We start from the raw sequence: 72,089 nt of genomic DNA on the forward strand, positions 1-72,089 counted from the left end.
TGGGGCATTCACAACTTTTGCAGGCAAGTTGTTTCACTGGTTAATTGTTCTAACTGTCAGGAAATTTCTTATTTATTTATTTATTTATTTATTTATTTATTTATTTATTTATTTATTTATTTATTTATTTTATATGCCGCCCCTCTCCGAAGACCCAGGGGGGCTCACAATACACTCAAAAAAATCACTATAAAAATACTTAAAAATTAAAAACATTAAAGACATTAAAACCCATTCACACTATTCATGGCCGGATCTCGTCAGATCGCAAAGTGAGATCAACGGCCCCAGGCCTGCCGGAAAGTTCCAAGTTAGTTCCCTCCTTAGTTTCAAGTTGCTTCTTTCTTACTTATTTCAGATAAGTGGCTATCTAGCTTCTTCTTAAAAACCTCCAGTGATGGAGCACCCATGACTTCTGAAGGCAAGCTATTCCAATGGTTAATTGTCCTCACTGTTAGGAAGTTTCTCCTCAGTTCCAGGTTGCTTCTCTCATTGGTTAGTTTCCAACCATTGTTTCTTGTCCTGCCCTCTAGGTGTTTTGTAGAATAATTTGACCCCTTCTTCTTTGTGACAGCCCCTCAAATACTGGAATAATGCTATCACGTCACCCCTAATTCTTCTTTTCTTTAGACTAGCCAAACCCAATTTGCTCAGAATGAAGAATCTACTCGGATAAGCATTGAACCAAAAAGGGAAGAAGTCCAGTCATCATGACTCATCTTCCAGACAACTACAAATATATTTGTTCAAACCCATTGCTGGGCTTGATTTACCACTTTTAAGTTATTCATTTGTCAAATTTAGATACCATTCATCTTATTCTCAGATCTGGGCATCTGGATTACCTTGAGTCAGACTGCTACATGGCCATACATTCATATTAGTGGAAAGCTATGCTTTGTTGGCACAGGAAATGCCAGGATGTGGCTGATTTGGGCAGTGTGGAAACTTGGTTCAATTTGCTCCATGTCTTCTCATTAAGATGCTTCATTTGGCCCAGCTGAAGGAGTGGTTCTGATCTCTTGTTTTCAGATTTGTGGTGTAACTTAAAAAGTTGAAAAGTTGCTGTATGATGAGAATGATAGTCATATCCTGTTTTCCCCAAAATAAGACATCCCCTGATAATAAACCCAATCGGGCTTTTGAGCGCATGGCAATAAGGCCAAGGTTCAAAAAAATATAAAACAGGGTCTTATTTAGTTCTGGTAACTGCTGGAACAGCATTATAGATGGTCCTCAACTTATGACTGGTCATATAGCAACCATTCAAAGTTATGACAGACCTTCCCAGGGATATTTATGACCTGTTTCTAAAATTCTGATTGCTCCCCTCCACGGTCACCTAACTGCATTTCAAGCACTTGCTGCATTTACAGATGTTTGCCGCATCACGTGTCATGTAAATATGTTTTATGATGGTTTTTGGAGAAAACCATCATTTATTTCCAGTTTTTGGCAAAATCAGCCCTTAGCAAACAATAGGTTCGCTTATTGGCCATGGCATTCACTTCACGATCCCTTTGAGAAAGGTTGCAAACTTAGGTTGGTCATGGGGCTAACCCACTGAAAGACTATCATATCTTAACAACCATAATGGGCAGGCTCTCTTAGGGTCATAAGTTGAGGACTACCTATAGTTTTCCTGAACTGATGTTTCTGCATTTCATAAGACTCAATTTCTAATCCCCATTTCATAAGACTCAATGCTACTCCTGAAGCTTTGTAATGCTTTGGTGTAATACCGTATGTGGGTTCTGTCAGACCAAGTAAGCAAATAGATTGCAGCTCACTTAGGCAGACAATTCCATCAATTACAGGCATCTCATCTGCCTGAGCTCTTATATAAATTATCTTGTTTTCCTTTATTAATCCTAGGCAAATATGAAATCACAGACTGCTGATCCAGCACTACCAGAGCCCATCAGTTTCCCAAATGTGCATTAAGACCTACTTTAATTAATTTTATTATCTGTCTCTTACAAACAGGAAGGGGGGGGGGGAAATCATATCTGGCAGAATAACAATAAAAGTTTGCATGTGGTTATTCCCTTACATTCTCAACGTGGCTCCTTTTGCAGGCAGAAGACAATGTGAAATGTCAATGAAAACATTGCAGGAAAGGATAAGAGAGAAGGTAAGTTTCATGGTCTATTAACTTCCAAAATGAGATGGAAAGAACGTGTGGGATTAGAGCTGGATGTAAGAAAGACACAAGTTTTTTTAAAAAAAACATTCTCATGAATAAAAGCTAATATATGTGTCCCAGGATAAGCTCGCAGGATCCAGTCTGGGTTGGTCACCAGGACTGGTCACTCGGTTTTGCTTCCGAGTTTTTGGGCTTGTGCTGGAGCCCAACTTAGAATAGAGTTGGAAGGGACCTTGGAGGTCTTCTAGTCCACCCCCCTGCTTAGGCAGGAAACCCTACACCACTTCAGACAAATGGTTATCCAACCTCTTCTTAAAAACTTCCAATGTTGAAGCATTCACAACTTCTGGAGGTAAGTTGTTCCACTGATTAATTGTTCTAACTGTCAGGAAATTTCTCCTTAGTTCTAAGTTGCTTCTCTCCTTGATTAGTTTCCATCCATTGCTTCTTGTCCTGCCTTCAGATGCTTTGGAGAATAGCTTGACTCCCTCTTCTTTGTGGCAACCCCTGAGATATTGGAACATTGCTATCATGTCACTCCTAGTCCCTCTTTTCATCACGCTAGACATACCCAGTTCCAGCAACTCTTCTTTATATGTTTTAGCCTCCAGTCCCTTAATCATCTTTGTTGTTCTTCTCTGCACTTTTTCTAGAGTCTAAACATCTTTTTTACATTGTGGCAACCAAAACTAAATGCAGTATTCCAAGTGTGGCCAGAGGTGGGTTTCAGCAGGTTCTGACCAGTTCTGGAGAACTGGTAGCGGACATTTTGAGTAGTTTGGAGAACCGGTAGTAAAAATTCTGACTGGCCCCGCCTCCATCTATTCTCTGCCTCCCAAGTCCCAGCTGAATGGGAGGAAATGGGGATTTTGCAGTAACCTTCCCCTGGAGTGGGGTGGGAATGGAGATTTTACAGTATCCTTCCCCTGCCGTGCCCACCAAGCCATGCCCACCAAGCCATGCCACGCCCACCAAGCCACACCGACAGAACCAGTAATAAAAATTTTTGAAACCCACTACTGAGTGTGGCCTTACCAAGGCATTATAAAGTGATCTTGATTCTTTCCCTCTGTTTATGCAGCCTAGAAGTGTGTTGGCTTCTTTTGGTAGCTGCAGCACACTGCTGGCTCATATTTAAATCATTGTCCACTAGGACTCCAAGATCCGTCTCACAGTTACTACTATTGAGCAAGGTACCACATATACTGTACCTGTGCATTTTGTCTTCAGGGAACTTCTCTCCAGCAGAGTGTGTGCTAGAGAGAAGTTCCCTGAAGATGGGTTCCAGCATGAGTCTGAAAGCTCAGAAGACAAAATCTGGTGATTGACGCAGATTGGATCTTACAAAAACATTCTGCATGAAGACAATGTTTCTCAATAAAGTTAGTGATGTGTTTCTGGGGATGGTTCAAATCAATTCGTAATCATCTCTCCTTGCTACATTCCTGTACATACTTTCCTTCTCTCTCTCTATATGGAGTGTTGTAGGTAGCCCTCGGCTTATGACCACAATTGGGATCAGAATTTCTGTTGTTATTGTTAACAGGTAGTTGTTAAGCAAATCATGCCCAATTTTATGACCCTTTTGCCCTGTTGTTAAGTGAATAACTGCAGTTATTAAGTGAATCATACAGTCATTATGCAAATCCAGCTTCTCCCATTGACGTTACTCATTATAAGTCAGTTGGGAAGATTGTTAAGTGGTGATCACATGACCTAGGGTACTGCAATCATTATAAATACATGCTGGTTGCCGGCACCTGAATTTTGATCCCATCTCTGGGGATGCTGCAATGGTCATAAGACCGAGGACCAATTTTTAGTTTTTCAGTACCGTTGTAAATTCAAATGGTCGCTCAACGAACGGTTACAGGTAGCCCTTTACTGTTCATTTAACAATGGTTCAAAGTTATGATGGACTCATAAAATATGATTTATGATCTGTCCTCAATATTGCAATTATCGCACCAACCCCTTAAGTCATGTGATCGGAATTCTGGTCACATGATTGCAATTTGCAACTTTGCCAGCTGGTTTCCAGCAAGCAAGGTCAATTAGGGAAGGTGGATTCACTTAGCAACTGCAGTAAAAACAGTCATAAAATCAGGTCTGATCGTGTGATAACAACTTCATGCATTAAGAGCTACCTGTATTGTCACCAATTCTTAAATATCTCTACTTCTCAGGACCAAAAGGTGCTAGGAATTTACTCTTTGTCATCCCATCTTTCACCCTGCTAAAGGTGTGGTGGTTTAGTTCTGATTCAGCTCCCCAAACACGACAAACCCTCTGTAGTTGAAGCAATGATTCCTTTATTAGGAGCGCCAGCAGCCCCGGCAAAAAGTTTCTCTTTCACCTCAGGCTAACAAGTCTGTCTGGCTGGCAGATGAATAGTTAATAATAATAATAATAATAATAATAATAATAATAATAATAATAATAACAACAACAACAACAACAACAACAACAACAACAACAACAACAATAATAATAATAATAATAATAATAATAATAATAATAATAATAATAATAATAATAATAATAATAATAATAATAATTTTATTTCTATACCGCCCTTCTCCCGAAGGACTCAGGGCGGTGTACAGCCTATTTAAAAACACAGACAAAACAATGATATAAAATTTAAAATAATTAAATAAGTGGCTCAAATTTAAAACCCCAATAAATTTAAATACCCCAATTTAAAACTATTGTGTTGATAGTCCGGCCTGGCGGAACAACAGGGTCTTCAATGCGCAGCGAAACACCCGGAGGTCGGAGATCTTACGAATTTCCAGGGGCAGTTCATTCCACAGGGCTGGGGCTCCCACAGAGAAGGCCCTCCCCCTGGGTGTCGCCAGCCGACATGACTTGGCCGATGGCACCCTGAGGAGACCCTCTCTGTGGGAGCGGACTGGCCTGTGGGAGGCTATTGGTGGCAGAAGACGGTCTCGGAGGTACCCGGGTCCTATGCCATGGAGCGCTTTAAAGGTGGTAACCAACACCTTGAATCGCACCCAGAAGACCACCGGAAGCCAGTGCAGCTCGCGCAGGAGGGGTGTCACATGGGCATAACGGGTTGCGCCCATAACCACCCGCGCGGCCGCATTCTGGACCAGTTGGAGCCTCCGAGTGCTCTTCAAGGGGAGCCCCATGTAGTTGTCTGCCACATCTATTCATCTCCGCCCCCTGCCTTTTATCCCCAGAGCTAGTGTGGGGCTTTGATAGCAGCAATGGTTCTTCCTTCCCAAGGATCAGCCCATGGATTTCCACTGCTCTCTTCTTTGCCTTCTGCGCATCCGTGCGTCAGGCACTGGACCCAACTATTCCTCCTCTTCCTCATCAGATTCGGCTGCTGGAGGGGCCGGCGGCCAACAGGCCACAACACAGTGCCTTAATGATGCCAGAGATGTTTTCTGCTCCAGAGGTTTGAGTCCTAGCACTGCATGTTGGGGTGAGTTCCCATCACTCACCTCAGCTTCTGTCTACCTAAACAAAAACATGTTCTATGCAAGTAGATAAAGTAGGTATCATTTTTTTGGGGGGGGGAGAGATTGCGCCATTCAGGCAGCCAGATTTCTACCTTCTGAACCTTCCTGGTTGCGGCACCCGTTTGTGACATGCCTCCATGAGGGGAGCTTTGTGTGACACTGCAGGAATTGCCATTTATCTCTCTTTCTGGTCTGAAGCCAGCTCACCAACTTGTTGCACACCATGGGAAGCGCGCAGGTGTTTCCTCCAACAGAGCTGGTACCTTGGCAGCCAAACTACTCCTCTGCAATTGTGTTATAGTTTTCTGGCTAATGTAACAATGACTAATATGTTAATAATAATTATAATAACTTCCCTCTACTTCCTCTTTGTCTATGAGACAGTATATCTCAGCCAATTTTTGGGGGGCTTTGTTCTCAAGGTAGAGAGTTTTTGTTTCCTGATTCTTCTCCTGTTAAGATGGGATAGGTGGGTGGTAGCTTTGTCAATCCCCAATCCATGCATTATTTAAATAAACCACTACAAAACAATGTGCCAATGATTTCTCAGTCTACATTCTTACTTCAAGGAAAATTCATAGGCAAATTTGCTTTTCCGACCAGAAACACATAATTGTGGAATCATTATCAAAATGGCCAATATTACAAAAAAATAATCATATTCCTGTCTCACTGGCTATTGAATTCACCACATTCCCTAATCTTTTAATGGGAAATTTATTTACATGGTCTGTTAAACACATCTACATGATGTCTGTTTCAATTTTTCTTCCTTTTAAGGAAAATTACTGAAACAATGGGGTAATACAGTATATTCTTTTTTAAAATGCTTGTGAACAAAATAGGACAAAAGTTTAATTTAAAAAAAATGATTAAGCATTTATTTCTTTTCTTTATTTGAATGCTATAATTTCATTTAATTTTGGAAATTGTTTAATTGTTCCAACCAATTTTTCTGAGACCTAGCCTAATTTCTGTTGGTCTTTTTTGTTTTGTTTCAGAAGAATGACATTTGAAAGAATTCTTCTATTCTTCAGTGCAGGTATTAAATTTTAGATATATAGGAGAAATAGTCTCTTATTATGAACATACACACACATACACACAAAGAGCTTCTTTTTGTGGTGTGTGTGGTTTTCTTTTTAGAAATTGTATGGCAGATTTCAATTCAGCATTAGTCAAAGGGTCTTGTTTACATAATGAAGTTCAAGAAAGACAGTTGAGTTTTAAGAATTAAGAATTGATTGAGAATAAAGGTTAGAACAGCTGAATTTCTACTTGGCATGCTAGTTATAAGATACCTACCTAATCCTAGCCCTTGTTTAAAATCTTGTTCACTTAAGTCACTGCCAAACATTTCCAGCACAGCCTGCACTAAATAAATACGAATATGGTCACCTAAAGTAGTTCTATTGGGGATGTGGTGGCTCAGTGGCTAGGACACTGACCTTGTCGATCGAAAAGTGGGCAGTTCAGTGGTTCGAATCCCTAGTGCCGTGTAATGGGGTGAGCTCCCGTTACTTGTCCCAGCTTCTGCCAACCTAGCAGTTTGAAAGCACATAAAAAATGCAAGTAGAAAAATAGGGACCACCTTTGGTGGGAAGGTAACAGCATTCTGTGTGCCTTTGGCATTTAGTCATGCCGGCCACATGCCATGGAGACATCTTCAGACAGCGCTGGCTCTTCAGCTTTGAAACAGAGATGAGCACCACCCCCTAGAGTCAGGAACAACTAGCATATATGTATGAGGGGGACCTTTACCTTTAACTTTTAAAGTAGTTCTGGAAACATGCCTCATTTATTAAACTTGTTTAAGAGGTGGTCTATAGTTTAGAATAGCCCTAATAATTCATGTGTAAGAACAATAATGTTTAGAATATCCGTTACACACAGAATAACAGATACTTCTCAACTTATGACCACAATGCTACAGTTATTAAGCAAATCACTGCAGTTGTTAAATGAATCATATGGTCATTGAGTGAATCTCCCATTGACTTTGCTTGTTGAAAGCTGGCTGGGAAGGTTGCAAATGGTGATCATAGGACTCTGGGACAGTGCAATTGTCATACATACATGCCAGCTACCAAATGCCCAGATTTTGATCACACAATCAATGGTTGTAAGTATGAAAACCAGTCATAAGTCACTTTTTCAGTGCTCTTGTAATTTTGAACAATCATTGAACAAATGGTTGTAATCTGAGGGCTCAATGTACTTTCAGAAATTATGCATAAATTGTGAAAAAGTAAGCAGTCATAATTTGTACATGAAATCTGCTGAAATCTTTATATGCTGCAGAGAAGGTGTCTGCTCTGACTAGCATGATACTAAAAACTCACATTTTAGAGTGATAATCAAGCCAAGAAGTGCAATCAGTTACAGATAGCCTTAGGCCTACAACAGTTCAGTTAGTGACCATTTGAAGTTAACAACACTACTCAAATAGTGACTTACAATTTGGTCCTAGCACTTACAACAAATTTCATCGCATCTACAGTCATCTCTACCTCTCCGGCTATTCAGAGTCATAATGTCCTTTTCGTTCATGTCAGGTGTGCCACATTCTTCAACCTTTTGCCCTCAAGTGGCAGATGTTCTCAGTGTCAGCACTTCAAACTACATTCGTTCCAGTGCTGACATAAAGAGGAGAAGAGGGGGCAGCTGGCAAGAGGACACTTGACTTTTCACCTACTTATTTTCCCTGAAGATAATATCCCCTAGGAGATGGGTTGGGAGGGGGGGACATTCCTGGGAGCTGAAGTAATAGATATGGGGAGAATGATTTGGAAGATGGCCAATGAGACGCAGAGAATTGGGGAACGGAAAGGGAAGGTTTGGGGTCAGGAAGTCAGTGTTGGCTACGACTTAATTGGGGACAGATTGTCGTGCTTAATAAATGAAAGATTTCATCAAAGACTATTTGTTTGGAAATGCAATTTATTTGAGACGACATCGAAACCTGACACTCAGTGCATCTGAGAAATTTCAATCAATGTCAATAGCTTATGAATCATTACCGGTAGGTCTTCCACTTATAATCACAACTTCTGTTGCTCAGTGAGGCAGCGGTTAAGTGAATTTTGCTCATTTTATGACCTTTCTTGCCACAGTTGCTAAGTGAATCACTACAGTTGTTAAATTAGTAACACAGTTAAGTGAATCTGGCTTCCCTATTGACTTTAATAGAGTGGGAAGGGACCTTGGAAGTCCTCCAATCTAACCCCTTGCTCAAGCAAGAGAGCCTATGACATCCCAGACCAATGGAATGTCCAGTTTCCCCTTAAAAGCCTTCAGTGATGTAGCACTCACAACTTCTGAAGGCAATCCATCCCACTTATTAATTATTCTCACTGTTAGGAAATTTCTCCTTAGTTCTAGGTTGCTTCTCTCCTTGTTGAGTTTCCATCCATTGTTAGTCAGAAGGTTGCAAAAGCTGATCATATGACCCTGGGATATGGCAACGGTCATAAATATTTCTCCATTGTGAAGCATCCAAATTTTGATCACATGACCTTGGGGATGCTGCAATGGTCATAAGTGTGAAAAACGGTCAAATAAGTCACTTTTTTGTTGTAACTTTGAACAGTCACTAAATGAATGGTTATAAATCAAAGACTATCTGTACTAGCAATAGGATTGAATTAGAGTACAGACATGCCAGGAAGTGCAAAAGCAATGCATTAAAATAATATTTAGAACAATAAATACAAAAAAATTGACAAAATCTGCTGGTACATTTCAACACTCTCAAAAATGGTAACAGAATAAAGAAAGTTGATTTCAGTCGTTATCAACATTTGCCCTTTTTTAAAAAGTAAAAGCTCATAAGGGGTAGGATTCAACATAGAGAAATTCTAATCCAGAGGTCTTCAAACTTGGCAGCTTTAAGACTTGGTGGTGCAGCAGACTAAAGTGCTATTAAGTAGCACCAGCTGCCTGCAATTACTGCAAGTTCAAATCTCACCAGGCTCAAGGTTGACTCAGCCTTCCATCCTTTCGAGGTAGGTAAAATGAGGACCCAGATTGTGGGGGCAATAAGCTGATTTTGTAAAAATAAAATCTTTTTCTTATAAAAAAGAACACCGCTTGGGGGGGGGCGAAATATGAAGGCTATTGCTTAACGCATTGTAAGCCGTCCTGAGTCTCCAGAGAAGGGCAGCATATAAATTGAACCAATACATAAATAAATAAATAAACTCCCAGCTATGCTGGCTGGAGAATTCTGGGAGTTGAAGTCCACAAGTTTCAAAGCTGCCACGTTTGAAAGACCTCTGTTCTAGTCCAATAACATCAGTCAGATTCTATACATCACTAGGCACTGATTTTGGCAGTAGAAATCTAGGGCTTCCTTCATTAAACGACTAAGAAGTCTCCAAATATATTAATATTTTAAAATAAGGGTAGCCATCCAAATAGTTATTAAAAAAAGGAGATTCATCATGCAGATCAAATGCCCACACATGGGCCTATTAAAAGCACAGAACAAATTTCCTATAATTCTGATTTTGGATCATAACATCCTTTCAATAAACTTTTCTTTAGCAATATAGTTATCTCAGCCCAGCCATATTAGCAAAGAGTTCTTAGCACAGAGGATAAGATGATAACCATCTTCCCAGGGGAAAAAAAATATTTATCTGTACTACACAGACTGAAGAAAGCTTTGTTTCTGCTCTCTCTCTCTTTTTTTTATTATTAAAAGGACAGCTTAATCAGATGTAATTGAATATGCCAGCTAGAATAAAACTAAGCTTCATAAACATTCATTGGCTGCAGATGTCTTTATAATCTCTTCAGATTTGTTTCCTATCCTTTTTAAAAGCCTTTGGGGGGAAAAAAATTGAAACAGCAGGACCTTTCCCGCATTGAAATACATACGTAGACTGTGGGGGAATGCAAAGACCCTATAGGGAGAGAGAATAAAGCTGGCAATTATAATTGGACTTTTCTTCTGAAGTTGAGAGATAAGCTTTCATTGAGTTCCATCACATGGTTACAGAGTTTAATAGTAATGTCACCTTTTTTTGGAAGAACTTGATAGTCCATTTGGACATGGTCTCATTCCCCCTCCCTAAAATCTGACAGCTGGTTTTCTGAGGCATTTTGTTTCATGTCAGTGTGAATATGGTAAGAGATTTCTTTCAAAACTGAGAAGGCAGGAAGAAAGGTGAAAACAATACGGTTCTTCCATTAGGGTTCTCCAGCAAGTAGTGCTGAGAGACCAACTGCCTCTATTATTGGAAATTATATATGGCCCCCAAGACTACTAATCTAAAATGAAATCTGCTGTTAATACATGTAGTCCCATTTTGAAGGTGTCTAGTTTTGTGGACATCTGTATCAGGGGTGGGTTTCATTTACCTTTACTATTGGTTCACAATGGAAGCTTCTGTGCATGCGCAGATCACCCATGATGACATCATGGTGGGTGGGCGGAGCCTCCGGCCAGTTTTACTATTGGTTCTATAGAACCGGACCGAACCAGGAGCAACCACCACTGATCTGTATCTTGTAGAAGTGAGTGTCCAAATGCGTACTTTGTAGTGTGAAAAAGGCCTGGGGTTTTTTTTGTCCATTTTGAATCTTCCACCAGCATCTGTTGCTCCAATTTTCCAGTGGTTGAGCTCAGAAATATAAAGCCATAGAATAATGAGCAACCTCAGAGGTGTCTGAGTTATATTTCCCAGGATCTTTTTCTTTTTTTTTCTGGGAGTTGTAACCTTAACATAACTATCAGTTTAGATTGGATGAAATTCTTGGACTCAATCAGCAAAGAAAATCCCCACCCCCACCCCCAATCTTGACTACTTATCAAAATTACCAGGGAGGTCCATTGCAGATGTTACTGTTCGAATTGGTGATGGCTTGGTAAGGTCTTCTCTGTAGTTGTCCCTTAAATTGTCTCCTCCTAGATGAGAAGGATAAAATTTTTGGTGCTTGTTCAGAATCACACAGTGCATTTCTGTTCTACTTGTTTCAAGGTCCTTTTATGTATGGCCATTAATGCTAACCATTTGATTGGTTAAACGCAGTGGTGAAATCTAAATTTTTTTACTACCGGTTCAGTAGGTGTGGCTTGTGGGCGTGGTATGGTGTGGCTTGGTGGGCGTGGCAGGAGAATACTGCAAACTCTCCATTCCCACCCCACTCCATGGGAAGGATACTGCAAAATCTCCATTCCCACCCCACTCTGGGACCAGCCAGAGGTGGTATTTGCCGGTTCTTCGAATTGCTCAAAATTTCCACTACCGGTTCTCCAGAACCTGTCAGAGCCTGCTGGATTTCACCCCTGGTTAAACTGCTTTTGCTTATTTATCTGTTTTAAATTCCATTTCAGATTCTTATTTCTATATGAGAAGGAAAACTGATATGGGAGGAAGGCTTATATACCTGACTTTTTAAAAGACCCAATGAGCATCACGCAACATGAGTGACCTCACTTGAAGTAAAGATATCCAGTAAGGCTCCAATAGACTGTATAGCTAAGTTTTGAATCGGTTAAAAGAGCAGCTGACCTTCTGCATTCCTCTTTCTAATTCTTCTTTTTCTCTGTCCGGAAAATGCTTCATCCAAGCCTTAATCACAACTGTATTATCTGTCTCCTATTGTAGTAGCTTCTTATGTACAATGCAGAAAAGATCACCCTTTACATTAGACAAAAAGAAAAAAAGGAAAAAAAGAAGAAGAAGAAAGCCAAAGAAACCAAGTTTCCTCCCACCTTGGAAATTTCCTTTGTTGCTTTTGCCAATCCTTCTTTTTCTTTCTTTCTTTTTTTAATACTGAATTTTAAAAATAGCCTTCACTTTAGCCTTTTTTGTGAACCACAGAAGAACAAATGACAATAGCGCAGTAATTTAGGAGCCAATTTCCCTTAAATACATGTTCAGTTAGATATTGAGCCCTTTTGATATTTGGAAGCTTTGGGACTTGGTTCTTTGAAAGAAGCTGCATCAGCGCTGAGTTTCTGACAATACCGCTTGGTCTAATCGCCGTTTAATCGGAGTCCTGGATGATTTGTACTGTGCTGGCTGATTGGGCTGCACAGTTAGAGACGCCAGTACAGATCAAGACCATTCAAAGGAACACAGTGAAGGCTGTATGACTATTTCCATTATTATGCCTATTGTCATGACCTCCCTAATTTGCTTTTTAAAATGCCTCTGAATCAAAGGCAGGTATATAAACCGTATACAGGTCATCGCACGGGGGCACTAGAAGGCTGGCAAAGGTGAACAAACTGCATGGAGCCCTCTTTCTTTGATAAACGCTACCTGGTCCCTCAATTTAGTTCTATCCAAACTCTGTGAGGCAGACTGAGTGGATAGAAAATGGGCTGGGTTCACAAATGCTAAGATGTCAGGTGGTTTAATTCTGGCATAGTGTCACGTTTGAACTTAGCCACACCATGTGTTCAGTTTAGTTTACTCTAACCATAATGTTTAGCTGTTAAAACAGGTGGTATCAAAAGTGGATTTGCCACTAATAGGTCAAAAAAAAATAATTTAGAAAAGGAGGTTTCACTGGATCTGCAAAGGAAATGGGCTGAGGTTTAAAAATTTAAAAGAGAAATATAAATGACAAACCAAGAGGGTGACCTGAATGATTCCCCCTCCCAATAGGATTGTTCTGCTTTTGGTTTTAAATACACCAACACAGTTGCTATCATAATTCACAGTTTGCTGAAGTTCAAGTTGATAATAGTAGATTATAATGCAAATCAAAACAGAGTTTCTGATATGGAATAGTCCAAATCCAGCCCAAGGTCCTGAGAATCAGGTCAGGGTTAGCAGCCAGTCCAGAGATCAGACTTCCATGAATCCACACAAATGTCACACAACAGCTGGATAACAAACAGCTACTTCCAACAAGGGATCACGAGTCAGGACTGTCTCCTAAATCAGGCTGCAGTCACCAGGCTCTTAAATCAGGCAGCAACCAACTCATTAATCAAGAAATTGGTTTGATAAGAAGCCTAATAAAGGAGATCCTCTGTTCTCCTCTCCACTCTACTCACTGGGTGCAGTGGTGGAAGGTGTAATGCCATCCTTATCTGTCTTCTCCAGCTAATCAGACTCATGTGATTCTTGATTTTTTATTTCCTGAGGCCGACACTCAACAGAATATTTCTTCAAATTCAGAGTCATTATCTAATTTCTGCTTGTGACATGGATTTAAAAAAGAAGCTTGTTAAACCCTCGAAGAACTCCATGTAATGGTACAAAAAAAAAATGAAATGAAACCCTGTAACAGTATTTGAATGAACTAAAAGTTAAGACTGTTAGAAGTAAAATGAAATAATACAAAGTTGGTTTATTTGTTCGAGCTTGAAACAAGATACAGTATGTTGTTGTTATGTTTTCCTGATTCCAGGACTGAAATGATGCTGTTTTATGGATTTGTTTACAGATAAGAGATGGGATATGAAATGGGAGATAGAAGTTTGTAACTTTAGAGAGGGTAAAGAATTACTGATTTATTTCATACTTGTGATAAAGATTGGAAGAAACTTCTTATTTCAAGATCCAATCTGGGTCGGTCACCAGGACCAGAGGTTTACTCTTCTGAGTTTTTGGACTCATGGTGGAGCCCCTCCTCAGGGAACTTCTCTCTATTGGAATATGGGCTTTGGGCTATTCTATGCGTCATATTTATATAGTGTCCTCCTATTGGTTGATTGGTGTGTTGATGGCTTATTTCTTTTAATATCTTCTCTTTTTTAATGCCATTTTTACTTTTTTCTTCTTCTTTTTTTCTTGAGCTTTGTATATGCCTTCTTTCCATTCTCCTTTCTTTAAGTTTGGATTGATTTAGAATTTACTATTATAATTAAAAAGGAGGCGTGGTGGCCCAGAAGTTAAGATGCTGGGCTTTTCGATCGTAAGGTTGGCAGTTCGAGACCCAAGCACTGTGTGACGGGGTGAACTCCGGTTACTTGCCCCAGCTCCTGCCAATCTAGCAGTTTGAAAGTGTGCAAAGCAAATAAATGGTTACCACTTTGGTGGAAATGTAATAGTGTTTCATGGGTCTTGGTGTATAGTCATGACAGCCACATGACTAGAAAATGTATCCAGACAATAATGGCCCAGTCAGCTAGGAAACAGAGATAAGCACCATTCCCTAGAATTGAACATGACTGGACAGGGAAAACATTTACCTTTTTATTATAATTAAAATTAATAATAAAATTATATATATATATATAATTCAAGTTCAAATCCAAGTAAGGGTATGGCTAGCTGATGAGAGCTAAATAGCTTGAAATAGATCTATACTAGTCTCCTTTTATTTCTTTATCAGCAAATATAAATTTGGTATAAAATGGTTTGTCATGAATGCGACTGCTTATATATATATTCTATTTTCTTACTTCTTCGTAGGGTTTATGTGTCTTTTTCCTCTAGCCAGATTTTCCCTACATAACCAAGGTTTTTCTGCAGCCCCAGCTCAGTAGAATCACACTGGAATCTGTATCCAGTGTAGAATCTACGAAGAAGTAAGAAAATAGAAACTATACCTTTACAGGGAGGATACATAAGATGTGGGTGTGGCCTACTGATGAAAGCAAATGAGCTGGAAATAGATCTATATAGGTCTCCCACCTAGCAGGAAGAGCTTGCTGGCTGCTAGAAAAGAAAAAAGCCCAGAATCGAGTGGATGTGATTCTACTGAGCTGGGGCTGCAGAAAAACCTTGGTTACATAGGGAAAACCTGGCTAGAGGAAAAACATACATACATACATATATATCTATGTAAGTTTTCACGAGTATATATGTGTGTACAATTAATATTTCGGGTTTCTTCCTGTGTAATTGTGAACATATCCCTAAAAGGGTAGAAACGACGTTTCAACAGAATCTCATCTGCCATCATCAGGCTTATGTGAAGGGTCTTTTGCTAGTAACGGCAGTTACAGCAAAAGACCCTTCACATAAGCCTGATGATGGCAGATGAGATTCTGTTGAAATGTCGCTTCTACCCTTTTAGGGATATGTTCACAATTACACGGGAAGAAACCCGAAATATTAACTGTATACACACACACGCACACACACATATATGTATGTATGTATGTATGTATATATATATATATATATATATATATATATATATATATATATATATATATATATATATATATATATATATATATATAAACATTGTGTGTGTGTGCGCACATACACATATGTGTATATATATATTTAGATATATTTTCATCTATCTCCATTTTCATTTCAATGGGTTCACATCTAACTATTCATTAACCCACAGCTAGAAAAAGGTACCCGTATTTTCCGGCGTATAAGACGACCCCCGAATTTTCCTGTTAAAATATAGGGTTTGGGCTATACTCGCCTTATAAGACTACTTTTCTTCCAACGCACACCAAATAAAAATTAAAAAACATCAACTGGCTCACCCACAATGTAAAAGCAGCTGTGCTAGACCCAAAATGGCCCCTGAAACAAGCAGGAACCTCACACAGCCACAAAAAGCCCCCCCCCAAAAAACCAACTTTCACACTTTACACACACACAACACAACACAACACAACACAACTGGTTCACCCACAATGTAAAAGCAGCTGTGCTAGACCCAAAATGGCCCCTGCAACAAGCAGGAACCTCATACAGCCACAAAAAGCCCAAAAACCCAACTTTCACACTTTACACACACAAAATTCCACATACAGCTTTGTGAGATTTTGTGTGTTTGTGTAGTTAGAGTGAAACACTATCAAAACACACTAAATCTCAGAAAGCTGCACAAATATTATTTTATTTTATTTTTATTTTTATATGAAAGCTAAATTTAAAACTTCCTAAACTTTAAATGGCTAGGTCTAAAAAAGAACAACTAAAAAAACCCCCAATTAACTATTTTTTTTAAAGATCCCAAAGGGGAAAAAACTTACCCATTAGAACAGGGGTCTCCAACCTTGGCAACTTTAAGACTTGTAGACTTCAACTCCCAGAATTCCTCAGCCAGCTTTGTTTTGCTGGCTGAGGAATTCTGGGAGTTGAAGTCCACAACTCCTTGCCTGCTTGATTGCAGGCAGGGAGTTGCTTGCTGATGGAATGGATTCAGGCAAGCGAAGCAAGGCAAAGTGAAGCAAGGCAAGCAGCTAAGGTAAGCAAGCTGGAGGGGGAAAACTTTTTTCCTTCTCCATGGCTCTGGTGATCCCAGCGGAGTTGCCTGATTAGCAGATCGTCAGAGCTTGGATCGCCAGAGCCATTTAAGGTTCGTCAGAGCCTTTTGGGCTGGTCTGCCTGGTTACAGGAGAACGACACCCAGCGTATAAGACGACCCCCGACTTTTGAGAAGATTTTCATGTGTTAAAAAGTCGTCTTATACGCCGGAAAATACGGTACAAACTTCCATATATACTAGACTACAATCCTAAGACCTCTGTTAGTATCACTAATGGAAAATGGTGTCAGAGGGCCACAATTATATCACCCTATCTGATTCCCATTAGTCACTTATATCAGCTTAAATGGTTCTTTGTTCTCTGCTTTCATTGGCTTCCAGTAATCTAAGGATGTTTAGTTTTAATAATGGAAGGTTGATGGTCTTAAAAGTTTGTCATGCGCTCTTACAAAAGAATTTGTTCTGGTTATAGCCTCTACGTCATAACTTCCCCTCCTGAGCAGGCATATCAGGACATATGTGCATCAGTGGTGAAATCCAAATTTTTTACTACTGGTTCTGTGGACGTGGCTTGGTAGGCATGGTGTGGCTTGGTGGGTGTGGCTTGTGGGCATGGCAGGAGAAGGATACTGCAAAATCCCCATTCCTTCCCCACTCCTGGGGGAAGGATATTGCAAAATCTCCATTCCCACCCTACTCTGGGGCCAGCCAGAGGTGGTATTTGCTGGTTCTCTGAACTGCTCAAAATTTCCGCTACCAGTTTTCTGAATTGCTCAAAATTTCTGCTACCGGTTCTCCGAACTGCTCAAAATTTCCACTACCGGTTCTCCAGAACCTGTCAAAACCTGCAGGATTTCACCCCTGATGTGCATGCCTAAATATGTTTTCGTATCTCTGGAGTGCGTATTAACTCTCAAGGTGGTGATTGCCTTTCCAGCCTATTAAGTTGCTTTTTTTAAAGATATGCTTTCACTCCAAGGCAGTTGACAAAAGGAATTCAGAGATGCCTCTGATATCCAAAGAGACTTTTAAAATGGCATTTGCTGAAGTGTCCCTGGGAAAAAAAAAGCTTAGCAGAAAAAAAGGATTTATGATTTGCAGGAGAAATGAACAGCTTAAAAAGTGAGGTGAGGAAAGCTTGGATGGGATTCAATTTTTCATGGTGACTGACAGTCAGAATAGGACTCTGATTCTGCAGAAACTGCAGTGAGGCTTTTTGGTGGTCATAGTTGAAAATTATTTTTAAATGATCAGCAATGCTCATTACAAACAGAATCTAGATGAAGAATCACTGTGGGATTTCAGTTGCACTCAGTGAAGTCATAGGGAACAACCTAGGATCAGGCTGTGCAATGGTATGCATAAGGTCTTACTAAATCAAAACTATTTTTCAAGCGAGGAATTGAGACAAACTTCAGCATGTTACCCTATTAAATGTCCATGTGGATCCAAACCAAAGATAAACCTAAACTCTCTCTCTCTCTATGTGAGTGTGTGTATACACAAGTGTGCGCGCACTCATATGCATGTTCCTTTCTTCAAATCAATGTTGACTCCTGGCAACTCTATCAACAAATCCCTACAGTTTTATTGGCAACGTTTTTGGAACTGGTTATTGTCTGCTTTTTAAGGCTGAGATAGAATGACTGGCCCAATGTTACCCAGTTGGCTTTATGCACCTAAGGCAAGAATCAAGTTTCAGTCTCTTGATTTCTAGTCTGGTGCCTTTAACTTTTACATTACTGGTTTCCAATTTTTTTGCCCATGGTAATAATGTTGTTGTTATTATTGTTGTTGTTGATTAATCTTCAATCCGATTCACTGTCTGGGACTGGTAAAAATTTAACAGTTCAACTCCTAACCAAAACCATAAGAGCTGTTAAGGTAACATCTGAGTATAGGCAGTTCTGAATAGGATTATTTTTTGCAAAGTGAAAATATTCAGGTCTGTCAATAAGTTCAACATCTCCATTTAACCTTTTGGGTATTGCTCCAAGGATTCCTATTATTATTGTTATTATTATTATCTCTTTTATTCATTAAACATGAAACTCAGTCAACTGAACATTTAAAAATGGGTCACAAATACAATTGACTGGTGCTAATGGCTGCCAGCGTCCTAGGTATCAACCAAGCGTCTTCTTAAAATATATGATGTTCTGCAGTTTTTTGCAGTTCCGCTGGTGTTAATGCAGGAGGCTACAATTTCTTGATGTGTTTTGTAAAATTCTTGGACATGGTACCAACTGCCTCGATGACAATGGGTATCACTGTTACATGTTTTATCCATAGCTGTGTAGTTTTGATGGCCAGGTTGCGATATTTCATGATTTTTTTCCAGTTCTTTTTCATTGACTCTGGCGTCTCCTGGTACAGCGATATCAATAAACTGTATGCTTTGGCCCTCGACAATTGTGATATCTGGCATGTTGTGTTCCAAATGATGATCCGTCTGTATTTGAAACAGGGGTGGGTTATACTTACCTTTACTACCGGTTCGCATCGCGCCCCATCCTAGATTGCAAATGAAAGCTAGTTCTCTATGCCCTACTGGAGGGCTAAAAACAAATCAGATATGATTCCTGCAATTCACAACTGTGAAGATTTTATAAAACAAATCAGTAACCAATATTGGGACCTTACTTTCTAATCACTTTTAGAAATTGCCTATTTAACTAGCTTAAGGCTATTAAAGATCTTCAGAATGATAAATTTGAAAAACCTGATGAGTTTATCATGATTCTTGAACAAAAAGAAATGATAACCATAAATTTAAGAATTGGAAACAAATGGCAAAAGGCTAAATAAGACTTTATCCAAAATAGTTATAAATGAATTAAGAGTTTGGGCCAATTTTGGAATATTGAGACTTACTGTAGAATTCTGGAAATTATACAAAGAACTTTTGTGGGAACCAAATTGTTTTGCCTGTCTTGAATCATAACAGAGATTTAAAATGTTATGATTTCAGAAATATGACTCTAGAGGGGACTAAAGATTCTAGGCAGAAAAAGAAAAGGAACAAAAGTGAAAATGACTTAGATCACGACTTTAATTTATCAAAAGAGGTTTGAAGTAAGAAAAAATAAATAAAGATAAGCCAAATTCGATGGCATGATCTGAATGAATTAAAGATCAAAACTGTTAAAAATAAAAGGAAGGAATATAAAGCTGCTTTGTTTGATCAAGGTTAAAATAAGACATGTTTTTATAAAGCTTTTGTAAACATATGTTGACTTTTTGCTGATATCAGGACTGAGGAATTGATGATTTATGGATTTGCATATAGGTAAGGGATGGGTTCTGACAAGAATAGCTATTTGCAATCTTACAGGATGTGAAGAACTATTAAGTTTAGTTATTTTTATGATGAAGGTTGAACTCATTTCTTCATATATTTTTTTTCATTTTAAAATCTTATTTTCTCTTTTTCTTTCTTTTCACTTTTTATTCTCTCTCCCTTTCTCTTTGAGTTTACTTTGTTCTTGCTTTTACAATTGTTTTTAATCAAAACCTCCAATAAAAACAATAAAATATATTTATTCAAGATTCTCCTTTTCTTCTCACTATATCTTATTGAAAACATAATTCCTATCTTCACAATTTTATCCATTGAATGAAATAGTACAGGAAGCTTCTAAATACATAATCCTCTTTGTTATGTATTAGAAAATAGACCTCCTTTGAATGGATAGTATTGATTAACTGATAATTTCAAACAATTCAAGAGAAGTACATCCTCCACAAGGACATTCTAGGGTATCTGTATCCATGCTTCCTGTACTTGTTATTTGTATATGAATTTATCTGTAATTTGTATATTAATGCATTATACATGCATATGAATGAATGAAGCTTTTATTGCTGTGAATAGAAGTTCTGCTCAGTGGTGGAATTCAAATTTTTTTACTACTGGTTCTGTGGGCATGGCTTTTGGGCATGGTGTGGCTTGGTGGGCGTGGCTTGGTGGGTGTGGTAGTGGGAGGATACCGCAAAATCTCCATTCCCACTCCACTCTGGGGCCAGCCAGAGGTGGTATTTGCCGGTTCTCCAAACCACTCAAAATTTCTGCTACCGGTTTTCCAGAACCTGTCAGAACCTGCTGGATTTCAGCCCTGGGTCTAGGACAGTGATTCCCAATGTGGGGCCCATGCCCCACAGAGGGGCAATTTGATTTTTAATGGGGGCAATTTGAACCTTGTTTAAACCAAATTAATGGCCTTTTAGGCTTCCTCTGCATGAGTAGAGTTCACTTTTTGAGTAAAGTAAGAATTATATGTCCCAGGAGGAGCATCAGGATTTTAGAGATGCTTAGGTAGGGCATGGCCAAAAAAAGGTTGGGAACCATTGGTCTAGGGCATGGTCTCTCCCATAAAAGAAGAATGCTGCTGATCAGTATGGAGTGGGAAAATCCAGCAGGATTCACTATTGTACATACCAATAATTGTCTATGAACTCCTGCAATGGGTTCTACATTTCTTCAGTTATTTTATGCAATTGTCCCATTGTTTTCAACTGACCATAGTGGACCCTTTTGAGAAATTGAAGATATATCCAATGGTAGATAATTGTAGATATTGGTAGATCAGTCTGCTGAACCTCTAATTCCCACAGTACTATTTTAGGTCTAAGTATATTTACCCATGTAGTATATCTGTAGTATTATTTTTATCCTTCTCATCTTCTCTACTACCTTCAGTTATTGGTATCATCTTTAGGATTATTATTATTCTGTTGTTTGCATGTGCACCAGAGACAAGTTCCTTGGGTGTGTAATCACATTCGGCCAAATAAAATACAGGTAGTTCTCGACTTACAACCACAATTGAGCCCCAATTTTTTTGTTGCCAAGTGAAACATTTCTTAAGTAAATTTGCCCCAGTTCATAAATAAATCACTGCAGTTGTTAATTTAGTAGCACAGTTGTTAAGTGAATGTGGCTTCCCCATTAACTTTGCTTGTAAGAAGGTCACAAAATGCGATCACCCCATGAGACTGCAATTATCATAAATATGAGTCAGTGGCCAAGCATCCAAATTTTGATCACATGACTATGGGGATACTGCAATGGTCATAAGTGTTAAAAACGGTCAAAAGTCACTTCTTTCAGTGCTGTTGGATATTCTTTACATGAATTTTGTAAGTTGAGAACTAGTTCTATAAAGTATAGGATCAGAGGTGAAATCTAGCAGGTTCTAACAGGTTCTGGAGAACTGGTAGCGGAAATTTTGAGTAGTTCGGAGAACCAGCAAATACCACCTTTGGCTGGCCCAAGAGTGGGGAGGGAATGGAGATTTTGCAGTATCCTTCCCCTGCCACAGGTAGGGAAAAAATTAGGATTTCACCCCTGTATAGGATATATCTCATGTTAAATAAAACTCTTGGGATTTTTTTAAAAAATAAAAATCCTACTCTATTCTCTCTCTGTGTGTGCGTGTACGCATATGCATGTGAATGATTGTGTGTGTGTGAAACTTGGAGGTAAATGTGGGTCATAGAGAATGTTGAAGAATAACGGCGGATATGTCTCTGAAGGCTAATCTAAATGAGAAAGACAAAAATAGACTTAATATTCCTTTTGTGCATTATTATCCTCTAAAGAGTTTAAATAATTTGTCAAAATGTTGATTCTTTAATAGTGGAGATATTAAAAAAAATACATCTTTAGTCTTAGGACCCATGATGGAATAATTGCATTTTTTCTTAATTTAGATAACTCTGCACCAACTGAGCCTAAGGCTACTTTGAAGGTTAATATGGATAAACTTTCAAAACTGAAGGTATTGGAAATGAATACATTTCAGAAATTACTGCTTCCAAAGCCATCATCAGGAAGAGAATGTGACCATTAAGATAAGATAGATGTCATTTGTTGGGAGCATGATCTTTTTCTAAAGCTCAGTAAAAAAAAAAAAAACACAACTAGGGAAGAGAAAATAATATATGTAACTTTAAAAATCTATAACCAGTTTTCTTTCATACTGCCTATTTCAGAGAAAAGGAGAATAGGAGATATAATACTACTAAAGTTTTCCTCCCATTAGTAGCCAGCCAGACTAATGCATGTTGATCAAGGGCAGCTTCCACACCATCTTCATGTATGACTTACTGCTGTGGTCTAACCAGGAGGTCAATTCTGGAAGAACATCTTGATTCCCCCAAAGCCAGTGGTGGGATTCAGCCAGTTCAGGCCAGTTCAGGCGAACTGGTAGTTAAATTGCTGGCTGGCTCCACTCCTCCCTGACCCGTCCCTTCCAGGAGTCCCCATGCACCCGATTTTGGTTCGCAGGTAAGTGCAGGGAGGCCTCCTAGGCCCAAAATGAGGTGCGGGAGGGGCCCCATCCCCCCATGGCCCATTTTTGCTCCCAGAGGATGCAGAAGGCCGAGTGCTGCCTGTCACACACCCCTGTCCACACCCACCATGGCTACGTCCACCCATCCGGTCATTAGGACAGAGAACCGGTTGTTAAATTATTTGAATCCCACCACTGCCCAAAGCTCATAACTGATAAAACAGTTGAAGCTAAACAAAGAGACTCCTGGCATGACTCCTATTTGCTGCTCAATCAGTAACTAAGAGGTCCCACAAATCATGGACCTGCCACCTTACCTAGCTCTAATGGAAGGATTGGAACTGAATCAGACTGATCTCCTAGAAACCTTCATCTTGCAGGAATTTAATCTCAGCTTGCTTTGACCTATCCAACCCCTTGCAGCCTCCAGAATCTATATTGTTGTTATGATGGAACAACCTTTTGATTTACAATGCGGACCTAAAGAACTATTAAAGCCAAGTCATGTGATATATATCCAGGAATAAAAAGCTACTTGCTAGCTTTTCCCAACAGTTTGTGGTTTGAATTTGCTTGAGCGTTATGCTTGCAATTATTTTGTCTACAAAATTAAAATGCACAGGATTGCTCATTCTTCCCATGATTAGAGATTATAGAAGAAAGCTTATTTCTCCATCCATGACCATCAATCATTGTTTAATATATAAAAAACCCAGGGTTTCTTTATTTTTTAACTGGGACCTTAAGCACAAATATAGTTTTTTGTTTACGTGGTAGGACTCTGTGATTCATAATAATTCAGGGCATTAACAAATTCATAATTCATGGTATTACCAAAACAAAAACCCTAATACTCACATACCAAATGAAAGCCTATTTAAGTAAATTTGGTTCTCAATTTGATAGAATAGATTAGAAGTTTTTTATAGGCCAAGTGTGATTGGACACACAAGGAATTTGTCTTTGGTGCATATGCTCTCAGTGTAGATAAGAAGAATAAAATACATTTGTCAAGAATCATGAGGTACACTTAATGATAGTCATAGGGTACAAATAAGCAATCAAATCATATTAGGAAACAATCAATCAATAAATTGTAAGGACACCAGCAACAAGGTTACAGTCATACACTCATAAGTGGGAGGAGATGGGTGATAGGAACGATGACAAGATTAGACTTAGTAAATAGTATGACGGTATTGAGGGAATTATTTGTTTAGCAGAGTGATGGCATTCGGGAAAAAAACTCCTTGTGTCTAGTTGTTCTGGTGTGCAGTGCTCTATAGTGTCGTTTTGAGGGTAGGAGTTGAAACAATTTATATCCAGATTGTGAGGAGTCTGTAGTTATTTTCACAGCCCTCTTTTTGACTCGTGCAGCATACAGGTCCTCAGTGGAAGGCAGGTTGGTAGCCATTGTTTTTTCTGCAGTTCTAATTATCCTCTGAAGTCTGTGTCTGCCTTGTTGGGTTGCAGAACCAAACCAGACAGTTTGATTCTTCATTACTGAAAGCAAAATGAGCAGGGGTCTATTTTCCTCTTAATAAATGTCATAATTCTAACAATGAAGTTTGATGGCTGCCTATATATTGAATGAAAAATGAAATGGATCCATCTTAAAGTAAGGAAATAGTTGCTGAAATTCATGGAATTGTAATTATATGTTTATACAATTATTTCTGGAATATTACAGTAAGTCTCAATATTCCAAAATTGTCTAGATACTTAATTCATTTATGATGTTCTTGAATAAAGTCTTTTTTTAATTTTATGCACAGTGGAAAACCTCCAGCCCTTTTAGAAAGTCCAGGTGCTTACTGAAGTGAAGAAAAAGGAATCTAGAGAATAGGGAGAAGTCAAAGAGTTAGCCTGCTCTGATATCTAACATATTAAATATTCAGTTGCCCCAAAGGAGCTTTTTCAAGAGGCAACTGGACTTTCTGATTTTTCTTTGAAGATGTTTCACTTCTCATCCAAGAAGCTTCTTCAGCTCTGATTCAATGGTGGGGAATGGAAGGATTTATACTCCTTGCAGACAACTGATTATTTGCATTCTTTTAGCAATTCTGCAACGAGTATAAATCCTTCCATTCCCCACCATCCAATCAGAGCTGAAGAAGCTTCTTGGATGAGAAATGAAATGTCTTCAAAGAAAAAACCAGAAAGTCCAGTTGCCTCTTGAAAAAGCAACTTTGAGACAACCATGACCTGGATGACTGAGAAACTCCATAGACATTAAATGTTCAGTAATGGATCAAGAGGTAGAATTCTGCTGTACAGCCAACGTTACCATTTCCCATTCCTTCTGAATGCAGTTTAAAAAGCACCCAAGATTGTAGCACATTATTTACAAAACTTTCACTTCTATTAAGGTAGACTATGAACATCAACCTGATGACTGATGAATTCTGGAAGCTGAAGTCCATACATCTTCAATCTGTGAAGGTTGAGAAACACTGGGAGCAAACCATTTTTTCTAGCACAAGGCAGTGACACTTTGCCATTTGGGAATCCATATGGGACAAGCTGGGGAAAAAAAAACCCTTATCTCATCAGTGGGTTCATCTTACCATCAGTAGCAGGACAATATGCCTTCTTACAGGGGAAGGACAGGATGGTGCAACACTGAAATGGCTCCTAGTATCCACAAGAATTGTAACTTTTATTATAATTTCATTGTTTCAGACATTAGGAATATTCTTTATTGGCCAAATGTGATTAGAGGCACAGTGTATACACAAAGAAAAACATAGTAGTAAGTTGTAGATCATAAATCATAAGACACAATCATAAATCATAAGATTACATACAGCAAGTGATAAATCATAAGATACCAATTGGAGAAGGTAATAGGAAAGATGAGAAGGATGAGAAGGTTAAAAAGATGAGAAGGATAATAATAATACAGTCCTGCTACATGGTTAAATATCTTTAGGCATAAGACAGTGCTGAGGGTATTAGGTGTTTAGCTGAGTGACGGCATGAGGGGTCTAGTTGTTTTGGCATACAATACTAATAAATCCTTAGTGAGAGGAACAACTCTGAGGCGATGTGGAACTGCAACTGCAACGTTTATTCAATCTATTTCCAGGCATACATGGCAACAACAACTCCCGCGCTTGACAGCTCCCTTTTATAGCCCAAGCTGTCACATAATAACCAATCAGAACACAGGCAGTAACTAACTCGGCCACTAGGGACCATTGGTATAATTGAATATTCAACAAATACCCTATAGCCAATGGTGGAATTCAAATTCTTATGCTATCATTTCTGTGGGTGTGGCTTGGTGGGCATGGCAGGGAAAGGATACTGCAAAATCTCCATTCCCACCCCACTCTGGGGCCAGCCAGAGGTGGTATTTGCTGGTTCTCCGAACTACTCAAAATTTCCGCTCCCGATTCTCCAGAACCTGTCAGAACCTGCTAAATAGCACCCTTGCCTATAGCGGTGTCCTGAGGGAAGGAATTGCAACAGTTTATGTCCAGGAAGTGAGAGGTCTATAGATATTTTCTCAGATAGACTGGACTTTTGTTAGCAAGGCTCGCAGGAGAAGGAGAATGCTTTTGGAATTATTGCATTCTTAACAAAATTTCAGTAATGTACAAACTCTTCTTACACTTATGCACGCTCACAATCCGTTATGCGTATGGTGACATCTTTTAAATACAGAAAAAATATGACACATAAACAGTGACCAGTTATCAAGCAAATAACCCTCCTGCTCCTAGAATGCATGTCCTCCTTTATATGTAATAAAGCATTTGAATGCCTTCCTCCCTGCATTATTTTAATGCTGTATCTCAAGAGTTTTTCTTCCCAGTTAGGAAAGCTTTTCAAGGCTGAATGAAATCAGCAAGAATCATGGACAAAGAATCATTCTTTTAAACTGTACTAGTGTGTGTACAGGTTTTCAAAATCATGATAAATCAGGATCTAATGGGGTCAATGCAAAAGTGAGCAGCTATTGATCTTCTTTTAGAGACTGGTTAATACTGAAGAAGCTTTATATCACATATGAACTTAAAAATCACATATAATCTTCTCTCTCTGTGCGTGCACGGAAAGTTGAAATAATTTTTCTAAGAAACAAGAAGGGTAGGTTTCTCTTGGCAAAGATAAAGTGCCCCTTTCAAGATTAAACATCCAGAGTTTGCATAGTTTTGCCAAGTTCTGCACTAAGAAGGATAGAAGTATTTTAATAAATCTTTTTAGCTCTTAAGAAGATCCTACTCAAGTTCCTACTTTAATGTGGACAATTATATAACCTTTTTTGACAATTAGTGGGTAAAACAGTTGTGTGTTAGTCTTAGTTGGCTAAGTTTGTATTTTAAAGAAGACAATTGTCATCCCAATATCTGCCATGAAACAATGTTCAAATGATGCTCCTTTTTATGAATGAGCATCAATTTTTTGAGTTATAGTTCCCGTATTCAGCTGCATCAACCGTGCTGCAATTTCCCCCAGTGTTTGGAACCACTTGGCTTCCAATCTGGAGAGGGAACTGCTGATCTCTTTTCTACAGTGAGTTGTGATTAAAATAAAAGTTGGCTTCGAGGAATGAGGAACTAAATTTTAGAAGAGCAAAAAAAACAAAAAAAAACAAAACAAAAACCATTTGTCATAAAAAAATGGGCCTTTCAATAGTTACTTCTGTCTCTCCCTTCTCAAACTTTGTGAAACCTAGAGAATATTATGGTTAATGGATTTGTAGCATGATTATGAAGCTTTACTCCAGAACAGTTTTACTTTTATTCAATAAGATTTGCCCTACACACCCCTACCCCAAGAAAGAAGATACAAAGCATCCAGTGAGAGTCAGCTCCAAATTGATTAAACAATTGCAAATAATTGGAATGAATTCTACAGATCAGGCTCATTTAGAGTAGGCTTATATAGCTTAGGAAATTTATAAATAACTATTTTATGAGATATCAATGGTTGTTATAGTGTGTTATGGAAAGTAGATCATGACACTGAATCATAATATGGTTTATCTTTTCGGGACATAGATGGTTAGGTCAGCAGTTGTTATGGCTTTATGATCCAATCCAATCCAATCCAAAGGCTTTAGCTGTTATGTGAACCAACAGATAGAAACCTATATTTTCTACTGAGTGGTTATAAAAGATGGAGTCCTCTGACATAATCTGTAGGACTCTGAGTCCACCTGGCCTGTGATGTCTTTTTATAAACTTACCCCTGTGCAAGTGGAAATAAGCAAATATTTTTGAGCTAGAATAGGACATAGAAGGATGGTTGTTGGTCTTTGGATAGTCCTTACATTTATGGATATTGTATTTTCTGTAACTTGTTCTTTTAACTTTGTGAAACCACCCAAAGTTGTATGGCTTGGGCCACCAAGAAATCTAGAAAATTTTTGGTTAGCAAGCAAAGGACACAAACGACCTTTGTTTGAGATCTTCTCTCCATCTTCTTCCGAAATCAGCTCTGAGATAACTTCCTTGCACATCTGTGCTTGGACCCTTGTTAAGCCATCTGAAATCAGGTTTCTTCAACAGAGTGGTTTTGAGTACCAACCAGCATGAACACAAAGTGAACTTGTGGTTACACTCTTTTCTAGGTTTTCCAGGAAGATGTCTTCTTAGAATTCAGAAGTGTAGATTGCTGGGAACTGGCTCTCACAGCCTGCAAAACTTTAGATTGGGTTCCCTGCTCATACCTTGCCACACTATCCAATAATCCAATAAAACAAAACAAACTATGGAGGCAACATTAGGGACACTGTAAATACCTCCCCCCCCAAGTTTTGTCCAGCAATTTCCTTAGCCAAAAAGAAGACATCTGTGTATGTGCAGAAGCATCTTACTAATACTTCAGAAGAGGGCTGAAACTGGATGCTCTAGATATGGTCTACAACAACAACAACAATACCTTTATATCTGTGTGGTTGCTTGGAAATGATTTTTTTTTTTTTTGAGTGCTCATCATGACTGCTTGTTTTAGCTTATTTCCAGGGTTGTTCTCAAAGTCTTTCATATTAATGAGAGAACCATTATATGATGATTGCATAGGTGGGTTTTGCATAATTTTACCACTGGTTCGCTGCACACCGAAAATGTGAGTGTGTGCGTTTTGATCACATGCGTGGCTTGCACACATGTGCGTGGCTTAGAAAATATGGCTAAATAGGTCGGCATAACACCAGGATGGGTGGGTGGAGCCACCCGTAGGTAGCCACTACCGCTTTGCTCAAACCGGTCTAAACCGGCTGAATACTACCGCTGGATGATTGCTTAAAATATAGAACTTAAAGCTCTTAAATTGCTTCAGACTATGGAGGCAACACTACCATCCCTATTGAGACACTTTAAAAGCCCTCCAAGTTTTGTCTAGCAATTTCATTAGCCAAAAGAGATATCTGTGTATGCGCAGAGGCATCTTACTAAAACTGCTAGCAAGAGGTGTAGACCAACACAAAATGAAGCAATAGGACTACTGCATTTTTAAACACAAAGGGGGCAAGCCTTTGTGAAGGGATGCTTCAAGTAAAACTTTATCAAAGTCAAGCACTGCAAAGTTTTTGCACATATTCATTTAACATTAACTACTTTATCAGCAACGGCATGATAAAAGAGAAGATGGACTGTGGAAAGGGTGGGGAGAAGAAAAAGAGCAAAAAAACCTCTTCTCTTCAGTGTTACAGCCAACGGCAACTGTTAATATAATAAAGTCATTCATCCCTGTCATCGTAACCCAAGATTAAATAGCCCTAAAACCACTGAAACAGCAATTTTGTGATTAACTTGATGGGTATTTACAGTCCTTAATGAAACATTATATAGTCATTTGAACACAGTGCTAGCATACTGCAGACTCAAGTTGTCACACAGCCAAAATCAGAATTCTACTGTATATAGATAATATTGCCCAAATTTTGTTGATATGGCGTATGTGCCCTGGATGTTTTTTTCAAAAAAAAAAAAAAAAAGAAGAATAGGTATGATGGAAAAGATGAACGTTTCTGGAAAAGTTCCTGCTTTTTCTAAGTCTCATTTGCTATTTCCCAATTTGAGTACAAATTCAGTTCTCTTAGTTTCTTATTCTCTCTGCCATGTCACTGATGAAGCTACGGAGGACTAATTTCAGTCCATTCTTTTTTATGGGTTGCCTTTCATGAAATTTTGGAGGCTTCCCCAAATTGGCATCCAGTTCTCTCCAGTACAGCCAATTACTAGAAAAGGGAAGAATTGGAGGAAGGCTACTATATAATAATGCAGTGGTACTGTTTCTTATGTAACCAAAATTGCTCAAGGTACACACATATGAAATGCATTACCCACTACAAATGCTGTTGAGACAGTACCACCATAGTTTCACAATAGCAAACCTTAATGTGCTCAATATCACACATGCCATGCACACAAAAGAAGGCAGCTTCTTCTCAAGAATAGCTTCATGTAAAAGTGGTGGGTTGCTCCTGATTCTGTCCAGTTCTTTAGAACTGGTAGTAAAAGTGGCAGGAGGCTCCGCCCACCCACCCAGAAGTCATAATTGACAATCTGCGCATGTGTTGTGAACCGGTAGGAACGGTAAATAGAACCCACCCCTGTGTAAAACACATTGTAGTAATCTAGGTGAGAATTGGATTTTCCTCATGGCGGCAGCAGGCAGAGGAGGCAGAGGCACAGGGGGGCGGCTGCCTTCTGTGTTGTGGCCAAGCAAAGACAAATGGTGGCACAGAGGGGGCAGGCAGTCACCTGTTGCTTGGAGGACCAACCTGGTGGGTGCAGTGCTCAGATTCACCTATGCTACATAGGCTGCCCAGTCCCAGAGTGAGGGATGGGTTCTACTTACCCTTACTACTGGTTCGCAATGGAAGCATGTGCGCAGAAGCTTCTGTGCATGCACAGATCACCAATTATGATGTCCAGGTGCATGGGCGGAGCCTCCCACTACTTTTACTACCAGTTCTAAATTCTAATTGCGGGCTGCAATTGCTGCCAAGACACTGCCAGTCTCCGCACACTTGCTGGGGAGATGCCTGGCTGGGCTGGGCTGGAGTGGCAAGGGCCGGTCCCTCACCACCTCTGGGGCAGCCCTGTGGGCCAAATAAGGGCCCATCTAGCCTGCAGGCCTTGTGCTTGACATGTCTGTTGTACATTTTAAAAAATTAAGACATCACCTGAAAATTACCCCTAGTGCATCTTTTGGAGCAAAATTTAATAAATTTGGAATAAAAACGAATATAAATCTTATTTTCAGGAAAACATGGTAACATAATAAAGACATTTCACTAAAAAAAGTCTTAATAAAAACTTCCTTAAAGTGAAAGGAAGAATTCCTGTGTCAGAAAACTTCAAGAAACAGAAAACATAACATGAATGTAGGAATAATATGACAAGTAATAATAGTATAACCGTGGTCTTATCTTTTTTACAAAACCTATTTAATTCATTTGAAGTCTTTCATGTATTTGTTCCAAAGTAAATTGCCCTTTTCAAATGCTATAAAGATATTCTACTGAGATCCATTATTTTTCTTGCTTTTCACAAGAATATAAGAGTAGAGCTGCTGGAGCAGGCCAAGGCCTATCAAAGTTTCAGAACATTTCCTTCTCAGAATCGTCAGCCAGGTGCATCTAAAATATTCACAGGCAGAAGTTGGAGGCATATTAAGCCAGCCAGAGTCACGTGTTAGTGATATGGGTGGTATATAAATTTAATAAAAAAAGTGTTCCTGTTCTCCTTTTTTTTTTTTTTGCCTTGTGTTGATACTCAGAAGCATAGTGAGAAAGCCTCATAAAGTCTCAAGTCTAATAAACCTTGATTGATCTTCTCTTCATGAATTTATATAAGTCTCCTTTAAAGTCATCCGGAGTAGTAATCATCAATAGCTCTTGTGTCAGTGACTTTCTCCCAAGTTAGTTATATGAAGAAATTATTTCTCCTCTTGGTTCTGCATCTCCTTCCATTGGCTTGCAATCAGATCTTAGGAATCTTTGAAAGATCTTTGAAAGAAAAAGGAAAACTTTTCCTGTCCAATTTCCCTATGTTATGCATGATTTTAAATACTTTTAATGTATGCACTTTTGATCTCCATTTTACTGTGCCATGGTGGCAAAGTAGTTAGAGTGCAGTACTGCAGGCTACTTTTGCTGATTGCCGGCTGCCTGCAATTTGGCAATTCAAATCTCACCAGGCTCAGGGTTGACACAGCCTTCCATCCTTTTGAGATGGGTAAAATGAGGACCCAAATTGTTGGTGGCTGACTCTGTAAACTGCTTAGAGAAGACTGTAAAGCGGTATATAAGTCTACATGCTATTGCTATTGCTATCCTGAAGACAGTCTTGGCTGGAGGGAGGCTGGATAAAGAAATTAATACACAGGGTCTCATCCAGTCTTCTTCAATCCGATGCTCTCCAGATGGACTGGACTTTAACTCTCCAAATGCTCAGTCCATATTTATAGGAATGAAGATGCATTGGGCTATTTAACACAAGTAACATTTAATTTAATTGGGTGATTATGTGCTTCAAGGTATTTTATTTTAGGAGCTTCATCAGGCAAAATATATTCTTGTATTGTTGTACTGTTTGAGAAATTAATTATATTAATTTGAATTAAATAGATTTAATTGCCCAATTGTAGGGTGCTTCAAGGCTAACATTTTGTCAGTTCTGGTCCATTAAAACTGGCTCAAATTTTGTGAATCTTCAGGCTGCCACAGGACTCTTCCTCTTCCTTGTTGGCTTTTACTACATCTACTATAAGGCAAAAGTGTCAAACTCAATTTCATTGAGGGCCGCATCAGGGTTGTGTTTGACCTCAGGTGTGGGGAGTGGCGGGTTTGTGTGACCAGGGTTGGCGTGGCTGGGGTTGGCATGGCCAGCTTGACATCACTCATGTTGGGGGCGCCTGTGGTGGCCCAAGCACTCTGTCAGCGAAAACAGGCTCCCAAGCTCCATTTTCAGCTGGGATGGCCTCCTGCAACCCTCTGCCAGCGAAAACATAGCCCCCCCTCCCGAGCACTGTTTTCACTGGCAGAGGCACTGCAGGCTGGTCCTTCACTGTTTCCAGGGTAGCCGCATGGGCCAGATCTAAGCACCATGTGGGCCAGATCCAGTCCGCAGGCCTTGAGTTTGACATAAGGGATCATGACCCCCCCACTTTAATTTTACTAAGCCAATGGTATCACATGTTAATATATAACAACAGTATACCATTTCTCAGAACAAACTCTAGGTATTATTTTCATCTTTCTTTGTAGAACTCATTGCTAAATATTAATTTTCATAAAATCATATCCCCTAGCTAGAGTAGTTATAGCTTTGTTTTCTTTTGCATTATATATTATTATTTCTCTTACATGGATCTGCCTCCCTCATTATGGGGTCATTGAGCCCATAGAGTTTAATATAAGATCTTAATGCCTGACATGAAAGACAGCTATTACCATAAAGGATGTTTATAAAAAGCATATTAAGCAGATACTTTAATTAGGTCAACTATGGCTTATTGAATAGCTGCCAGTTTTGAGTTTCCAAGAGCTCCAGCCAAGATATTTAACATTCAGGGGAAAAATTAGGACTGTTAATATTTTGATGGTATCATTCATATTGTATAATCAGGACTGTCTATAGGATGTGGTCCAAAACATTAAAGTTATGGCTGCAACTGTACAATCAAAACTCCGTTTGTTTTTAAGGGCATTGCATGTGTGACATGCTTAAAAAAAACAGATGGCATTTCAAAAGCCTTTGCTTATAGAAACTGGTAGGGAACACTGGCAATCATGATTCAGTTTATACCTCCTGCCAGCTTCCCCATTGACTTGTGGAAAGCTGTCAGGTAGCATTGTAAATGATAATCACATGACTATGGCTGACTGTAGCAGCTGCAGCTGTGCAGTGGAACCGAAGAGACCACAACTTTCCTAAATTTTATTCTCACAAGAGCTATGGGTTTTGGCATTTTTTTAAGTTAACCCTTTTGAGATATCTTGATTCAAAACCTATTGCCCTTTGAGGCACCATTAATTACTTGGGTAGATTATAAATCTCAGTGTTCCTTCCTCCCACCTCTTTCCTTGGCCCACCCTCAATATCAGGGCAACCCAGTTGTCTATCCAACAGCAGTGGCCAATCAAATGGCAGCATTGAGAAAGAGAGGAGATAAGATGACTGCCTGAGAGCTCTTCAGCCCTGTTGGAAGAAATGTCCATCTGGGTTCAGTTCCAAGTGGGGAGAAAGACACTGGAAACATGGAGACTGCTTGGAAGGATGGTTTAATGGTGAAGCAGAACCACCACTCACGAGTGATTCTGGGTAGCTGAACACATGGAGTGGAGAGTGAGATATATTTATACCAGTGGTGGGTTTTAATTTTTTTTTACTACCGGTTCTGTGGGTGTGGCTTGGTGGGCATGGCATAGCTTGGTGGGCGTGGCTTGGTGGGTGTGGCAGGGGAAGGATACTGTAAAATCTCCATTCCCTCCCCAAACCAGGGGAAGTTACTGCAAAGTCCCCAATTCCTCCCGATCAGCTGGAACTTGGAAGGCAGAGAATAGATGGGGATGGGGCCAGTCAGAATATTTACTACTGGTTCTCCGAACTATTCAAAATTTCCGCTACCGGTTCTCCAGAACTGGTCAGAACCTGCTGAAACCCACCTCTGATTTATACTCTCTCTTGGGCTTTGCAAGAAATGTATCCTATTGGTTGTCAGACTCCCAGGAGGCTATGTGGGGGTCCAGCTAACTTTATAGGCTGTCTGTGTCCCAGGATTGGTTGAATCTTGCTGGGTGATGATGTAATGAAGAAGGTTTTGGGCAATTCCTATTATGTCTTAATGGCTTTGTCCTGGTTTGGCTCTTGAGTGAGGGCTAATCCTATCACCCTGGAGCTGAAGTCTTTTTGTCTTGTAGACAGAGTGGCCCTGTCTTTCTGGGGCTATTAACAAAGGTGGGGCAGCTTTCCAAGAGCATGTTTCTCCTTTTCTCTAGTACAGAGGTGGGTGCTAACTTCCTACAGCCCCATAGTTTGTGAGAAAGAGGCTGAATAAACTGAGCCAAAGCCCAGAAGTCAAATAAAAGGGCAAATGAGAAAGAGGCAACCAGAAAGTAAGCAGCAGCTGAGAAAACTGGGAAGAGAGATACATTTTTATCTTCCCTCAGACTAGAGTGAGAGGAAAAAAATTCAAGCCATTTCCCTCAGAAGGAGAAAAGATTTTTTGGGGGAAAAAGCAGAATCAAGTAGCCCAAGCAAGGACACACAAACAGAATGGGTGAAGAAAAATTCAAGACTTTAACACAACAGAAAGAGAAATCAGAAGCTGAAAAAGATAAAGGATCGTACCTTGTAGAAAAAGGTGTGTAGCCTTATAAGGAATGGCAGTAGGAATAGTATAATAAAACAGTTTTAATAAAACAGAAATATACAAATCAGCCATAAACAAATATATTGGAGATAGAATAGAATAATAGAATAGAATAGAATAGAATAGAATAGAATAGAATAGAATAGAATAGAATAGAATAGAATAGAATAGAATAGAATAGAATAGAATAGAATAGAATTCTTTATTGGTCAAGTGTGATTGGACACACAAGGAATTTGTCTTTGATGCATATTCTCTCAGTGTGCATAAAAGAAAAGATACATTCATCAAGAATCATAAGGTACAACATTTAATGATAGTCATAGGGAACAAATAAGCAATCACATCATACTAGGAAACAATCAATATAAATCATAAGGATACAAACAACAAAATTACAGTCATACAGTCATAAGTGGGAGGAGATGGGTGATAGGAATGATGAGAAGATTAATAGTAATAGTAGTGCAGACTTGGTGAATAGTTTGACAGTGTTGAGGGAATTATTTGTTTAGCAGAGTGATGGCGTTTGGGAAAAAACTGTTCTTGTGTCTAGTTGTTCTGGTGTATAGTGCTCTATAGCGTCGTTTTGAGGGTAGGAGCTGAAACAGTTTATGTCCAGGATGTGAGGTGTCTGTAAATATTTTCACAGCCTTCTTTTTGATTTGTGCATTATCTAGGTCCTCAATGGAAGGCAGGTTGATAGTAATTGTTTTTTCTGCACTTCTATCCTCTGAAATCTGTGTCTGTCTTGTTGGGTTGCAGAGCCAACCAGACAGTTATAGAGGCGAAGATATAGATATACAGTAGACACAGAAATGGTGAAATTGGATTTTAAAGAATATAATGTAGATAAACGACTTACAGAAATAGTTAAATGCACTAGAAAATAGTTCTATTATTAGGATTCATTTTTTTCACTAGTTAAAGGCATTCTATAATTTACAATCCTTTTTCTTAATTTGTAAGCTTTTCTTTTTTAAAAGTCTCCTTGCCAGCCATTGAAGGCAAAACTGAAATCAATTGTCCAAATTGCTTTGTGCCGATTGAGTCTGGGCCAATCTGTTTATTGGCAATTCAAAAAAAAAAAAAAAAACCTGTGACATTGCCTTATTTTACAAAGGCTGCAGTTGTATGGCTCATTTGAGAGCATCGCAGCCAGCTTTTACTCCAGGCAATTTGAATATAAGAAAAAAGAATGACATTGGAAAGACTAAATAGGGGCAGAATTAAGTATTTGGAACTGGAAAACTTTCCCTAATGTGTTGAAACTTTTTAAAAAATCTTCATGAGAGGATAGGCAAAATAAGCTCTTAGATTCACTTCTGCTATGCCAGATTACCAGTGGAAAGAAATTACAGAAATGTCCAAGTCGGTGCGCTAGAATGGGGAAAAGGTGAAAAGGCTACCAAGCCTACTTCAACAGTCTTGAGGGCTATAATCTTGAAACATGAAAGACAAGATTTTCTGGATGGGAGTCTGCCCCGATATGGATCACTTTATTTGGAACTTGCTTTCTCAATGAAATTTAATTTTGCAATAGTGGGTAGGGGTGGGGGCGAGAAATATGGAAGAAATGGTTGTGGTTTTAAAAAGCTAGAGAAAATAGGCTAAGTTCCTATCAGGGCAAATGTGAGTTCAGAGATAGACTCCTAGGAAAGGTGTCAGACTTGACAGTTTAAAATTAGAAATAATTATGTAAATCTTGGCTCTGAATCAGGAAACAGCACATGTTGCCAAGGTTGTTAAGTATGGTCACATACCTTTGCAAATTAATTCAATTGCCTGTCATTTGATTACAGTTCCCTGGTGAAGCTACTAAAAAGACAGTGTGTTGCACAGCACCAGAAAAACTTTTTCTCTCTAGTTCAGGAATCTTTAAAATAATACAACTGTATGACACCCTGTCTCTATTAAGAAAATTCAGCTGGTGAATTTGGCATGCGGAGCCATATCTGCGGGCACAGAAGCTGTTGCCCTAGCTCAGCTCCAGCATACGTGCGTGCACCAGCCAGCTGATTTTAGGCTGGCCCTCCCCGGAGTCTCCACGAGGCCCGTTTTGAATGCCAGGTAAGTACAGGACTCTTGCAGAGGCTCTGGGAGGGCATTTTTGGCCTCCAGAGGGCCTCTGGGGGATGGGAAGGCCATTTTCGCTCTCCCCAGGCTCCAAGAAAACCTCTGGAGCCTGGGGAGGGCAAAAAATGGGCCTGCCGGGCCCACCGCAAATTGGAAAATGGGCCATTTCTGGCCTCTGGAAGGCCTACGGGGAGGGGGAGGCCATTTTCATCCTCCCCAGGATCCAAGAAAGCCTCTGGAGCCTAGGGAGGGCGAAAAATGGGCCTATAGAGCCCACCGGAAATCAGGAAAATTTCTGGCCTCCGGAGGCTTCAGGGAGGCCTACTAGGCCCAAAATGGGATGGGGGGGTCATGCGTGCATGCATGGGAGGGGCGGGTCTTGGGGCATTGAATTATAGGTGTGGGCACACACGCGCACAACCCCCCTGCACTCCCCCCACTTTTGGCATGCGATGGCAAAAAGGTTAGCCATCACTGTTCTAGTGGCTTGACCTGTCAGTGTTGGTGGGAGTGGTCTTAGAGATTCTTTAGTTGGGCTGTTGCTGTTGGCTTCTTTGGCAGTTTACTTGATTGTTACTCTGATATTAATCTTGGAGTAAATCTATGGGTTAGTTTGCTAGTGGAGAGGTGCTTGGGTCTTTTTGGTCTTCTTTGGCCTGGGTGATCTTTTGCTTATTCTATAGATGTTGTTAGTGTATATGTGTCTTGTGATGGCTGATTTGCCACAGTGCCAGGCTTCCAGAAATTCCCTGGCATTTTTGGGCTTGCCTTGGTCTAGGAGGGTCACATTTTCCCAATTGAAACTATGATTAAATCTGCAGTATCTATAGGTTGTGAAATTAAATAATTTTTGTCATGTCTTCTGACTGCTAGTTGGTGTTTGTGGATGTGTTCTGCCAGTCTTCTCCCAACCACTACATAGTGGTTGTTGCAGTCCTTACATCGTATGTTGTATAGTGGTTAAAGGCATTAGGCTTAGAGAGTGGGAGGTTGTAAGTTCCAGTCCTACCTTAGGCACAAAGCCAGCTGGATTACTGTTGTGGCCCGTACACGGCCTGTGCGGCTGGTGGCTGATTCGGATAGCGAGGAGGCTGGTGTGGTGAAGCTGGCACTCGAGTCGGACAATGAGGCTGGAGAAGATGTGGTGCCAGAAGCGGGGATTCAGCCAGGGCCTTCAGAACCTCCAGAAGCTCCCTTAAGTGAAGAGGACGAAGAGGAGGAGCCTCTTCTCGATGCTCGGGTGTGCAGAGCTGCCAAAAGGCAGGAGACCTCAGGAGGAGGTCTCCTTGAGAGTAAGGCTTGGGGCTAATTGGCCACTCCCTTAGCCTATTTAAGGAGGAATGCCAACTGAAGCAATTTGCAGGGAGCAACTTGTTCACTCTTCTTCATGCCTTGATCTTAGTTCTCTGCAAATTGCTTCTGGACTTTCTGCCAATCATAGTAAGATTAAGATTATTTATTCTTTGGATTTTTGTAGGCTGTTAAGAAAGTTAATTAACAGCCTTTGTTTGGAAAAAAAACCTTATTTAATTTAGTAAACTAAGGTTTGTACAGACTTTGTGTGTGCTGCGTTCTTTGGGGTCCATAGCTGGGGCAGAACAATTACTTTGGGTCAGTCATTCACTCTCAATCTGAGGAAGACGTAATTAATTGATGATTATGTACTATCAAGATGGCACATAACATGAGCCATCACTAATATAACTCAATTCATTTACCTTCCTACTGATCTTCCTTTCTCTTCCCTTCTACTTTTCCCAGCATTAGAGCTAGATCTTTGCATAATGTGTCTGATGTAGGATAACTTGAATTTAGTCGCGTCTCTACTGAAAATACTGGATGGACAAGTTTGATGATCCATTTGCTTGTTTTCTTGACTGCACACAATATTCTCAGGAGTCTTCTCCAATATCAAAATTCAAAGACATCAATACTCTTCAAACCAATTCCAAAACTGCTAACCTGCTGCCAAGACAATCGTATGACTGTCCATCTGGTCATCGGGAGTCAAGGTTGTCTTAAAAGTGCCCCCAGCCCATAATAACTAGGCATAGAAAAGACAGTCTTCTCACTACTGTAGAATAGGTGACAACAGATACTTAACCCAGAAGATCTCAAAAAAGGTAGGGCCTAATTAAGACTTAAATGGGAGACCACTAGGAAGTTCCAGGACTAGATATTCCAGGGTAGAATATTGGAATACTGAAAACTGGAATATTGAAGGAACATCCTGAAAGAAGACTATGATTTCTCCTTGTTGTTGTTAAGAACACAGCCAAACTCATGGGGAAGACTTTATCTGTAAGAGAGGGAATTTTGAAGGTCTGATTTGAGAAGCATCTTCAATAAATGATCCAATTTTGTCCACCTTTCTCTGTAAAATCATCAGTTAATAGGACAGGCTGGGAAATATCCAGACTTGTGAAGAAATGTAATTGCTTTTCATTCATTTTGCTGCACATTATGATTTCATTTGACAGCACTGAAAGCATTTTCTCTCATTTGCAATAATATTGGAGGTCAAATAGGAGATAATTCGATGAATGCATCCCGTTGACTTCACTCTTTTTCTTGTTTCTAAAAAACACAGGTCTTCAATTCTAATTATTCTCCCTCACTGCACTTTTTCTGGGAATTCAGTTGGCCTCTAGAAATTGGCTATTTATTTTTTTATATATCTGATATTGGGACAGTGCCACATATTAGTGGTCCACATGATCACAGCTTCCTAAAATTGGAAGAGAGATCATTGTAGAACAGCCGCTTACTCATTGCAAGAATCTAAATTTAAAGCCACCCCAAGAGATAGGATTTCACAGGAAACATTCAACTGGTTGCACTGTTTGTTGTTCAGAATTGTGTTTTTTCCTCATTCTCCTGATCATTTTCATTGCCTTTTTAGCCCTCTTCTTATCTGACCAAATCCCTCCGCAGTAGTTTCAATTTGGTTCTGATTCAGAAGATTTAATGTATATATACAGTACATATTTGGGGGACATGAAAGGAGCCGGACTGAAAATTGTATTACTTTTGACAACTGGGTGTCCCCTAGGCAATGGTGTAACTGCAAGTATTTTCAATCCAGAAGCACTGTTCAATTAGCTTTATAGGTGCTTCTGACATGAATATAGACAGTACATACAGTATATTTGTGTGCTGATGTTTACATGAATATACACACACATATGCACACACACACAAAATATGACTGTACACAAATCCTATCTGTCTGTCCATCCATTTTTCCATCCATCCATCCATCCATCCAATCATCCATCCATTGTCTATCTAATAATAATAAGAATTCTTTATTGGCCAAGTGTGATAGGACACACAAAGAATTTATATTCAGTGCAAAAGCTCTCACTGTACATAAAAAATAGATTTATGAAGAATCATCAGATTCTATCATCTATTTATTCATCTAAATCTATCTATCTATCATCTATCTATCTATTGGATATATATAATTCATATATATGAATTTTGCTTCATGAGATATATTTCCATTTTTCAAATTGCTAGGTATCTAATGAAAATTTCAATCTACTTCTGGGAATCCATGACTAGGAAAGATGAAGACTGGGTAAGAAAAGCATTGGAGTTCACTTAGTTAGGAAAACCTAAACCATTCTTAATCTATTATCAAGCATTAAAATCTACATATTGTTCAACTTGATTAAAGCAGAACACGAAAAGCTTTTATCTGGCTACCTTTTTCACTAACTTAGTTTCCTGCCAAAGTCCCACCTCCCAAAGTTCTTTGTGTGAACATCAAGATATCAAAGAAGCCTTCTCTAAGGTTGGGGGTACCATGGAGACAGGGATTGACAAAGTTCCTACCATATTTGAGACCTAAAAGAGATTAAATCTCTCAGGTAGCTACATAGAAGTGTTGCAAATTTAAGATTTTGGGTTGCTGAACAGTGAAAAATTTGGCTTGGCCATTCTACCTAGATGTTACAGTGTGAACCTGTCATTAGTACTAAACATCTAAAACCTTAGAGTTCCAATGGAGCCCAAACCTATATCTTTGGAGAGAGGTTGCATAAAACTATAGTATAGTTCTAGATATGGGGTTATGAATAAGGAGCAATTTAGTCATTGGTAGCTGGGTGACAAAGCTGCTACTCAGATGGTTTTTAAGGATCTCCCATAGAAAAGATAATTAGCAACTTAAGATGCATTAAAAACAGATTTTTTTAAAAAAAAAAATGAAATGCATTTGTGTATGTGGATATATGTCAATAATCCAATGAAGGAGCATGCCTGTAGACTTGCTGCTTCAAGTGGTGGATGGTGGTGGATCTCAGGCTTCAACAAAGTATTTCACATCTTAAGTACTGTACATCCGACATAATGTTAACATTCATCCAGTTATAACCAGGGCATAAAACTCCCTACTGTTCCATTCAGTTCAACTGAATCAGTTGAATCACTCATCAGTCTGCCTATCAAATCCATCCAAAGATGGCATTCCTTTAAAAATCACCTTGCATAGGAATGATCTTTTTCTCACCTTGAGGGAATTGTAAGTGGAAAGAATAAAAATGTGTTAGTCTATCTGGCAGCACTTTTTCCAGCCTACAAATGCAGCATAAGCTTTTGTCAGCGTGCATCTGATAAAGGGAACTGCAGCTCATGAAACCTTCTAGCTTTTAATGAAAACAATTAGCTGCAAGAGGTGCTATAAGATTCTTGTTTTTTTGTTTTTTTTTGTCAGTTTGATTCTGAATTTACAAGGATTAAAGCAGCACATACTGCTTTGATAGAGCAGTAAATACTGGTTCAATAGACCCAGCTAAGTGGTTAAGGCAACAGATTAAAAACCAGGTGACCATGAGTTCTAATCCTGCTTTAGGCATGAAAGCCAGCTGGGTGACCTTGGGCCAGTAATTCTCTCAAACCAACCCACCTCACAGAATTGTTGTTGGAACAATAGGAAGAGGAAGGCATATTCACCACCTTGAATTGTTTAGAAAAGTAATAAAGGCAGAATATAAATAAATTAAAGAATGTAAACCAGGTTGTTGTTGTTGTTGTTGTTGTTGTTGTTGTTGTTGTTGTTGTTGTTGTTGTTATTATTATTATTATTATTATTATTATTATTATTATTATTTGGTTTTAAATGTTTATATAACTGCTCATCATAGATCAAATTCTGGCCAGTTCCAAATTAAAAATAATAGAACCCAACCTCCTTACCATCATTTTCCCCTAATATAGTTGACAGCTGTAAGATGGACCGGAGATGGACTATAGAGTTGTCTGAAAATCCAGTGGTCTTATTTGCAAAGTTAAGACACCCACTGGTATTGATAACCAGTGGTGGGATTCAACCAGTTTACACCACTTTGGCCAAACCCGTTGTTAAATTGCTGGCTGGCCCTGCCCCTCCCTGCCCCTCCCCTTCCAGAAGTCCCTATGTGCCCCGTTTTTGCTCCCAGGAGGCTGCAGGGAGGCCTACTAGGCCCAAAATGGGGTGCGGATGTGTGTGTGTGTGTGGCACGCCCTCCGTGGCTCATTTTTGCTCCCAGGGGAGTGCAGAAGGCTGAGTGCTTCATGTCACACCACTGGCCCTGCCCACTGTGGCCACACCCATCCACCCAGTCATTAGGCAGAGAACTGGTTGTAATGCAGTTTAAAGCATTACATCAGTTGAATTGGGGAACAAAGCCATCCTAATGATTTGATTTGAGGGGGCAGAAGAGCCTGATTTAATCTGATTAGTTGCTCCAATCAAGAGAAAAGGAACTTTTGTGTATATGTTGCTGCCCACAATTTTAAAAGTTCATGAATTAATGTCCAGCCCAATGTGTTTCTCTAGTGCACCACTTCATCATAGAATGATTCAACTTTATTCAATCTGTGTTTCCTTCAAAAGAAGCAACATTTTTGCATTTTGCATCATTTTAGTCTTTCCTTCCTTCCTTCCTTCCTCCCTCCCTCCCTTCCCCTTTGAGTCAGCAATAACACCTGGTGACTTGGACGTGTCCCTGCATTTTTCATGGCAAGTTTTCAGAAGTGAATTGCCATTGCCTTGTTCCTAGGACTGAGAGAGATGACTGGCCCAAGGTCATCCAGCTAGTTTTGGGCCTAAGGTGGGACCATTGTCTCCTGGTTTCTAGCTTGGTGCCTTAACAACTAAATCAAACAGGTTATCTAATGTGATGCGCTACTGTATATTATTTTTATGAATCCTAATTTAACTTGGCTCTTCCTTCCAGCCAGCTCAATTGTGGGCTGTTGAGAAAAAGTTCCCAAGTTAAGTTCCCTGCTGTGGTTTTAGAAAAAATCATAGTCAGAAACTTATAAGGAAGAAGGAACAGCTGGATGACCTCGGGTGGAACAATCTTAGCTACACATTGCTAAGAAGATGAGTGGAACAGCTTCCAAATTCTGCATTGCCACAGTGTTGACAATCATCAACCAAACCCCAGAAGGAAGATCTCTAGAAGTTCTATAAAAGAAAGAATGCAAGTCCTACTCTTAGACTCTTAGAAGAGATGTGCCATATGGTGGAGTCTACACAAGCATGAAGAAGTTCTTAGGTAAAGAATAAGGAGTCAATACAGTCCAGGTATCCTCCTTGGATATTTATTTCAGCTTTGGATATTCATTGTCATTCACTGACTGTGAAGCAAAACTACAGCATTAAAAGAATTTGACACAAAAAACACTTAGAAAAGGATCAGTTTCTAGGAAATGTTATTTGGATTAAAGACTATTTTCAAACTACTGGTGGTGCAGTGGTTTAAAAACACTGGATTTGTCTGCAAGGGATAGTTGGCAGTCTGGTATTCAAGCTCATGGCACTACATGGCAGAGTGAGCACCTGTCATTTGCCCCTAGCTCCGTGATGGTGAACCTATGCATGTGTGCCCTCTCTGATGGCATGCGAGCTGTCACCCCAATTCAGCTCCGTCATGCATATGTATGCGCCTCCCACTGGCCAGCTGGTCTTTCGGTCTCTGCCGCGCATGCAGGGAGGCGGGGGGCATGCGGGGAGGCATGGCACATGCAGGGGCACACATGCATGTGCAAGGGCAGGGCACATGCATGTGCGGGGGGTGGGGCGCATGCAATCCAGAAAGGATTAGCCATCACTGCCCTAGCTCCTGTCCACTTAGCAGTTCAAAAGCATGTAACAATGCAACTAGATAAATAGGTACTACTCCGGTAGGAAAAGCTAGCAGTGCTCAGTCTGGAAGTGGGAGCTGGCACTGGACTTGCCTGGATGTGAGGCAAAATTGGCAGAAGAAAGTCTGGATAACCCAACATCTACCAAACACTGCTAGCCAGCTGGTGCAAAGCTAATCTGCCCCCTGTGATGTACCATGGATAGCGCACATGAGCGAACAAAATGAACTGTCTTAGGCTGCCAGAATTATTCCATGATAAGAAGCATTGTAGACTTCCCTGAATAATAAGGAACAAGCGACTTACTTTCTTTTGTTGTGTTCTGAAATCACTAATGTGGCAGCCTGTTCCCTGTTCCCTATTAAATAAGATAGATGAAGGATGTTCTTCCTATTGGACAAGGCAGGAGTGATGGATCATTTCTTCTGATTTCTAACAAGTGGGAAAGTCATAGCTTTACTTAGTGCTGTCTATTACCAATAAATTAAATTAAAACCTATTTCCAGAAAATATCTTCTACAATTGGTGGCAAGTTCTGTGGAACTAGAATAGTGGGACTGACTCGGGTAAATACAAAAATATAAGATTTACAAATCTGTGTTGACCCTTTACATTGTAAAATAAATGTTTAAAAAAAACATTTATTTGCATCTGGGCAAGTACAAATCTCTGTTTAAAGAGGAAGGTATGTTGTGAGTTATGTGATCTGATTCTCAGCTAAAATAAAGTCTGAATCCTGATTTAATGTAAAGTTCCAGAAATCTTTCTCCTCAATTTTGTTGCTTGAAAGGGAGGAAGATTTTTCTTCCCACGCCAAAGATTTAATGAAGAACTCCAATAAATACAAATCCTTATATGCTACAATGCATTATGCAAGTGTTCCTCACACCAAGGATATACAGTATGCAACTTTAAGACAAATGACTGAAGACCTACATTTCCATTTTGTGCAGTGATGCTTTCCCTTTCTTCTAATCTAACATAGGTATTTGTGGGATAACTAATAATTGTAATAGGTACAATCCTATTGTTTATTTAGTTATAGATAAGCACATACTTATTGTTCTTTTAAGTACCATTTTTAATACAATTCCTTCTGATGAATTCATGGCCTAATGGCTAAGTTAAAGTGGCTCATTCAAATCCAGTTAAAGTCACTTATTACTAAGACAACCAATTTGGCCTGCTTCATTTCCACTTTGACAATTGCAAGTTTTCCTGAATTCATGCTTCTTATATCCCATGTACCAGTGTGTGTATATATGCACCTATAAAAAGAACACTTTTTCTCTTTTCAGTTCTAGCAACAATCACTGGATTACTTGTGACTCAGATCTAACTCAACATAGCTTCCAGATCTTCTGATGATCATTGTCTTTGGTGAAGGGAAAGGATGAATCATAAACTGGTACCCTATTTCATCTAAATAATTATATAAAGACTTGACAATAATATAGAGGGGATGTGGTATTGGTGTTCCTTCTTCTTCTTGGATTGGGTTTCCTCCAAGATATTAGGGAGATCAAAAAGTGAAGATGTAGATGATCTCCCCACCCCCTTACTATTTATTTAGTGTATGGCAAAAATATTGGAAAAGCACATCACAATTACATTCTCAATGATCAAATATGAAACTGTTACAGATTCAAAGATAGACTATTTATATAGTCAAGTAGCTGATAACCCAGCATTGTATTTATTTATCCCAATCCTATATTAGACAGGATTTTCCCCCTTACCAGAGGGAGCTCCCTTGTGGAGTACTGTGAAGCCATTACCATGGCAATTCCACTGTGCTGTACAGTAGAAGTCATTTTAAGGCAGTATAGTAGAAGCCATTTTAAGGCAAAACAGGCTGCATCTTAACTGAACACACACCCCGAGGGGTGCTAGGGGTGTCTTACCCCCACAGTATTTGTTTCCAGAGAGTAAGTCATCTGTGTACCAAGTTTGGTCAAAATTGCTCGAGGCATTCGAGAGTTATGCTAGAACATACACATACACACATAGCCATATGTATGCATGTATGTATATGCATATATGAATGATGGAGTTTTCCTAACAGGTGCTCAGAGGGCACTGTTCCACAATACTCTGCACCACAGCTATATTCCAAAGAAGAGAGCTTCCCACATTTATGGAAGAGATTAGTGTACCTGCCATGTTATCTTGTTTAAAAACAAGGTAAAACTGAGTTACGCACAATATCAGACCTCCGGACTTTTCGTCAGGCCCTAAAAACACACTTATTCCATCTAGCTGGGCTGGCCTGATCCCGTCCTCTCAGTTTTAATTGATTCGGTTTTAATTTGGGTTGTTTTAAATTATTTGGGCCAAAATTATTTAATTGTTTTTAAATTGTTTTTTAAAATTTTGTATACAATGTTTTATTTTGGCTGTGCACCGCCCTGAGTCCTGCGGGAGAAGGGCGGTATAGAAATAAAATAAATAAATAAAAAATAAATAAAAAATTCTGGTCCCGATTGTGGTTATCAGTCAAGGACTACCTAAATACAAATACATACATACCCAAATTTCAAAACATACTCAAAACTAAGCTATGTTATTCGTACCATGGGAGAAAAATATTTTAAATTTGATTGTTGCAATGATTGCTTATTACCAATGACACAGTTTTTGACTATGACATATTTGTTTTTGCTTTGTTTGCTCTATCAATTAATATGCAGTTAAAAGTAAACGTGCCCTCCCCACCGCAGAAAAATGAAATATTTGGGGAAATATTAAAAAAAAGACAGAATATTATGTTTCCTCAAAGGGAGAAAAAGAGAAACATGTTTAAGAGGCAGAAAGCAGCCCCCAAGTCTTTCTTAATAGCACACAGCAGATGTCACCATTTAAGTGATAAAGAGCTTATTGAAAGATGAAAACACTATTCATAAGCAAAGCAAATACTGCAGACAGAAATCCATTCAAGACAGGATATTTTGAAACTCCTTGAAGCAATGTTTGACAGTTAACAAAGGCAGAATGGTAGGATTAGAAAGCAGCGCTTCACCCCAAGATCCAACACAGGACGAAATCCATTAGCCACAATAGGAATTGCCCAACACCCTTTCAGAATACAAGCTCCTTCATTGCACACACACCCCACAACAGTCCAAAGTTCAAAGTCACAGAAATCTATAAAGATCCATCTACTCATTCAACCATTTGGTCAGCGGCCCAGAATTGCCTGTGTTTGGTGGTTCTGCTTCATCATTAAGCCATCTTTCCAATCAGCCTCCATGTTTCCAGTGTCTTTCTCCCAGCTTGGAACTGAACCAGATGGATTTTCCTTCCTACATTGCCAAACCTGACCCCATGAAATCACTATTTTTATTTAGGGAGGCCTCTTTAGCAAAACCACAGCCCTGAAAAGTTTGAAAACTGAGAAAAACATATTCAACCAATGTTGTTTGGAATTGAAAATGTCCCTTTCTCCATCCTGTCTAACTTAAGCTTTTTGCATGATCCATGAATCCTGATCCGTGAGTTAAGTGAATTTTGTGAAATGAAGAGAAAACTTTACTAGGTCCAATAAAGAATTGTTCATTCTGAGACCATGAGGCCGAGCCACAAGATGGGCTGCCTTGCAGCTATTCTACCCTCTCCCTATTTTTTTTTTTTTTGATGAATTGTTGGTGGGCACATCCTAGGCCAGTGATGGTTAACCTTTTTGCCATCAAGTGCCAAAAGTGGGGGGAGCGCGGGGGGGGGGGGTTGTGCATGTGTGTGCCCAAACCCATAATTCAATGCCCCCCATGCCGTGCCATGCCAATCCATGCATGCATGCACAACCACCACCACCCGCACCCCGTTTTGGGCCTAGCAGCACCTGAAGCCTCTGGAGGCTGGAAACAGCCCATTTCCCAACTTACGGTAGGCCCGGTAGGCCTGTTTTTCATCCACTCCAGGCTCCAGAGGCTTTCGGCTGGCCCTGCCTATGCTGCCCCTCCTTTCTCAGAGGTTCCATGCGAGCCCTGTACTTACCTGGCATTCAAAACGGGCCACATGGAGACTCCTGGGAAGGGAGGGGCAGCATGGGTGGGTCCAGCTGAAAATCAGCTGCCCAGCAAGTGCATGCACGCTGGAGCTGAGCTAGGGCAATGGCTCACGTGCCCGCAGATATGGCTTCGCGTGCCACCTGTGGCACGCGTGCCATAGGTTCGCCATCACGGTCCTAGGCCAATTTTTCTGAATGTGATTTTGCATGAGCGCATTTGAATCAGCTCTCAGCCAAGCAGCCAGGGCTGCAATCACGCACCTTATTGCTCACAACAATTGGCCACCCACAACTGGTAGCAGGATCACACTCCTGATAAATCACATGTATTTCTCATCATCTCTCTCAAGAGATACGCACTGTTCAGCTCTGGGAGTGGAGGGGGATAGCAAGACATTCAAACAGAGCCTCACCTCTGTGATCTTTCATGATGGATGTCGGATGCCATCAGTGATCAGCACAAGAGAGACCAGGGCATGCATTTATTATAAATAACATGTCTGGAGTCTTTGCAAAACGTTTTCCCTCAATCACATCCTTGCTATTTAAATAAAATAGGGAGGGAGGAAACGATATCGCTAATGAGGTGCAAATTATATTGGCAAGAGCACGTACACATCCCAGGCAGCTGATTATCTTTCATCAAGCTGGCTAAGTAATGTAGTCCTCCTAATGAATGAATGGATTTGCAAGTCCAGTTGGTGCCCAGAGTTCAACCCTTAGACAAGTTAATCTGTTATTTTTTTAAAAAAAATTAAATTAGCCCATTGGAATTCATCTGATAGAGGTATTAGGGCCAAACTTCTTGGTTCATTTTTTTCCTCTCATTTCCCCCTCAATGCGGAAGACTTGAAGGCTTCAACTCTTTGGGGACTTGGTGCCTCAGCTCCCCACTATCCATGCATATGGAATGGCTAATGATAGAAGCCAACCCAGTGGAGAAGGCAATTCCATGTAGACATTTTCTCCAAAATGGATTATTTCAGCCTGGTTGGTCACAGATTCCGTAGTTTTCGAGCGATTCATCTTACTATTAATAATGTCAGAGAATTTTAGGCTCTTGAATTAAATAATGATAAATAGGAGGCACAGAGCGAGCTCGGCAGAGGCAGTGACTGTTTATTTCAGCACAAGGCTCTGTCAGGCCTGATAAATCGGATCCCTGAAATAGTTTATAAAGTACCGAATTGATGTGGCAGTTTGGTGAGGGGAGAGAATTAATGTCACGGGAGAAGCTTGCAACCCAGATTTTGATGAAAGCCTAGGAAAGCCGTTTTATATAAATATGGTGTCTGTGCCAGGAAGAGGGAGAAAAAAGCCAATAAGAGACTTGGGAAATTTCAGTACACCCCAAAAGAAAAGGATAAGCGCAGGGAGGGAATGGCTGTATGGGAGTCCAAAAGGTCAAGAAGGAGGCCACAACTTTGCTATCAAATCCCTCATACTTTTTTTTTTTTTTTTACACATGTAACATGCCAGGGAAAAATGGGAGGAGATTTCAGTCATCTCTGACAGCTGCCATCCTGACCTTTGATCCTCTGTGTGTGCTCCTGATTGGTGGAATGAAAAGTTAATGACTCCAACATTGGACAATAGGAGATGGAATGGGTGCTCATGGATTGATTTCTTATTGTATAAGTCAAGGAGCAAACACTTTGCATACAAAGCAGTGGTGAAATCCTATTTTTTTTACTACCAGTTCTGTGGGGGTGGCTTGGTGGGAGTGGCAGGGGAAGGATACTGCAAAATCTCCATTCGCACCCCATTCCAGGGGAAGGATACTGCAAAATCCCCATTCCCTCCCCACTCCTGGGGGAAGGATATTGCAAAATCTCCATTCCCATCCCACTCTGGCCAGAGGTGGTATTTGCAGGTTCTCCAAACTACTCAAAATTTCCGCGGTTCTCCAGAACCTGTCAGAACCTGCTGGATTTCACCCCTGATACAAAGGATGGATCTGGGATAGAGGACATCATAAGGGAATTAAAAACTAAGCCACCTAAACTAATGAATGGTGTACAAAAGCTATCTTGCAATTACTTGAAAATGTTCTTCACACTAGTTTTTCGACCTTGCCTTCTTAGCTTGGAAATTTATTTCAATTTTCCCCACTTGGGGTGGGTTTTGAACTTCTTTTACTGTCAGAGATACTACTGTTTAGTTGCCCACCTTCCTGTTGCATGATTTTGTGTTACAGTCTTTGCTTCACTGGATTTGCTACTTCAAGTGGGCAGCCGAGGCTGACCTTGCCCAGGGTCTAGCAAGAAGTCTAAGGTCTATAGCCTTCATTGGGAAGTGTAAAACTTCTCTGGATTGTTCCACATCAGTTGCTAAAAACAAAATGTGAATGTGCTCACCGAATCCACCGTAAGGAACTGATTTCTAGGAGACTTAATGCAGATCCCTAGAAGGCACAGCAAACAAAGCAGGATCTTGCTCAGGGGTATCACGTTCAATGCCCAGGGGCCAGATTCGGCCCACAGAGTGCTTAGATCAGGCCTGTGGGCCCACCCTGGAAACAGTGAAAGACAGACCCGCAGTGCCTCTGCCAGTGAAAATGGAGTTCGTGAGGGCTGCATGCGGCCCTCCTGAGTTCCATTTTCACAGGCAGAGGGTTGCAGGAGGCCATCCCAGCTGAAAATGGAGCTCAGGAGCCCGTTTTTACAGGCAGAGCACTTGGACCACCACAGGTGCCCCCCCTGACATGAATAACATCATGCTGGCCATGCTCACCCCCCACCCCCAAGGTCAAACACAACTCTGATGCAATGAAATTGAGTTTGACACCCCTAATCTTGCTGATTTCCACATCCTACTTCAGCCCTTCCAAACTTGGTACTTCTTGTAGATACATTAGGTCACAATCTTGAGATTTATATGATGAGGACCAAACAAATTAGTACCTATAGGTATTGTTCTCCACTCTGAGAGTGCCAACAGATAAGGGAAAATGGATCATTTATAGCATCTATAGATCAGAATTTCCATCATCCTCAGGCAACATAGCTAATGTTTATGTCCATTGCAGATGATGGAAACTGCGGTATCAAGAAGATACCAAACTGGTAAATTTCTTCCACAGTTAGTAATTCATACCTCCAAGTTTTACATTCCAGTATCAGATCAAACACCAGCTGTTGCTTCTATGGTGATGGCAATAAATGAAGATATAGGTTTTTAAAGGCTAGAAACCAGGTCAGATTTTAAAATCTCGATATGAACAAAATATTAACAGGATTTTTTCGTTAGGTATTTGTTTTGTTTTCATATTTTAAAAAAAAGTTTGTGGGGTTTTTCTAGGCTGTAGTGATCTTTCATGTTTTCTGCAAAGGTTGATTTAAAGCAAATAGTTGATTTATTTGTAAACATGAACAGGATTTATTGATCTTTTAGACAACTAAATGGATAGATTGATTGAAAAACCAATTGATGGTTCAATAGTAGAACTGATCAATGAATGGATAGATACAATGAAAACCATTTTAAAACAGTTTTCTCTTAATTTGCATCTGTGGCCTTACCAAGGCATTATGAAGTGGTATTAGCACTTCACATGATCTTGATTCTATGCTTCTGTTAACGCAATTGTGTATGAACTGTGCACAGTCAACTGTGTTGACTTTGTTGGCAGCTGTAGCACACTGCTGGCTCATATTTAAGTGATTGTCCACTAGGACTCCAAGATCTCTCTCACAGTTACTACTATTAAGCGAGGTACCACCTATACTGTACCTGTGCATTTGATGCATTTTGTTTTGTATGTTTTGCTGATATAGACATAATTTTATTTATTTATTTATTTGTTTAAATTTCTATCCCGCCCTTCTCCAAATAGGACTCATAATTGGCTAAGTTAGCCCAGAACACTAAGCCATAAACTATGATGGGTAAATCTGTATTGTTCCTGCATTGCTCTCCTAGTTTTGGGTAATGAAATGTCAGTTTCTCCAAAAAACTGCCATAATTCCAGTCAAGCACCAATAGCAACTGAATGGCTGCCACATTTCATTCTGTTTCATGAGTTCTGTGGCTGTTTTATTTTTAAATATTTCAGATGGAAACATTTCAACATTTTCATTTATTTAATTGAACTTCTGTTTCCAAAGACAATTTAAAGAGTAGTCTATCAAGCTGAATACAATTCCCCAGCAATGACATTTGTCCTGCTAATTACCCTCCCACTCCACCTGTCACTTTTGCAAGGAAAAATATACAATTCAAGCAGAACACTGTTATGGTTGGCAGTTCTATTCACAGATATGTTTGAGGACAAATTATATCTTTTTACACATCTTTTTTTATTTTAATTTTAAAATATAAGCTACCTATGGACATGCTAGACAGCTTCTAAATCTGATAAATAGTTTTGGGCTCGTACACAAACTTCTTAAAAGATTCCACATTTTTCAAACTTTACAGACCACCTTGCAAATTAAAAAAGGAGAAGGAGCCAGGCATTACAAAAATAAAATAAAATAAAATAAACTGCTGACATTCTGGGCAACTGCATTAATATAATATGTTAGTAAAATTACAGGTGAAAATGGAATTTTTAAAAAATCAGGGAAATAGTTATCAAAATGGAAATATCAGAGGAAATCTACAGGAAAATGCTCACATTGTGGTATGTGTATTGCTTTTGAAAAATCACTACCTGATGAGGAATCAGGAACAAACTGAATACTGGAAAAATGAGAAACGAAGTAAAAGTGCAATTAATAGATTTGCCAATCCTAAACTATCTATTGGGGTAGTGGTTTAGAAATGTGAACAAATGTTACTGTGAACAGAACTACAGATAAGATGTTCCTTCAAAAGTAATTTAATGTATCAGTGTTCCATCATGTTGTACATACATTATAATTTCACCATCAGAGTTTACATAATGCTTGAGGTTGTGGCATTTCTAAAAATAGTTTTTGGAAAAACAATAATCTTCCAACTATTCTTTTGTAGCTGAAGCATAAGCTGAACGCATCATATTTATGAGTACTAACTGTAATATATGTTATTATTTTCCCTTTTCAAAGGGGCAGATGGGCAAAATCCCATAAGGTTTTCTATCTGTGCTTAATTTCCCTAATGACTATTTCATATCCAGCCCATTCAGCTAAAGAGGCGCTAAATTAAGAAGACTGCTGTTTGAAGCTAAGGGTACAAATTGAATTTCAAACACCTAATAAGGTGTCGAAAATTACCTCAAGCTTTCAAATGTCATATAATGTAAAAATACAAATGAGTCTTGAAAAGCAGTTCCAGTTGTAATTAACATTCTGATGTGTTCAAATAATCAAACGTTCTCCTCCAAGGAGGATATTGAAGGAGATTATTGCAAGTAATACTTTGCTAATCACTAGGTGACAACTATTTTTATGTCATTGATCCACACTTCTGACATCCATTTTGTCTCTGCCACTCGGTGGCTTTTTTTTTTTTTAAAAAATTGAATGATGTTTCATCCCCTCCTTCCCCTGTGTCGAAGACAACCTGTCCTTCAAGTCTCAACCGAGGTCAGTAATCAAATTCCATAAGGAAAGCCCCCCCTCTCTCTGTCTTTCTGTCTCTCTGTCTCTCTCCCTCTCTCTGTCTCTCCCTCTCCCTCCCTCCCTCGCTCTCCCTTATATGAAATAGTTGGTTCTTCACTCCAATTATTTTTAACCTGAAAAAGAGACTTCTGCTAATATTGAAAAAGATTGGGATGTTTCCCAAAGAAGGGGAGAAAATGATATTCTCACTTGAGGTTTTCTTTGGCTGAATAGTTCAAAATGGTGGTAACCATAGAAATGGAATTTTATAGCGGCCCCCTTATATATTTACCCATGAGGAATTTTCTCCCAATCAGTCAGCTGCATCACAGATGTAAATGTCAAGAACATGATGTTCTCCATCATCTTTGTTTGGTGTTATTACTTCCTCCTCCTCTCCATAACAGCAAATGATATCTGAGAATTTATCTTCAACCTAACACCAAGTTGTTGTCATCACACTTCCCATACAGGTTATAAGACCTGTTTCTGATGTTTCAGCCTCTATATCAAATCCTCCCTGTTGATAGATTTTTTTTTAAAAGGATAAATTATTGAGGGTGAAGCTGTAGAACAATATAGAGAGAGAGCTCAAAGGGAGGGGGGTGGGAATTGCCATTTTCTTTGCAACGACTCTTCTTTATACAATCTTCTTTCTTCCACATTCATATAGAGACCTTAATAGAAGGCCAAGACTTGCATTAAAGTTATGCTGAGGAGTGCAGGTTGTTCACCCCATTTGTGTTTTCTAAGAATAAGCTATTTTGAATAGGTCCCAGTCTGATCTAGGCATATCCATCTGTTATGCTGTACATCTTGGATCACAACAGAATGCTTAAAGAGGAGAAATGCATTCTTTTGGAGCTATGACCGATTTAAAAATGGTGTCACAAAAAAAAAATAAGGAAGGCTCTGAGCATTAAATAAAAATATTGTTAGGTCTTTAAAGATCAAGAAGTATCCTTTGAATGAAGACTAAAATCATTAACCTGAGCAAATGTATGTAACATAATGCAACAGTGGACAAGCACATTATTAATCAATAGAGGTAGTCTTGTATTCAGTTTCATCCTAATTATCTAGCCTGAGTAATAAGAAACAGATTAGCCTAGATAGGTCTAGCCTCTCAAGGAAAAAACAAACAATAGCCTAAGATGGTAAAAGTCACTACTGTTTCCTGCTACTGCATCTAAACATGGATCTAACAATCTAGGAGTAGGATTACATTAAGCAACAAACTATGTTTGTTGTTGTTTTTTAAAAACAACAGTTATTTTATCAAAGATAGCTACTGCTAGGTTACCATAATCTTTTCACCAGCTTTGCTTTGCCTCATTCAGATTGAGCTTCAAAACTGATACAAAACTGATAACTATACCATATCACAGAATAAACTTGATTTTTGTTTATAAAAGCTGAACAGACAAGAACCAAGACAAATCCTTGTAGAATTCCATAGGTCGAGGGCTGGGCACCTCTTCAACTGTCTCATACTCAGAACTGAAATTTCTGCTACCCGATGCCTCATTTAGGCAGTGCATTAAGCTATTGTAATAAAAAGGATTGAGATTCAGTTGGGTGTAGCAGTTAAGACATGAGGCCATGAGTTCTAGTCTTGCCTTAGGCACGAAGCTAGATGACTTTGGGCCAGTCCTTCTCTCTCAGTAAGCATGTGAAGAAGAGATTGGACAGCCATTTGCCTGAAATGGTATAGGCTCTCCTATTTGAGCAGGGGATTGAATTAGAAGACTCCAAGATCCCTTCCAACCCTGTTAATATGGTTACTTCTGAAGTATTGCCAAGAAAATTGCAGAGACCTAGCCATATTTAGGCTTGTTTGTCCATAAAGGTCTAATTGATTCCAAGCAGAGCCTGTCAAATACAAGAATCAAATGCTAGTTGATCATTTATTTATTTATTTATTGTGATTTATATGCCGCCTTTCTCCCTAGGGACTCAAGGCGGCTTACAAAATGACAACTTCAATACAAATCACAATATAATACCAAATTAAAATCAGTAACCCAATTAAAAAACGATGTAAAATTATACCAGTGTACCCCCAAACGGATCAGTTTAATTGGCGGAAGAGCCACATCTTCAGCTCGCGACGGAAGGAAAGAAGGTTGGGGGCTGTCCTGAGCTCAGTGGGCAATCCATTCCAGAGGGTCGGGGCTCCCACAGAGAATGCCCTCCCCCTGGGGGTCGTCAGCCGACATTGTTTGGCCGACGGCACCCTGAGGAGGCCGACTCTGTGAGAGCGCACAGGACGATGGGAGAACGGCTGGAGATGGTCCTGCAAGATCAGACTGCAGTTAGAATGGCCTATATTAAGGGAAAACAATCCCCATTCCTTGAATATACTCAACTGATACTTCAGAGATCAAAATTCTAGCTCAGGGGTGTCAAAGTCAAGGCCTGGAGCCCAGATCCGGCCTGCAAGGTGCTTAGATGTGGCCTGTGGGGCTGCCCTGGAAACAGCAAAGGACCAGCTCGCAATGCCTCTGCCAGTGAAAATGGAGCTCAGGAGGGCCATGCGTGGCCCTAACAGACTCTGTTTTTGGCCATGATGGCCTCCTGCAGTCCTCTGCCAGTGAAAATGGCAGAGGGCTGCAGGAGGCCATCATGGCCAAAAACAGAGTTTGGGAGCTTGTTTTTGCTGCCAGAGTACTCAGGCCACCACAGACGCCCCCTGACATCACTCTTGACACACAAGAGTGTGCTGGCCATGCCCACCCCGGCCCCCTAAGTCAAATACAACCCTAATACAACTCTAAAGCTGTAAATTATTGTCTGTATTTAGTGGAATTCTTCTTGTCAAGCAGTAAAAATGTAGTCTCACTCCCTATATACTTGGATTTTTGATCCTACATGGAGTTCGATACATAAATCAATATTTAATAACAAAGCAATGTGATTCTTCTATGTACTTTATTGTGTCTCTTGATGCGTTTTAATAATCTTCACTTCCCAAAGGTGATGGAAACTTTAGTTAATTAACGTCCATGAAGCATTTTATGCTGCTTTACTTTGGGCCCTGCTTAAAGGCTAATTCCCACCCCCTTCACTTTTTCTCTTCAGGTTTAATTGAATCTTAGGTTGATTTTCCACTACATTCTCTTCCCCATAACAATAGGTTTAACCATGTCTTTTCAAACACGATCTTATAGAGCTATTCTGATAGATTTTCTCATGCTGCTCAGAGAATTTTTAAAGCAGACTCTCTCAACCTGTGGTCTTCCTGATGTACTATCCGTTAATTCCCATGTTCTTTGGAAAGGAAAGTACTGGTACTTCAAATCTCACAGTTTTGAAATGCGCTAAATGAAGAAAAAGTGATTGCAAGTTATCAGGTCATGCTTGTTAGTTCAAGACACCTCATGTCAAGAAAGGGCAAAATGTGGTCTCCGAACACTTTATATTTTAGGAGAATTTTTAAGAGTTCACTGAACCACAAATTGTTTTATTGATCAGTAGTGGGGTGGACAGCGATGGAAACCTTTCTCCACAGAGTTTTGCAAAATAGAATACACATAACATGTGATGCCAGTTTGCTTAGTGGTAAAGATAAGAAAGTAGGCAACTGTGAGTTCTAGTTGCATCTTAGATACAAAGCCAAAACATTAGGAAGAAATAAACCAAAAAGGAAAAAAAAATGTTATTAAAAAATAAAGAATTTGACTGAATGTAGCACATCCTGTATTTAATGAGATCAGTCATGGGATGGAATTATGATGGGGAAGTATTACAAAGACAATGGTACCTTTGAGAGAACAAAGAGGCAGCATTTCATCAGTTACTTATCTTATACTTATATCTTTGTTTCTCAGAACCACCTTTTACTATTATTTCCCAACATTCATTGGCCTTTTAAACATGAACAGAGGAAAATGTTTCTAGCTCAGGGTTGAACTGTAGAGTTCTTGGTGCCCTTTGAACTTTGATGTTTTCTTGCAGATTTTTCATTACTAGACTAGGTAATATCATTAGCGCTAATAGGGAATGGAGTTTGCTTTCATTTTATATACTAGCGACTCAGAGGTGGGTTCTACTTACCTTTACTACAGGTTCGCATTGGGGCTGTGTGCATGCATTCACTTTGCATGTTTGCGCTTCTGCACATGCGCAGAAGCTTCCTGATGACGTCCAGTAGGCGGAGCCTCCCGCTGGTTTTACTACTGGTTCTTGCGAACTGGTCTGAACCCGGGGCAACCCACCACTATAGTGACTTAATGGTCTTGGTAGTTATTTGTCTCTATATAGAGCTTTATCCCTAGGCTTCTAAATTAAACCTTTGTGTAGAAGGACATCAACAGTTAAATAACATACCATTCAAACAACAAGACAACCAAAAAACCAAAAATGAAACAAAAACACGAACACCTAGATAATCAGAGATTAACACCAAGATTAATATTAGACCAACAATTAAGAAGCAAACAATACCTCAATCAAGGAAGTACCAAGACCACTTGGTAGCTATGATAAATTTCTTTAAAATTGGTTAAGTATTATTTTTCTTATTACTTAGCAAAGGCCATTTATCAGAAATGTTTTCTTATTAATTTCTTGAGGATGAAATCTAATTTCAAGGCAGAAATTTTGCTATTCTGTTTAACTATAGCATTTTGTCATTTGACAAGCACATTGAACACATTTTGCATGCATTTTGTATATTGAATTTCTTTTGTCTTGTGATATTCATTAACTTCAAAATAGGAAAGGGCTGAAACCTTGAAACCTCTGACCACACACTTTTATAATACAGTGGACATTTCATTTCATTTTTTCATTTTACTCCCTCATTTTTATTTTTTTTTATTGCCCATAAAGAAAGAAAAAAAAACCTATAGTAAGAATTCTTTCTCTGATACAGTTGGATTGGGAGATACATCAAATGAAGCTAGGAGGTACAGACCATGTTGGCATCTAGAAGACGAGATTTGTGACTACCAACTTTTGAGCTTTGGAGCCCAGCTCTGCTGCTATGTATGCTAATTATGACAGAGCATTGCCTGAGAGGAAAAAATCCCAAAAATATATGAGGCAGAGTTTCCATTATGGAGTCCTTGGTGCTCTCTAAGCATGGTTGTTTGCTTGCAAACATTTTATTACAGGTAGTCCTCAATTTACGACAGTAATTGGGTCTGGAATTATGGTTGTAAATTGTGGCAGTTGGTAAGTGGGTGACCACATGACTACACATGATTTTACAACTTTTTTTTTTTGGTGGTGGTTGTTTCCACAGTCGCTTAGCAAATGGTTGTAAATCAAGGATTCCCTTTACCTGAGTAAGTAACATTATCAGAGGTAGTGAGTGTGTGTTTTCTCCCTGTTTATATAACAGTTTCCAATTTTCTCCTTGCCTGGGGCAAACTTCAAGCATTCAAGAAAGGATTCTCTCTCTCTCTCTCTTTCTCTCTCTCTCTCTCTCTCTCTCTCTCTTCCTCCCTCCCTTTCCTCTTTCTTTCTTTCTTTCTTTCTTTCTTTCTTTCTTTCATTCATTCTTTCTTTCTTTCTCCCTCCCTCCCTCTCCCTCCTCCTCCTCCTCCTTCTTCCTTCCTTCCTTCCTTCCTTTCTTTTTTTCTTCCTTCCTTCTCCCTCCCTCCCTCCCTCCCTTTCTTTCTTTTTTATTTCTTTCTCTCTCTCTCTCTTTCTTTTCCTTCCTTCCTTCCTTCCTTCCTTCCTTCCTTCCTTCCTTCCTTCCTTCCTTCCTTCCTTCCTTTTCTTCCTCACCCATCAATGGCTTGAAGGCAAAACACTGGCTGCTGCAGTCTAGATTGAACTGATATCTTGCAGAGGTCATGTGAAATTATGTAAAGTTTTCTTGCAAGTGACAAACGTATATTCGCCCTCAAGACTTGGCTTTGCAAAGGACAGGAAGACTGTAATATCAGTGGTGCTCACATACTTGCTGCCTGCTCCAAGTTATCAACATAGCGACTTTGAACTTTGATTTTACAAAAATATTGTAAACATTTAGTATTGCTGGAGGTATCCTAGGAATGGGCTCTGCTATCTCTGGAAAAATGGGAGCCTGGAAATGAAATAGACCAGTATCCTATTCTGTCATGTTGTTTAACCATACTACTTAAGCCCAACGAACATTAATTTTATTTCTCCAAACCCCCCTCCCCCATATCACTATTTTTTGAAAATCTGAAGGCTCTTTAAAGGTGGTGGATAGGTACTAATGGGTTTTCTCAAAAATAAAAATTGTCTAGGCAAAGGGCTTGACCTTTCCGAGCCTCTATTTAGCACCCTTTGTCACAGCCCTCTGCTTCATTTGTTACCATACTGCACTTCAGTGGGAAAGGTAATTACAGTTAAAATTAAACTCTACAGACTGTGTCCTGCCTTCCTTTTAACAGTGAGAGTCAACGGAGGGACCAATTCGGGCTTGTTCTCTTCTTGTTTAGAAGATTCATGTTTATCTAATGTGAAGTCAATATTATCGTCCTGTAAAGAGTTAGGGCACCACTAACAATCCATCAGGGAGAGCTTCTTTATCATGCCAAAGTACGCTCGGGTAGCTCAAAATCCATTTAACACTCTGCTAATGCTTGAGCTCAGCTTTGCTGTGTCAGCATTCCCACCACCATTCATCTCAGCCTGAAATGGTTCACAATCAAATGTTTTACCAAGTGCTCCCAATAGTGAATCTTCCTGAAATTGGGGGGTGGGGGGTGGGAGAGGAAAAACAGGTATATAGGCACATACATCAGAGTGGGGTTTGGTATATTTCAAAATAAAACAAGCAAGCAAAACTTTATACTTTTGCCTCAGTTTCCTGTCTTCCCAAAACAGGAAACATGATGAGATGAACTAATACTAATTTATTGTAAGGCTATGTTAATAGAATCTAACCAGTTTGAAAGTACAAATTCCCTCCATCTCCTTTACAGCCTGAGAAGTTAGAGAGGGTTGCTTATGAGTCTCTTTCTCTGTCCATTATGTTGCTGAGTGCTATATCTTTCTGTTATCTGATCAACCCTTAGGCAGCATTTCTTGCCTGTCTCTCAAGGTCATTCTCACATACCATTACATCTATGAACATGCTGTTGTGACCCACCAGCAGCCAGCGGAGCTGGCAGCAGATTTGGACAGTGAGGATGTTGGGGAGGAACATGGGCCAGTCCTGGAGTCTGGGGAAGGCTCTGGTGAGTGCTCTGCGTTAGAGGTGGAGAGGGGGCCAGGGCCGTCTGACAGTTATCAGCTGCCTTCAGAGTCAGACATCAGTGAGGCAGACAAACAGCTGGAGCCTGTTCCCAGTGTGCACATGTGCAGAGTTGCCAGATGAAGGGAATAGCTAAAGAACAAGGGTTGACTTGGGAGTAAGGCCACAGGTGGACAATGAATGCCCCCTCCCATAGGGAATAAAAGAGGGGCAAAAGGGAGAGGTGTTTGCAGCAGACAATTAGTTCATTCCTGTATTCTTGCCAAGTATTGCGGCGTCTGAAGGATATCGGCCTGGCCACTCTCCAAGCCTGATAAAAGTAGGTGATTGTGAACTATCTTGAAATAATGTAGATAAAAGAAATAATGTGAATAAAAAAACAGAATCATACAGGGACCCTCTGTATTCACATTATTATAAGGGGAAGATGTGCTTAGATACATGAACTCTGAGAGAACCTCTCTATTCACATTATAAGATAGAAAAGTGCTTGTTGGAAATTACATTAACAAACAGTTAAACCCCATTAAGTGGTAATATATCTTCTGAGACCTAGATGTCACGAAAGGACCGCCATATGGAAAACATCTGAGTGACCTCACTGTGAATGACACAAAGACATATATGTTACAAAGAGTTACTTAATCCAATAAATTTACCCAAGGACAGCAGTAACTCTCCCATTAGCAACTCCGAGCACTTAAGAAAAGTAGTGTGGCTAAGATAATTTTATAAACTAAGATTAACGGTTTAAGTAATTAGATGAACTTATTATCCAATGTATGTAACCATATAGGGAAAATAGGATGTATGATCTTATGTTAACCATATATGGAAAATGTATGATCTCACTGAATCCTTTGTCTTAGAAATGTATAAAACCAGTTGTATCAGAGTTCTCTTTTTGTTCAAAGCTTCAAGTACAAAACTGACTCTGAACCTTGCACAATAAAACTGTCTCTGGCTGACCTAGGAATGTTGCTTGGTCTTCATCATTCCACAACAGAAAGACTGTGGGAGAGGAAAGATTTTGCTGGAGAGGAATTAACTGTAAATTAAATAAAAGGGGTTTATTGGGACGAGGACTTGGCTTTGTGCTGTGGGGAAGCCTAGGTCAGAACATATGCAATATGTTAAGCTGTTATTATGATGTTCAATTCATTATGGCTGCCTATAGACTGTGCAGTATGTAGATTCAGGGAGGCTTTCAAAATTAAAACAAGGTTACAAACAGTGGTGCGATTCAGCCAGTTCACACCACTTCGGGAGAACTGGTTGCTAACTTTCTGAGCAGTTTGGCAAACTGGTTGTTGGAAGAAATCATTAGGGCAGAGAACCGGTTGTTAAATTACTTGAATCCCACCACTGGTTACAAATAGTTAAAAACCTAAAACTTAGCCCAGATTATGACAACCATGACAATAACAAGAAACCACAATGAGTGACCACAAACACATTAACCCCAAATCTATAAAAAAAAAACCCCATAATTTTAGCTGGTTCAATGAAGTCTTTTTCCATATATAGGAATGTACTTTAAACTGAATTAGGTGGAACACACTGTTGAATCATGAAAATATTGTGCCTGATATATGAAGGAGTTGGCATGCCATTGTCAAAAGGGAAAGTATTCTAGGGCAGGAAATAAACTATTGACATTCCAGACCAGTGTTTCTCAACCTTGACTGTGGGGTTCTGGGAATTGAAGTCCACACACATCTTAAAATTGCCGAGGTTGGCAATTGCCAAGATTGTTTAGATGTTGCTGAACTACAATTTCCAGCAGGCTGTAGTGAACATGGATCAGGGATGCCTGCAAGGAAGGATTTTTTTTTTTTTTTAAAGATCAAGATAGCAGCCCTGATGCACATGAAAAAGAACTTTTATCACAGGGTTGCAGCTGTTATATTGATTTTTTTCCCCCTTACCTTTTTTCCCTCCATAGATACCTCAGGCACGGCTAATGGTAAAATACGTTAGATTAGAAAGGATTTAGAAAGGGGTAGACAAAATAATGAGAATTTAAGAACTCATTTGAAGGCATCTAAACAAAAAATCTATTAAGTGATTTCTTACCACGTCCACAATTTTGGAAATGAAGGGAAGCTTTTCCTCCTGCTTCCCTCTTTTTTCTTTCTGTACCTTTCCAGTTCAAAAGTTTATTAATATCTGTTTTATTATTTTCTTCATTTATTGGTTTTGACAATGTCACATTCAGGGATAAGGTCGTTTAACATATGTTTAGTAGGCAAACATATTCCAAGATAACACATGACGCAGACTATTTTCAAATTGGGCCCAGGAATTAGAGTGACAGAATGAGTGAACTCTGCCGTCGAAGAGCAAACATTTAATGTGGCATGTTAAGCTCTGTTCAATTTGATTAGATGAAATGCTTTGCCCCACATTCTCTCCCCCTGCAAGATGTAAATATTGAACTGTAGCTCTAGGTTGTTTGGTTGGCTGGGATGATTAAATAAGGGTTAATAAAGATAACTGCCGCTGTACTTCCTACAACCAAATTTATCTTTTTTTGCTTTGCCTTTTGCAAAATTAATAACTCAATCTGGCATTGTTTTTCAAGGCACTATGAGTATAACAGGTGTCTTGCAGACTTAATGCAGCTTGGCTAAGCCAGCAAAAGGAATCAGAAAGTGGATTATGGCTTCTGGATAATATTTTCAGGTACATAAAGGAATAGGTGTAGGGTGCATAGTGAAAAAATAAACCTTATCAAATCTATCTGGAAGGGTTCAACACAATAAAGTCAATACTTCTTTTGAAAAAAAAATCCATTCTAACATTTCAATGAGGCTGCAGAATAAAAAGGACTATGCAAAACTGTTTTCCTTTCCTTTCCTTTCCTTTCCTTTCCTTTCCTTTCCTTTCCTTTCCTTTCCTTTCCTTTCCTTTCCTCCCCTCCCCTCCCCTCCCTCCCTCCTCTTTCTTTCTTTCTTTCTTTCTTTCTTTCTTTCTTTCTTTCTTTCTTTCTTTCTTTCTTTCTTTCTTTCTTTCTTTCTTCTTGGTATACTATTGTTCATTCATTTCAAACAGGCTGGGAAAAAAGTTCTCTGGCAATGGAAGTAATAACATCAATGATGTCAGGGGCTGCCTCCTGACTATTTTAATTCATTTTTCTCAGCATGCCCCACAATAATCCAGTGCACTAAGCACTGCGACAATGGAATGATAGCCAGTAAGAGAGAAAGCAATGGTGGTAAGGATATTTAAGAGATAGCTAAAATTCGACAAACAGATGCTAATAATTAAAAGTATTTCTCAACTTATGACCGATCACTTAGTGACTGTTCAAAATCATAACCATAGGGGTACTTATGACCCAGATTTGAAGTTCTGATGGTTGGCTCATCCCTGGTCAAGTGATCACACTTTGGGCACTTAGCAACCAATTAGTCTATATAGCCATTTGCAATGTCCCATGGTCATGTAAAATTGTGTTTTAAAATTGTGTGGCCAAGAACCGGTATTAATTTCTGCTTTCAGCAAAACCTTAGCAAACTGTTGGCTCACTTAATAACCATGGCAATCACTTGCAGCAAAAAAGGTCATAAAATTGGGTCGTTCACATGGCTGCTCTGATTTAGAACCGTTACAATTTACAACTGTAATTGGCAGGCTTCATTACAATTATAACTTGAAGACTACCTGTAGAGGAAGGTACACAACTTATCTAGCACATTGAACAATGAACTAAATTAGGATTTTAGTAATAAAAGTGATTGGAATAACAAGCTCCAAATTAAACTGAAGAGTTCAGCTACAAATTTTGCCCACATCCTACAAATTCAGCAGCCAGGAATTCAATCCTGAAGGGCTCAAGGCTGACTCAGCCTTCCATCCTCCCGATGTTGGTAAAATGAAGACCCAAATGGTTGTGGACAATGTACTGACATTGTAAACTGCTCAGAGGTTCTGTAAGTCTAAGTACTATTGCTATTGCTACTTAGAACATGGAATAACAGAGTTAGAAGGGACATTGGAGATCACTTGTCCAAGTTCTAGGTTGCTTCACTCTTTGATTAGTTTCCATCCCTTGTTTCTTATCTTGCCTTCTTGGTGCTTTGGAAAATAGGTTGACCCCCTCTTCTTTGTGGCAGCCCCTCAAATATTGGGACACTGCTATCATGACACCCCTACTCCTTCTTTTCATTAGATTAGACATATCCAATTCCTGCAACCATTCTTCTTAAATTTTAGCCTTCAACTTCTTAATTGTTCTCTGCATTCTTTCTAGTGTCTCAACTTATGTTTTATATTGTGGTGACCAAAATTGGATGCAGTATTCCAAGCATGGTCTTATTAAGGCTTTATAAAGTGGTACCACAAGGGACGTGGTGGCTCAGTGGCTAAGATGCTGAGCTTGTCAATTGAAAGGTCAGCAGTTCAGCGGTTCGAATCCCTAGTGCTCCCGTTGCTCCTGTTTACTCCCGTTACTTGTCCCAGCTTCTGCCAACCTAGCAGTTCGAAAGCACGTAAAAAATGCAAGTAGAAAAATAGGGATCACCTTTGGTGGGAAGGTAACAGCATTCCGTGCGCCTTTGGCATTTAGTCATGCCGGTCACATGAACATAGAGACATCTTCGGACAGCGCTGGCTCTTCCGCTTTGAAACGGGGATGAGCACCGCCCCCTAGAGTTGGGAATGACTAGCACATATGTGCAAGGGGAACCTTTACCTTTACCTTAAAGTGGTACCAATGTAATAATATAATATAGTATTGTTTTACAAAACATAGGAGTGAATCTTCCTAGGTTTGCTTCTTCCCATCTTCCCAACTTGTGGCTGGAGCTGTCTGTGTTCTCTCCTCTGTTTTGGCAATCCTGTTGCAAAAGGCATAGGGAATTGAAGCCCCTTCTGGCTTGCATCCCATAACCTTGATAATTTCCCACCTCCTTCCTGCCTAGGCAGATTTTTCATCCCCAAGTTAGAGCAAAAATTATACAATGGGCAATGGAGCTTTCATTTTCAAAAAATGAGTTCTGTCAATTTCATCAACATTATATCACAAGGGTAAAGCAGAAATGCATGTGGAACTCAAACTAAATTATAATCATAAGCCTGCCGTGTTCTTACAGGACCCAGTGCTGCCTTATTAAGTAACCACTTAAATTTACACCAGGCTAATAATGTATTTGCTCAGCTTGATATTCTGTGCATAAAAGGTGGCAGAGAGAATATTAAACATGGATGGAAAGATCTATTATTATTATTATTATTATTATTATTATTATTATTATTATTATTATTATTATTATTATTATTATTATTATTATTCATTTTATCATTTTTTCTCTCTCCAGAATCTCTCGCAGATAGCAGCTGAAACAATTTATTTTGTAACCTATTAATCGTCTTGGCAAAGTGTATTCATTCTGAAGGTTTTTTTTTAATGGATCTTATTAAGAATTAAATAAGATTACAAAAAGAAGTTAAATGAGGAGTAGGTGGAGGTGGCTGCCAAAGGCAGCCTTATTCCTAAAAATACTGACACACAAAGGAGTGAGCCAAGGCAAGATGATGGAGTTAAGCAGGACAATTTCGAACAGATGTTTATTTCCCCAGGTGTGGCCAAGGGTTCTGAGCACATAAAAATTTGGTCACAAGTTGCTGCTCTGGAGTGGCAAAAAAAAAACAAAAAAACCAGACATATTGGCAGCCGCTGCACAAAGTTAAATGAAACGAAAATGAAGAATATGTATTGTTTATGTAAAATATAATGCAGTACCATAAGTCCCATGGCAGCAGCAAGAAAATGAAGAATGCAGGTGAGCAGAGGGAGAGAAGGGGGGGAGGAGGAGGAAGAAGAGAAAGCAAGGCAGGTGAGAGAACAATAGAGTGGACTACTTTGTAAAAAAGAATTTTAAGTTAGTGCCTTCTATTCTTTTCTTAGAAATAAATTTGGGATTTGGGACTGTCTCCCTTTCTCCTGCCCTCCCTGTGGCATTACAGATGTCACAGAAAGAGCAGGAGAATTATATATGTGCCTCCTGTACTTGTACAAAACTAATCAAATAATAATAAATAAGAAAAAAAACCCAAAACATATAGTTAGTCCTTGATTTACGACCGTAATTGATCTCACAATTACAGTTGTAATTCCTGCCAGTTGTTAAGTGGGTCAGCAATGGCCAACTTGATCTTATAACATTTTTTGCAGTGATCATTAAATGAATCACCATGGTTGTTAAATTAATCTATTGTCTACAATCGGGGGTGCGAGGTTTTGCTGAAAACCTCAGTTTTCCTGGTTTCCAGCAAAACAGTTGTAAATTTTGGTCACTTGAACATTGCAAAATTGACATTACTATAATTTGCCAAGTAGCCAAAATGCAATCATGTGACTGCAGTGAGGGAATCTGAACCAGAACCAGAATCCATTGTAAATTTGGTCACTAAGTTATAAGGTCCTAGCAAATAGGTGGGGAAGAAATAGAAGTAGTGACAGATTTTGTTTTCCTGAGCTCCAACATCACCGCAGATGGGGACTTCAGCCAAGAAATTAAAAGATACTTGCTTCTGCGGAGGAAAGCTATGGCAAATCTAGACAGCATACTAAAAAACAGAGACATCAACCTTCCAACAAAAGGGCGTATAGTCAAGGCTATGGTTTTCCCAGTTGCAATGTATGATTGTGAAAGTTGAACCATAAGGAAGGCGGAGAATCAAAGAACTGAGGCCTTTGATGCTGGAGAAGACTCTTGCGAGTCCCTTGGACTGCAAGGTGCTCAAACCAGTCAGTCCTAGAGGAGATCAACTCTGACTGCTCTTTAGAAGGCCTGAAGATGAAACTCAAATACTTTGGCTACTTAATGAGAAGGAAGGACTCACTGGAGAAGATCCTAATGCTGGGAATGATTGAGGGCAAAAGAAGAAAGGGATGGCAGAGAACGAGATGGCTGGATGGAGTCACTGAAAGAGTGAGCTTAAATGGACTCTGGGGGATGGAAGAGGGCAGGAAGGCCTGGAGGAAAGTTGTCCATGTGGTCGCAATGGGTTGGACACGACTTCGCTACTAACAACAACAAAGTTACAAGGACTGTCTTGTGAAGCATTGCAATAGGGTGGGATCAGCTTTCATTGCCCAGCTGTTGAGCAATTCTGATCTGGTCAGCAACTGAATTTTTCTGGGTTAAAGATATTGGGGAAAGTTGGAGGTGAGAGAGAAATTTAATCTCAAACTTTTGCTTTTGACTAGCTTTTGGCTAGGCTGAAAAAGGAGAACAAAGTCAGGGAATGGTGGTAGGCATTTGGATGAGATGACAAGGATGATTGGAAAGTCATCCTGTGAGATGGCAGTGACTGGTCACTTCTACACTGTTGCCAGAAAAATAAATAGAATTCATCAGGTGTTAAATTCAAGATGGAGACTTTAAATTTATAGTGGTACCTTGCTACTCATCATTAATTGATTCCAGGAGATGCAATGAACACTAAAAACAACAAGTATGATTTTTTCCCCCATAAAGAATAGTGAGGCATGAGGACGAGGCAACCAACACCAAGCTCTAGCTGGCATATTGAGTACCAATCAAACAATGAGTACTGGGATAAAATTTTCTCATCAAAATGTGTGGAATACCAAATTAGATGAGTTTCAAAGAAAGTTCCAAGATATCACTGTACTTTAATTTTTATCTCTTAATTGTTCCCCGGTTTCTTTTCCAGGAAAGTCAAGAAAACTGTGTGTTAAAAGGTAAAGGTAAAGGTTCCCCTCGCACATATGTGCTAGTTGTTCCCGACTCTAGGGGGCAGTGCTCATCTCAGTTTCAAAGCCGAAGAGCCAGCGCTGACGTCTCCGTGGTCATGTGGCCAGCATAACTCAATGCCAAAAGCGCAGGGAACACTGTTACCTTGCCATCAAAGGTGGTCCCTATTTTTCTACTTGCATTTTTTCGAACTGCTTTCGAACTGCTAGGTTGGCAGAAGCTGAGACAAGTAACGGGAGCTCACCCCGTTACTTATATACAACTAATACAATTATATAACTAATACAAATAGACTTGGCCTATCTGTTGATTATATTTAAAGGAAATGATAGTTAAGCCCTGGATTTTATGCCCATTTTCCTGACAATTGACTCTGCCCTTTCAAAAAAGGCCACAATTGCTCCTATAAAGCCACAAGGTCCTTTTTTTCAACAAACACCCAATCTGTTTATCTGAGGTTTGGCTCCCATAGAGACAGGTACTACTCCTGAAAATGTCATCATATTCTGTCTCAAAATAGCAAACTTACAGATGCTTACAGGAACACAGTTCAATTTTCCAGCACAATAAAGAAAAAAAAAATCAGATTTATCATGTTTTACCCCACATAGTGATCAGCTTACTCCAGTTCTGATGCACAACAACAAAAACAAATTAGACCTGAACAAAGCAGCCACAATTTACCTTTATGAGGCACTTACTGCCACAGAGGTGATTCAAATAGCACAATGAGAACAACTTTCCCCTTGCATTTCAGGTTTGCCTGATACCCCAGTTGCGTCCCTTTCTGGATTGGGACTCCCTACGCATGGTCACTCAGGCACTCGTCACTTCCTGCCTGGACTACTGCAATGCTCTCTAATGGGGCTCCCCTTGGGGTGCACCTGGAGGCTCCAGGTGGTCCAGAATGCGGCCACGCGGGGGATTATGGGAGCAACGGGGCGCTCCCATGTGACACCTCTCCTGCGTGAGCTGCACTGGCTCCCTGTGGTCTTCCGGGTGCGCTTCAAGGTGTTGGTGATCACCTTTAAAGCGCTCCATGGCTTAGGGCCGGGGTATCTATGAGACCGCCTTCTGCCACCAATAGCCTCCCACCGGCCAGTACGCTCGCACAGAGAGGGCCTCCTCAGGGTGCCATCGGCCAGACAATGTTGCCTGGCGACCCCCAGGGGGAGAGCCTTCTCTGTGGCGGCACCTGCCCTCTAGAACGACCTACCCCCAGAGATACGCACGATACCAGACCTCCGGACTTTTCGTCGGGCCCTGAAAACTCATTTATTTCATCTAGCTGGGCTGGCTTGATCCCATCCTTTCGGTTTTAGTTTGGAATTGGTTTTTTACTGGGTTGTTTTAAATTGTGGGCCGAAATTATTTAATATCTTTTAAACTGTTTTTAAATTTTATATGCTATGTTTTATCTCGGCTGTTCACCGCCCTGAGTCCTGTTGGAGAAGGGCGGTATAAAAATCAAATAAATAAAAATAAATAATAAATTTCCCTTTGCATTTGTTTGACAGCCCTTATTAATAACACAATGGAATGCATTACATCATCATCATCAGTAGCAGCAGCAGCAGGAGCAGCAGCATTAGTACAGGTAGATCTTGCTCAATGACTGGTCATCTAACTAAATCACTTGAAGTTATGATAGAAAACTACTTTTGATCTGGTTTTGGAGTTCCAATGGCTTCATACCTTCCCATAGTCACATGACTTGACAACCTGCTTATCTTTATATCTTGTTGTAGTGTTCTGTGGTCATAGAACTGTGATTTAGGATATTTTATTGCCAATTTCTGGCCTTTTCAGATGATTTCAGGCCAAAAAAAAAAAAAAAAAAGCCAATAGGAATACATGGATTCACTTAACTGCCATGTCATTCACTCAACAACCAGCACAAGTCAAGTCACTTATGTTGGTGCCTCAACTTATGGCCATCATGACTTACAACAGACATTCCGTCATTGTCGTAAATCAAGGACTCCCTGTACATCCGATGGCTAAGAGAAATACTTAGATTGAAAAGCCATAGATTAAAAGGCTAAGATCCCTAAGTATAAATCAAATTAAAAAAAAAAGTGCCTGATACAAACTCTGCAATGCTGAAAGTGTGACCCATTGCAAATTCTACCTTTTTGCATTTGTGCTCCAGTATGCTCCAATGTCAGACACAAGCATGAAGGTGATGTAGTTGGGTTGTGACATGAACAATGCCAGTGAAAAACGGAGGAGAAGTTATCTTCCTGGGAAATGGCTGACTCTTTCAAATACCATAACTTAGGTTGAAATCAAACCTAGACAGCATTCATTGGAGACTGAATCTCCAATCCAATGTATGTGTTGTCCTATTTCTCTCCCTTCCCCCAACATGTCCTTGCTAGCTCAACCAGTCTGTGCAAACTCTTCATGTCTATTTAAAGAGCAATTTAAAGATATCCAATCTCCAATGAATGCTGTCTAGGTTTGCCTACAGCTCTTGTTGTGGTATTTGAAAGAGGCAGCCATTTCCAAGAAAGATAACTTCTCCACCCAAGATGGGAACAAAGCCAGACTGAAAATGCTCACAGGCTTTTCTCTTACTAGGCTTTGTTGTTTAACAACAGAAGACAACTCTCTGATTGAAACAAGTGAACACAGGGGTGTGTAGGTATCATCGGTAATTAATATTGCTGAGGCAAGTCTATTTGCTTTATTTAACTCCAGTTCCAGCATTTCCGCTTCCCCCAGTCACATCCGTGGCTAGGCTGCATGTAGAAATGAATTGTGGATACTTCTATACTTCGGACAGGATAATAATACCTCTGATGGTGTCCCTCCCTGCTTCCCCTGTTTTCCTCTTCTTTGGATCAGCCACGCAATCTGTCATTACGTTCTAGAGAAAAGGAATATTTTGCAAAGAAGAAGCATTTCTTCTGTTCTTACTTCCTTGCTTACGGCTTCCCAGCTTTATGATTATTGAAGACAGGGGAGGGCTCCTGTGAGTATTGTGGCATTGCAGCAGACTGAATGCCTGAACTCAGG

At 39.7% G+C, this 72,089-nt stretch overlaps 1 long non-coding RNA gene across 4 annotated transcripts; it reads left to right on the plus strand.

Annotated features, from left to right (window-relative positions):
- The first annotated feature begins 5,550 nt into the window (after nt 1–5,550).
- Nucleotides 5,551–46,089, plus strand: LOC117655002 (uncharacterized). 4 transcript variants are annotated; one of them, XR_015734119.1, is made up of 5 exons: nt 11,088–11,157; nt 11,978–12,098; nt 41,019–41,079; nt 43,721–44,044; nt 45,932–46,089. It is a non-coding gene; the product is annotated as an uncharacterized LOC117655002 (long non-coding RNA). The 4 variants fall into 4 exon arrangements; XR_015734120.1 differs by lacking the exons at nt 11,088–11,157; nt 41,019–41,079; nt 43,721–44,044 and adding exons at nt 5,551–5,600; nt 6,639–6,679; XR_015734118.1 differs by lacking the exons at nt 41,019–41,079; nt 43,721–44,044.
- Nucleotides 46,090–72,089: the final 26,000 nt, after the last annotated feature.

The sequence above is a fragment of the Pantherophis guttatus genome, chromosome 4 (assembly GCF_059756535.1).
Source record: "Pantherophis guttatus breed Tessera chromosome 4, ASM5975653v1, whole genome shotgun sequence".
In the NCBI taxonomy this organism is placed as follows: Eukaryota; Metazoa; Chordata; class Lepidosauria; order Squamata; family Colubridae; genus Pantherophis; species Pantherophis guttatus.